Raw genomic sequence first — 72,089 nt, forward strand, 5'->3', positions numbered from 1 at the left:
CACGTCTATAATATATCTCTCATTGCACAGACGTTTAATAAATATAACTCACCGTTAAAAATACAGCAAACGTCTTTTTAATAGACTCATTTTATCCGTATTTATTCCTTTTTTCTAAACGTTTCCACGTGTAGCTGAATGCTCGCTGACGAAGAAACCCTCACGTTTCCTGGATATATAAACAATAAGATGAATACATTAAATAAAACAGGCTAACATTTGTGTGTCTGCAGCAACAGTGTGAGGAGAACTCTTGAATCAGTGTGGTGAATTGGTCTGAAATGACTTCACCAACAAATAAAGTTCAGATTTATTTCTATAATGTTTAGAATAAATTGTCACACTGTGACTTTCAGGACCGAGACAAACGTTGCATGGACGCATACCAAAACTATGCATTTGTTTATACTTGCTGTAAGCCACGATGACCTAATCCCCGTTTGGCACGTTTGCTGTTTCGCCGAGCTGCTCGTGTCTGGCCGTGCTTCATATCAGCTGATCTAGCACAGCTACACCGTGTGTGCAAAGCCTGCCCTGTGAGAATGATAAATTGAAGTGATACACGTGTGGTCTTACCTGCATGGCTCGGGAGTCTCTTGGGTGAATAACTCTACTTGTTTGTGTACGTGCACTGAACCTATCCTTTCTCCTATGGGGGAGTCGGGTGCTGGGCTCAGCGGGGCCTCTGGGAAGACATTATCGCCCACCCAGCTATCCCCGTGGGCTGTAGCTCCCTGCATCTCTGCCAGAGGGACTTGAACATCATTTGTTACTCTGAGCATCTCTTTACTTGTCCTTCTGCAGGTGTGGTTCTTTCTTTGTTGGAGTTATTCTTAAATTAAATGTTTTCTAAAAATAATATCATTAGTGTCCCACAGCTGCTTCCCACACATCTGTATTAGTTTTTAATGTGATACGCAATATAGAAAGCAACAAAACCCGAAGCACAAATAGTCCTACTGCACAGAAAATCATATTAGCCGAGGCATAAAAGGCTCCAAGAAGCATCAGCACCACAAACACAACTGAGTCCAGTTCAGTGAGTCTGACTGGGAGACGCACACCCATCGATTACAGCACCCGCACAGCTACCGTCCAACCTTAATAGAATACAAATAGATAAAATAAATCAATAAATAAACAGCGCACAGTTATTATTAGCACAAGATATCCGGGAGGACCGCGATGGTTTTTGTATTGTTGATTTAATATCCATTTTAATGCTTTTAGGTTTAATTCCAGGATTGTAGTCTTTGAGGTAACAGCGTCTACAGGGGTTCTCCAGAAACAGCACATTTTGGGACATTAGGTTAGCAGCGGCTTCATGTTGTTCCAGCTGGTTTTAATCTGTTTTATGAGCTGCAGAGCACCAATAATCATTGTGTTGTCTGTTTTTTCCTCTACAAACAACAACAGCTACATACATATTTATGGTTCCTGCCTGTGCCAGCTGAGCACAACAAAGTTATAGTTAATATAGTTAAATGGACTTTGATCCACATCCTGTCTAATGACAGAAGCAGAAATATCAGAGTGCAGATGTTGTCTTTCAGTCACTGCAGAAAGCTGCGTGATCAGTGTGATCTCAGACTAACCAGAGAAGCTGAGTCCATCGCGTCACAGAGCGACGGTTACGATGATGCACAAACCACAAAACCACAACCACTCTTTAATCATCTCAGAGGGAACCTGAAATATGAAGCGACTCGCTGTAATTGATGGAACCATAAATTCTGCTCTCTGTCAGAAAATATCCGAATCATCGGTTCATGAGCTGAAGCTGGAGAGTCAGGACACTGATCCCAGAGCAGCAAGTTCACCTCTGAATGGTTTTAAAAACAAACCAGAATCAGTGTGAGGATTTGAGATACTGGATGATGTTAAACATGTTGGAAAACCCTCCAATGCGGCTGACTTCAAACAACTATGCAAAGAAGAGTGGACCAGAACTCCTCCACAGCAACATCAGTTTGATTTGAAAGGTTTTCCCATAACTGCACAACAACAGGTTTAGGGGACAATCACCTTTTCACACAGCCAGGTAACTTTTTCCATTAGTTGATTAAATAATAATTAAAAAGCTGAATTTTGTATTTACTCAGTTTATCTTTGTCTAATATTAAAATGTGTTTGATGATCTGAATGATGTAAGTGTGACAATAAACAGAGAACAGAGAGAAAGAACATCTTTATCTTACAACCTCGAGGCAACTGTTGTTGCTGCCGTGTAAATAAGCCTGAATTGAACTGAAGAGGGCAAATACTGTGGGTAGTGACTGAAGAATAAGATGAGCAGCAGAAATGAGTTTCCTCAAAGAGGCTCAGCGATAGTGATAGGATGCAGAGCTGTGTTACTCAGGACTGGCTCAGAGCGAAGGCGTGACTGGACCAGGCTTCACACGGGTTGATGTCATGAATTAGCCGTGTGAAGCAGGCAGGAATGGAGCAGAAACACAGAACTAACTAAAACTGAAATATACATGAAACTAAACAGGTGGGGAGGCAGAACGCACGGCGGGGAACGAGGGAGAGAGCGCTTAAACACGAGGGAACAGATGGGGAACACAGCTGAGCCGAATTAGCCCCAACGAACACAACGAGACCAGGGGAACAAAACTAAACACACTGAATAAGGAACGCAAGACTTTCACAATAAAACAGGAAACAAAGGAACTCAGGACTGAAACGTGAGAGTAGTGGAGGAAAGCCAGACGAGAGGGAGCGAGGGAAGACGAGAGGAGACATGATGGGGAACATAGAATGAAACACAGACACACAGAGGACAAAGACACAAGGAGGAAGCTAATGATCAAGGAACTAAACAGGGAGTGTAAGAAAGTCAAAACAGACTAAGATGAACATAAACCAAATACAGAATATCAAGAAACACAAGAAACTCTAAATGCTGGGTCAAAAGGACCGAGAACCACGACACGTTATCTCCGTTCACCCTCATGCTGTGCAGGATATGAGCGCCATGCAGTCCCACTGTAAACAGCTGAAATGTCACAACTGTAAAGTCAACAGTAATTATCAGCGGCAGGACAAGCAGCAAGCTTTTAACCGCCAAAGAGAAAAATAAGCTCTCAGATATAAAGTGTATGATGTCACCATCAGCCAGGCTGACGTGTGTTTTTAGGACACGTAAGCTCACGTCACAGCTGACTGGACTGATGGACTCACCGTATCAGCCGCTGTGATTTTGGGAAACATCGCTTTGTTTTTATATGTTTCAATCAAAGTACGCTGGACCTCTGAATCTTGTTTTATTCACTGTCATGTGAAAAACCGATGCCTGCATTTAGACAGCTGGGGTTTGAGCCCAGAGCCAGAGAGGATTTACATCAGAGCTTTGAAGTCAGCGTCATTATAATCTCACCTGAGGAGAGAGCTGATGTCCTGTTTCAACAAATTAATGATCGGCCTTCTGCACAGAGCGGAGGCTTGAATGTCATTGAACACATCGCAGACTGTGTATAAAAAGCACAGCAGTTCTCTGGTTTTAAATGACATACAAAGAGCTTCGGGTTAAATTCAAGGTCAAGGTGTGGAAAACAAAGTATTAAATGGCACGCCGTGTTATTTAATTCTACTTTGGAGAGAGCAGCACAGCGACAGTAACTTCAGGGCACTTTAGATTGTAAGGTAAAGACCTACGTTATTAAAGAGGAGCAACGAGTAGCATGGAAATGTCAAGAACAACAAACAGGACAAAATACAACCTCAGGAGAGGGAAGACAAAAGCTGGTAGCGTGCAATAGTGGCATATAAAAGCAGGATGTGGAGGAGAAGAGCTCTGTGCATCATGGGAAGTCCTCCAGCCGGAGCCCACAGCAGTATTAATATAGACTGGTTCAGGGTTACCTCACCCAGACCCGACTATAAGCTTTATCAAAAAAGCTTTGCATTTAAGCCCGTCTGAAAAGCAGAGTCACGTCTGTCTATTGGACCTAAAGTGGGAGCTGCTGTGAGAACTTCACAGCCTTCGTAAAATTCATATGCTCGTTCATAACACTGGGCTGGGGGAGGTTGTGCTTGTAAATCTTAATATTATTCTACATGCTTGACCAACTTCACAGCTGTTGTCTAACCGTAATATTAATGAAAACACACAAAAAGACTTGTAATATGCAAATAATCAGATGTGATTTTTAAAAAATAACATTTACATTTGGTGACAAAATGGTGTTAGAAGCTTTGTGATGTCGAGCTGTAGACGAGCGAGCTGTGATTGCAACGATGCTGAGCTGGACAGCATCTGTGTGGAAAGCAAGCAGCACGTTATCTTCTGCTGAGAAGAAAAGCTTTGAAAATGGAGGCAGTGTGATGACGAATTACTGCGCTTTGTGAAATGCAGCTTCAGAGCCTCCATACACACACATGCACACACACACACACACATGCACACACACACACACCTCTTATGAGAGCAGATACGTCCCTTTTAGAGACAATTCCCACACTGAGCCGGGGGCTTTTATTCCTGTTTAAACATCATTTATGTCTCTTTGTTTCTTTTCACGTGCATTTCATTTTCTTCCACAGTGTCACAAAGTATCTTACTCAACATGATAGGATACCAGATTATCTTCAATCATCCTCTCTTTGATGCAGGTTTGTCCAGGACGGAGCGCAGAGGTGGAGAAAGGCCTGATGGGCAGCAGCGGGGTCAAAGTGCTCGGGTACGTTCCCCGAGTGCGTGAAGACAACGCCGCTGCTCCGCCCCCCCCTATGTCACGTTCTCATTCATATGTCAGGCTGATTCTGAGGATGGTTTGGCTCTCACACATGTAACATTATGCACTGGTATCATTAACAAATATATAATTATTAACCAGGTTACCACCCTTTGGTGGTCCTCCTCGGGTCCTTGTACTCTGGGGCCTCTGGATGTCTGGAGTTTTGATCTCCTCCATACCTGCTTCATGCCCTGGAGACTGAAAAGATTCGGCATGAGCCCCCGCATCCTCAGGACCTTCTATCGCTGTGCCATTGAGAGCATCCTCACTGGATGCATCACCACCTGGTATGGCAACAGCACCGCCTACAACTGTAAAGCTCTCCAGCGAGTAGTGCGGTGCTCTGAACGGATAATTGGAGGTGAGCTTCCCTCCCTCCAGGACATCTACAGGAAGCGGTGCCTGAGGAAAGCGGGGAGGATCATCAAGGACTCCAGTCACCCCAGCCATAAACTGTTCAGACTGCTTCCATCAGGAAGGAGGTTCTGCAGCATCCGGTCCCGTACCAGCAGACTGAGAGACAGCTTCTTCCACCAGGCCATCAGACTGCTGAACACGTCATAGACACCTCAGCTTCACTACTGGAACTTCAACATTATGCACTCCATACTGTACAGTAATGCCACTTGTTTTGCACATATTCAACTCTGTATATTTTATATATTTTATTATTATTATTATTATTATTATTATTTTATTTTATTTTTTTACTATTTAATTTGTAAAAATGTGTATACACACACACACACACACACACACACACACACACACACACACACACACACACACGTAGGAAAATATTTAGTATACACATCCAGAAATGCATACACTATTATATATTGTACATATATTTATTAGTTTCAGGTTGGCCATTCTTGTATTTTGCTCGTTTGTGTTGTTGTGTTTGCACATCTCTGTTGCTTGTGGGGCTCGCACACAAGAATTTCACTCGCATGTGCTGTGCCAGTGTGCCTGCACATGTGATGTGACAATAAAAAGTGATTTGATTTGATTTGATTTGAGGACGGGGCTGTGGCCCCCCCACACTCCCTAGCAGATCGTTACATGGAGAAACCTTTGGAATGCAAGCATGCTGATCCACACAGGTATGCACACAGGTGTACACACGGGTGTTCACAGACGCGGACTACAGCTTTCTTGGCTGCTGCCTCAAAGCACATTGTGCGCTGTCTATCTTGCGTGCTGCACAATATCGTTTATTATTTAGTATCTACTGATATCTACTGCTAGCTAGTTTATTGTGATGGGGCCGTTTTTTTTATTATGTTGCTCTTTGTTGTTTGCTTTCTCTTCTGTTTTTTTCTCCATACAGGTGATCCAGGTGTTTTGTTTTTTTTGTTTTTTTCTTTCTTCCCCCCCTTCTCACCGTCTCTTCTCCCCTTTGGTTTTCTTTCTCTCCCTCTCTTTCTTTCATTCTTTCTCCCTGTCCTATCCCCCAGTCATGTCTGTCCCGTTTGTAGCAACTGAAAATAAAATAAATTCATAATTATAATAAAGGTCAATCAAATGGACCAATATGGCAAGGCCATGATGATCCACTTGGTAAAATAAATCCGCTTGGCATCTTACTTGGCCTTAAGACAACAATTCTGATGCTAAAGATCCAAAAGGGACACAAAAAAAAAAAAAAAATTAACCAGGTTACAGTTCAGAGTGAAGTTATTAAAAACTATATATGTGTACAGATTATACTGAGTACTAATGTTTGTTTGTACACTGTTGCCTCCAGTGTTGACTGCTGTTGATACAAGATATCACTTGTTGATGAGGATCACCTCCCTCTCAGGACTAGCACTAGGATTTGTGCAATAACTTGTTATTATTACCATCTCGTAATAAGGTGGAAAACCTTACAGTACTTCACTATTACTCACCTATTTATTAGGGGTGCAACGATACACAAAATTCACGGTTCGATATTTTTTCGATACAAAAAGATGTTCATGCTTTTTTCATTTGTCATTTATTAAAATTATAAATATATATTTTAACTCAAAAGTACAGTTTTTAAAATTTATTGTTGCTGAAACAACAAAGTAATAAAAAATAATCTATCTGATTGAGGAATCACTCATCTTTGGAAAAGAGAGTTTATTACAGAGAAATGGCTCTTTCAAAATAAAAGCTATACTATACGCTTCTTCTGGGCTATATTCTCAGCAGCATATTAAACATATCAGGTCCCCATAAGGAGAATCCTGTGCTAACGGCTGTCTAAATGACTCGGGTAAAGTTTGTAGCATGCTGCTTGTTGTTTTTGTCTGCTTCCACTTGTCTTTGCACTAGGATGCTGTCGGAGTAAATGTGCAGTCATATTCGTTGTGTTCCCACTAGTGCTGTCAGCGTTAATCTGAAATGACGTTAACGCCACAACACGGCAAATCTCCGTTAACGAGCTGCCGCGGATCGCCCCGTGCGTGGGGCTGGACGGCGTCAACACGTTAACGAGCTAACTGCGCTAACACACTAGCTCCCACCATGTAATTGAGCATTGCATGGCACATCCAACATACTGTTTTACTTTAGTCCATGACGCGCTTACCTTCAGGGTCATACGTCACATGAAAACCAAGATAGTTCCAAAGACCAGATCTGAGTGAGGGTGGGGGAGGTTCAGTTTGCCATGTTGCAAGGAGCTTAGCTTCTGTCTTGCTAGCTTGCGCTGCGCTCAGTGGAACTGCGCTCGACAGTGCAGCCTAGGCGGAGTAGTCAAGCGCAGATCCACTGAGCGCTCAACACAGACAGCATCGTCAGAAGAAAAGTTGATAAAACAAATAAAAAATGTTGTATTGTTCGATACATATGCGTACCGAACCGAAAGCTCTGTATCGAACGGTTCAATATCGATACGAGTATTGTTGCACCCCTAGTATTTACCCGACGAATGGTGCATCCCTGTGCCCGTCTAGCCAGTCGAAGTCCAAACGCAATATTTAAAATTCATTGTTTAGAAAAGTGTCTGCAAAACTGTGAAAGTCACTCTTATTCCAAACAGTGCGGTCTCGTATCGAACCACGAGCCTTAGCGATATTTTCTTCCTCCCACTCGGTGCAGTTGTGACAGCCAACACCTTGAACAGCCCTGTGTACATTACCATATGTTTACAGCATTAATCTGGCTGCTGGAGCCACAGCTGTGCTGGCAGAGAGACGTACTCGATTGGTGCTTATGAGTTCAAGTGTGCGATTGGCTTCGTTGTCTAAATGAATTACATTTCAATCAAATCACATAATTAAACGAAATAAATAAATAAACAAGAAATCCCAGTGTTTGCTATGAAGCGAGATGGTGTCGAGCGTTGTTACGATGCTTGTTTTATTCATATCATTTAGCACCAAAGACTCCATTGATTCAGTCACTATAATTGACAGTACTGTATATTGAGGGTGCTTGTTTGCCTCGGGCCGACTCAAACCGTTAGACCCAGGATCCTTGTTGTGAGGATCTCCAAGACGCTGAGGATAAAGGGCACGATTCAACGTGACATCCAGAAGCGGAGGACTGTCTCCTTCACTTTGATCTACCGGGAGGTTTGAGAGTAGACATGTTGGTCTGCCACTTAGTCTAGTATTCACTACACAGAAATAAAAAAGACCTGAAAAGATGCAGTAAGTAGCTGCGTACTCCCCATGCATAAATTATTCTGACAGCAAATTCTTCAAAAGATTGTTGAAGCGATTCCAGGATAGAGCTCGTCTTTTCAGTGCTTGAAAGAACAGGTAGAGTTTCAAACAGAGACAAAACCTCTCAAAGTTCGCTCTGCTGCAGGGAACGTCGGTTTTGTCTGTCACGAGATGAAAGGGAAGCAGCGGGGCTTCGATGAAGACTCAGCACGCCACCAGGAGTTAACCAGGCCATTCCTCCAAAGCTCGTGTCACCAGAAAGATTAATTGGCTTGGGTCTCTTCAGAGTATTACTGATTGGCTCTCACAAACACAGAAGCTTTTATCTCATTGGCTCAGGCACTGCCACGGGTAGAATGGAAGACTGAGACCTTTCAGCGGCCCCAAAGTCCGAGTTAATGTCTGACAGCGCTTTCACAACTCTGCTGTCTGTTGCTTCATCATAATGTTAGAAATCCAGACTCTGCTTTTTGCCGCATGTATTCCACGGTACTCTCTGTTTGCATGCGCGGCGTGCAGCGTGTGTTATGTTAAAGCGAGGAGCGGGGTGTTGTGTTCTTCCACTGTTGCAGTTTTGGTCTCAGTGCACGAGACTGCAGCATCAAGCTCCAGGTGTGAATCCCGGTCTGAGGTTACAGACACTGATAGTGAGCAGCGAGTGTGACGTGCAGGTAATTAGTATACAGAGAGGATGTCATGCTTCAAAACAAATCATACTTTGATTGCATGCTATCGCTAACAGTCTGCTGTGCCTTCTTCTTTCTGCCTGAACACAAATATTGGAGCTTGTGCCTCTTGTGATGCTATTAACTGTCAGCCTTCACATGATAAAGACACATTTATACACATGAGCATGAACTGCTTTTATTGCATAATATCAATATAATATATCCAAGGTCTGTGGGGGGAAAAGAAACAGAGAAGATTACATATGAATCTCACTGTTTCCATACAGATTAACAGGGTAAGCAGCAGCTAGTTGCTGCTAATCACAATCACTTGATTAATTAATGATCATCAAGTGTAATAAGAGCAGAGCTTTTGGCAGTTTTCTGGTTTGGAGCATTCACGTATGTGTTGATGAAACAACACAGGACTGAATGTTCCAGAACGTTCGCCCTAAAGTCAAACCGTGCAAACTGCAAACCCCAGAACTCAGACTCTGCAGGCTCGGTTAGCATGTTAACGTTTATGCAATCTGAAGAACACTCAAGTACGACTTGTTTGGAAGGACTGCCGGAGAGAAACTCCTCTGTCTAAAAAGAAACATGGCAGCACAGCTTAGGTTTGCACAGATGCACCTGAAAACACAAAATGTGTGTAACAGTGTTGTTTGGACAGACAACAGCACAGTAGAGATGTTCAACCATAATGCACGGCACCATTTTTGGCAAAAACCAACCACACGTGTCAGGAAACACAGTGTGTTGGATTGGCCCAGTCAGGTTTTGACTCCAACACTGTAAAACTCCACAACAATGTGAGAAACTGCAAAAGTCATACAGAAATTAGTTACTTGAAGAATAAATTAGTAAGTAACCAAGCACCAAATCTAATATTTCATCTTATTTATGCCCCATATGAGTCAGATCTCTTTGGGAAGTAAATATATTGAATCTTTGAAATCTACTTTTACATCCCTGTAAAGTACACGTCTCAAACCATCAACATTTGCAACTGAATCAAATTTACTTACAGAATCTTTCACAGATAAAAATCACACACACTTCACAATAAAAGTATAAAACAACAAATCCATTAAAAGCTTGTCTGTATAATTGTATTATAATAACACGTAGTCCTGTGACACAAAAATCACCAAACTCAGACAACCAGACTGTTTTCCTTCGTGGTGATGAAGGAAAACGCTGGGTTGGCATGTAAAAGGGCATTTATTCCCTTCAAGGACCTGCAATTCAAAAAAGCGCCCCTCGACAGCCAAACCCATCTGTTCTCTGATTGGATTGTTACATTTGTGATTGACATGACATTGACCAATCAGATGAAGGGAAGAAAAATAGGGTCAAAAATCCGTACTTGTAACTTGCAGGGTTTTTTTTCTAAGTCCACACACAAATCTTTTTTACAAGTACAAAATATTTATGACCACATTTTGAGCCCATAGGAGACCTACCTCGGCACCTGTGCAGGTGAAGCCAAAGGAAACATTTGCTTCACCATGTTTTCTAGTCTTTGGCTTAGAATGAAGTTGGTTTGGAAACATATTCATCTCCTGCTTTGCGTTTCTGTAGGCACCCCGTGCTAGCAGTGTCCAAGCGTTTTGTTACCCCCCTTTTCATACACCCCCCCCCCCCCCCTCCCCGCCCGCCATGGCTCTGCGCCCCCCCTAGGGGGCGGGCCCCACACTTTGGGAAGGTCTGGCATATACCAAGGCTCAGCAGGCTCTCCACAAACATGTTAGTTTGATGCAGGAAATTAACCTGCAGGTGCAGACGTGAAGAAGAAAGAAAAGAAATAAATCAAATGTATTTTTTATGGAAAACTGCAGGTAAGCAACATTTTGCTGGTGCTGTCTTTGCTTCTGGAGAAGAACTGAGCCAATGGTCCTTCATGGTCTCTTTCATAAATTTAATACTCTGGGTTCGGTTTGCTGAAACACCTGTTTTTGTTTTTTTCCGTTCAGCTCATTTATTTATTTGTGGTATACTTTTATGTTTTAAATAACTAATTTATTTTGGGCAGAGTAAAAGCAAAACCCTGTACCCGTTCGACTACCCGTTTGCTTTCAGCCCACTAATGCTCAAAGTGCATCTGTCGCTCTCCAGGTCCAACAAAGAATATGAGGAGTGATAAAAAAGTTCTGGGAGTTGGTCCAGAATCTTAACCTGATCTAAATATACATAAAGTCCTGCAGGGCTGCTTTTTTTAGATCGCTCCAAATTAAGTATATTCATAATTTAGTTCATTTACAAACGATTAGTTTATGATGGTTACAGGAGTAACTATGTTTGCATGAGTAGATTTTTAATACCTGCTGTAATCTGTTGAATCCACCGGCGTATCTTGGTTACATTTACCTAAGGTGAAGAACTACTAGCTTCTGATTGGCTGATATATGGCATGTGATTCAGAACCAGGAAGTGCTGTGTGGAAAAGAGCAAATGCCCTGATTAGGAAAGTCATTAACCTCCCCTCTGCTGTCTTACTAAGTGTGATCCACCACAAAAAATCTTTTTCTGTGTGTGTCTGAAAAAACAAATAAATAAATAAATAAATAACACTAAAAATATAAGTTTGCACATGAAATTTGGGTCAGTCTGAAACAGAACATGAGGTTAACTCTCTGCGTGGCTTTGACGACACTGAAAGTGCAAAAAGGATGAATTATGTAAATATAGTCCCGCTGGAAGCAAACAACACAACGAGACGACCGTGAACACGAGATCGACCAAATGTAATCATTTATTGTTATTATTGTTGATGATGTTGTGAAGAGCTTTTGATGTCAGCCTGTAAAATGCCTCTACAGCACAAACCCTTCCCAGTGACATTGCTGGTTTGCTATTTGTCGACTTTTAACTGGGATTTCTGCCCAAACCTCCATGACTGAAACTGTATGCACACACAAAGCAAACACACACATTCAGATGAAACTCTACATGCATGCACAACTCTGATTTCTACTCCTATCTTCAGCCAGGCGGTGTAATTCCTCTGGACCTGAAACACAGACGCTCGGCGGAGAATTGGAGAAAAGGAAATGCATATTTGCAGGTCTGCGTTATCTTTAACCGAAAAAAGCTACTGAGCTAAAGATGTGAACAACTTTCTCTAAAAAACTCTGTCAGAGGTAAGAAAAAAGAGGACACAATAAATACTTAAAGTCACGCCTCTCCATGTGCATTTAAACATTGTTCGTGTAATCTAGGTTTGAGTTCATAAAACAGAAAAGAAAGAAAAATATAATAATAATTATGTTAGTTCAGTTTATATATCTATCTGTCTATGTGTGTGTCGTCTGTTCCCACTGTGTGGATATGATCCATCCTCATTGTCCAGACTTGTTACAGTGAAGGTGTCGCTGTTTCCCACCCACCTCCTCCTTCACACTTCTGTGAGTGTGGAAATCAGTTTGTGTGTTTGTGAAATGTGTGATTTTCTTGTTCATCAAGATTAGGTCCTTGTTGTTCTTCTAATTGCATGCTGACAAAATGCCAGTTGAAGTGGATTCCTCAGCGCTCTGTGCATGGCATCAACAGAGTATCACAGGTGATACAGTAGGTGGAGCGTGTGGTGTAAGAAGGGCTCATTTCAGCGTCTTAATGAAGGGAAATAAAGGAGGAGATGAACCCCCAGGGACATTCAGGGACATTCACTCACTGCGTGCACTTGCACAGACAGACTAAAGTTTTGTTTGTGAGGACTTTAGTTTAAAAAACCTTCAAAAAGGTCACATATGTTGTTTACGAGCAGCCGCCCCAAACTGTCTCCTGGGCTGTTTGTTAGCCCACGACTGCCTTTGTTAGATGAAGCGGACATCAGCTAATCTCACCAAAGCAAGCTGATTCAGCCCAAGGCCGTCAATTTCTGCTGAAGGGATCAATTATTAGATATTATACTTTTATCACTGCGTTTGTGTGAATGGGTTGAAACGCCATAAGTCGCATATTAAAAAACATATAAAAGGTTGTTCAAAGTCTCTTTGTTCTAGCTGAGCCCTTTTGTTCCCCTTTCTCCAACGTTTTATCCCCTGTAATAAGCTGCGGTTACGGCGTGTTGGAGCAGCGTGATTGAATCTTTTTGTCTTCTGTGTCTGCGGCTCTGTGATGCTTTGTGGCTCTGTGAGCTTTGGTGTTAAGACAGTGGCTCTTTAAGTAAAGTTGTGTTGTTAAAGTTCATGCTGGAATCCAAGCTCTGTGCTCTGAAGCTCCTCTGTTCCTCATGAATATAACGGCCATGTCTGTCCTTTACAGCTCCTGTCAGGCTCGCTGGGAATAAGAGCAATAAAACGGCTTTTAGCTGATGATCATTGCGACACTGTTTTCTTCTACGAAACTCTTTTGGCACACGATGCACATATAACCAAAATATTTTATGCAAATCTTCACCATCTTATGTGATGGGCGTATAAAAAGAAAAACATTGAAATTCTTCAGAGACCTGCTGCGAGTATTTGGAGGTGGAAACAAAGACTAATTTATGGGAGCATTGGTATGCAGAGGCAGATGCTGTGCCTTTTAAACAAGCTGAGATGTGTTGAGGTTAAAAAATCAGGACAAACTAGTCAAACTACTCACCCTAGATTTACAGTGTTGCACTAAACCTCTGTAAACAGCTGTAAACTAGACTTTTGTCTTTGGGCTGCTGTAAGTGCGCAATGGGAATTTAGCTGATGAAATTTAATGCAAGCAAATGCTGAAAGGAAGAAAGCGATGGAGAAAATCACTGTTATTTATTGTTTGGTAAAAAATATCACATACAGTCTACTTTAAATTAAATGTGGGCCGGGGTTTGTCCTTCACAGTGTTCTTGTGCAAGGACGCAGATATGTGTGGGCATCGGGGGGTTTATGTCTGCCTTTGACATTTAGCCCACTGCCCTCTTGCAAACCATGGCCATTACTCAAGGGTCCTTTAAATGCTAGGTGATTAGGACTGTGTGTCAATGAACTCAATCATTACTAATTCAATTACATGTCCTCTGTCTGCCGCTCTGGCTCCCTCGACCCCGTCGCACACACACTTCCAAACACTGACGAGGGTCATAAACTGTGAGTAACACCTGGACAGTGAGAGAAATGCTGTCAGGCACCAGATTCCTTTATTTGCATAAAATAAAGTACGGCTAAAAATGTAAGTCAGATGATGCTATACCCCGAGGACGGTCCTCCCCGGTGCATCCGAGGTAGGGAGATAACCATAACCAAGTGCTCCAAAGATGAAATGACTCCGGCTGAAATCAAAGCTGAGCATTTAATTTATCATGACTTCAAAAGGAAATGGCATGAATAAGCAAATATTAGAAGGTGGGGTGTTTTACGCATTTCAGGTTTGATCTAAAGAGGTCAAATAAAGAAAGCGACGTGTCATAAATGAAATCATGCATTTCATATACAATGAAGCCAACAGTGTTTATCCATGAAGATGTCAGGTTCTTGGTCCAGGCAGAAATATCTGATTCATGATGGAACGATGCACCACACCCACTGTGGATCCTCACACTTTTCATAGAGCCACACAAATTCACATGTGCGGCTCTGCACTCTGGAGAAATAACCTGGCGTGTACTGGATGGATCGTCATTCACTTCTTGCAGAAATTCATATCTCCCCCAAGATATTAGACAATGCTCTGTTTGCTCAGCATAATTCGCCCCACATTGTCTTTCCAAATAGTTCCAAAGCTACAGATGGAGATCCAGCTTCACCGTGAAGACTGGTTTGCTGGAGAAACCCTGTGTGAATGTGAGGGGACTCTGGATTATCCAAGCTTTAGTTTAGCTGAAGGAGTGAAGATTAAATAGTGCCATGACCAAAGGCCAGTGGACTCGACCACGGGGGCCAAGCAGACTGTTATATCTGAGTCAGGCTCAGTCAGATCAGGGAGATTTATTCCTGTGCTCTGCCGTGGTTTAACTTGGGGCCACCTTCTAAACCAGTAATAAATCACGACGCTCCTCATCTGAAACCTTTGTTTCCTTTACTTCCCTCATGTAATTTCTTAATTTATTTTTGGTGAGACTTCAGGCGAGAGATATATTTGGGAATAGGATCAGACAAACGGTCACACACACACACACACACACACACACACACACACACACACACACACACACACACACACACACACACACACACACCTGCTTTCCATAACCTAAGAGGACATAAAGCTGCACTTCTATCCTTTATTAACCTAATTTCTCAATGATTTTTTGTGACTGTGGAAAAACACAAAGCATTTTAATAATGTTATATGAAATTCAAACTCACATTGTTGTTGTTTCTTGATTGCCATGAATCACAGACCATGAAAGGATTTATATATTTATTTTTTTACGTTAACATTAGGACATGAAAAAAATGTAAATTCTGCAGAGGTCAGTCTGAGATGTTGGCAGTGAAAAAATGTGCAGGTTAGCATTGCTGGGCGAGGAGATAAAACCATGGAAACTAATCTCACAGACTGTGTGTGAGTCTGTCAGAGCCTCAGTTGGATTGTAAAGAGGCTGAGAGTCGGGAAAAGCAAAACGACAACATTGACTTTATAACTTGTGTTGGAAGTCTGAGGTGAAAATAAAGCCCATTGTGTAGTTCCATAATGGGTGAGATTTGCCCAAAAGATCAGCAGCAGCTGCGGTTTGAATTTAGAGAGATCTGTTGAAAATAACATTTTCAAAACACGTCAATAATTTGCTTCAAATGTGAAAACAGTTCGCCTGATCTAAACTCCAGCCTGATACCAGCCGAGACAAAAACTGCAACAACAGGAGAAAAAATATTACAGTTAAAAAATATTCTATACAAATACTATTTCAATACAACATATCTCAGAGCTGACAGTTTGAGTTGCTGAATTTTGGCAGAAATAATAATTATAATAATAATAATAATTATTATTATTATAATAATTATATATATAATTATTATAATTATAATAATAATAATTATATATATAATTATTATATATATAATTATTATTATTATTATTTGTCTTACTTCCATTCGCTTGTCCAATAAGCCTTTAAATGATGTCAGATAGTCAGGATCCACAGTAGGAACAGAACAGGAATGCTGCTCTTTACTCTCGTCCTTTAGTTACTGTGAATCATCTTAGATCAGCCATCAGCCCTAAGAAACAATTTATCACAACCTATGCTACAGCAAATATGGCGAATGATAGATTCAACTACTATGATAATAATGGCAATAATAATAGTAATGATCAGTGGTTACTGTCTTTGATAATTGACATTTCTTGATCATGTTTAACATCAAAGTATAAATCAGGAGTTCTAATAGATGTGCTGATGGCTGGTTGTTGATCTGCTTTAAGGTCCCTGTTTGCGTTATACCAGGGAGTCAAGTACTTTTAATTTAAGCACCCACAGTATCCAGAGTCATATGCAGTGATGCTGCAACACAAATAATAATATGACATTTTAATTTTTACAGCTAATGTGAACTTAACCTTGACTTATTTTCACCAAAATTAAATTAGCTCGAGCTCTTGAAAACTGATAAGACTGCTAACAAACAAACAGACAGACAAGCAGGACCAATTATATAGTTGCTCTGCATCAAATAAGATGCCAGACAAATTATTTGTACCAAAAAATAATTTCTGTCCACTATAAGATAAAGGAGAACGTCACAGCTAACTATTAGCGGTTAACTTTGCCTGAACCTGAACAAGGGTCTGGTTTTTCAAGGGTGCAGAGCTTGGTTCGCTGAGCTTGGCCTCCACAGCTATAAACAGGCCATATTATAAGTATCACTGTTGCAAAAGGAGCCCAAGGAACAGCTAAACATTTAACATACTGAGCAGGAAAGTGCAGGAGGACGGATGAAGAAGCCTTACTGCTAGTGATTCAGCTACGCTAAGAGCTACGCTAATAGCTTCGCAAGCTAGTGAATCCCTAAAGACAGTGAGTGAAGACTATTAATGCAATGTTCAAACACTTCAGTGTGGCTCTAGTTTCCTTTGTGTTGCTGTGTGTCTCCACTGTGTTCACACTGGTTTAATGCAAAGTATTGATATTTCACAGACACTCGGTGCACCTCTGTAGCAAACATCAGTCTCATCGCTCGCTACAGCCAAACATAAAGAAAAACACGTGTTATTAGCACAAACAGTAAAAAGATGGATCCAAGGAGAAAAACCTCCTAAATACCAACCAAGTGATTTCATAATTAAGTTAGTGTAAATTATTAGACAGTGTGTTTGGGATTATAGTGGCTCCTCAGAACGAAGGAAAATTGTAGGTTGTCTCCATAAATCCTGCAGATTTAAAGCGTCAAACGAAACCTTTTTGCACAATATTGATGTCATTCTAAACGCAGTGAGGCCAAATGTGTCTGCAGGCTCGAGCAACCACAAAGTGACTGAAACTAAAAAACCCCATCACAGTGTAATTACCTTTTAAGCTGTCTCGCATGCCTTTTCCACATTCTGAAGGGTGTGATTAGTAATTAATTATGAATTGTGTGTTACCGCTTCCTTGTATAAATAGAAGTCAGTTTAGCGTTTGACATTTCCAGTAATTATTTGCTCTGCAGAAATGTTAGTTGGTTATCTGACAGCCGACCTTCAAGCTTCATCTTTACTGAAATCAAACATCGGTTTAGAAAATAAACAAGCAAGAAAAAAGAAAACGGAACAATTTTGAAATCCTAATTAGTCAAACAGAAATTACCTCAGAAGAAGCACCAGTATCAAAGGTTTCCCTTCATTTCATAGTTTTACTGTAATACTTTAAATGCTACTTTGAGATCAATTTAAAAAAATATCATTGGCACTTTTACACTAAATAAAAATCACATGATATTCATCAGAGAGTTGAGAAGTCAGTATCAACACTGTCAACATGAACGCAGCAGGAGTAACGATTGTCCCAGCATTTCATGTGTTCTATACATGACCTGTAATAACCTGTAATATCACAGTTGTGATTTTATTCTCAGTCGTTTCCCACAATTAAATGAAAATGTATACTCCACCAACAGTACCTGCCCATGCCTGAGTAAGCCATTGCAGCTGTTCCCTGTATGTATCCTGACTGAGTCACAGTACAAATAACTGATCAGTAAAGAGGAGGTGAAGAGCTCGTCCCGTGTTTGGAGATGCTGAAGCTAACAGGAGTCACATGCAGAGTGCTGTAGAGGTGTGTGTGTCTGTGTGTGTGTGCTACAGAGCAGCACAAGGAGCTTATGCAACCACCTGAAAACTCATCACTGACTGTATTACAACGAGTGCATGAAGGCAAAGAAAAACAGTGGTTGTTAATGCAAACCGTCCATCAGCCTGTGCAGCGACGCATCCGTTCATCTCACCAACACAGCCGCAGGCTGAAGGTTAGTGTCCGGTTAACATGACGAGCAAACAAGACTGTTTGCTGGACAAAACATGTTATTACGTTAAATATCACATATCTCCACAGTGGTGATGCCTGTGCTGTGTGCAAAATGTTGCCGTTTCTATCACAAGTTAATATCGGGACAATCAGAGACGCTCGCTGCGTTTTGGTATAACTCTCATGTCTAGCAGAAATCACAGTCTGGCACACGATGAATGCATCGAGATTTTGATCCAGCACACATGGATCAGACAGATGGTTTCTTTTCAGTGCAAATATTAGGACGACAACAGTCCATTTGCATTTCACAAACACACAAACACATAAAACTGGTGTTGGTTTGAGACTGAACATGTTTTATTTGAACACAGAAAAAGAAAGTGAAGGTTCTGACACGTGCAGCCACAACAATCCTGAGAGATCTTCTGAAGAATTACCCTCCTGTGAAATTTTACACAAAGGCATCGGGAAGCTTTCTGTGAATTTGTCTGACCTCACGCGGTGGAAAATTGGCCAGCTGACACACTAGAACTGAGGTTCCATTTCATGGTCTCATGGTTCCCATCAGGCTGTCTCCGAATATTATTTCCCTTTGCTTTCTCTGGCTCCAACACTTGTGTAGTTCACCCATACAGCACACAGAAGGTCACACATCAGAATCAGAATGGGTTTATTGCCAGATGTTGAGGTTTACAACATTAGGAAATTGCTGCGGTGCTTCAGTGCAAACAATAAGAATTAAAGTGCTATGTAGAAAGAAAGATATGTGCATGAGATATACATGAGATATATACATGAGAATAAGAATTATGAGTGCTACGTAGAAAGATATATACATGAGTGCAGGTGGTGATCAGTGCCAAACATGAAATGATGCAGTGAACACAGCGTAGGGTCATGTGTTAGTGGCGGGGACAATCATGTGGTTATTGTTCATGTGTCCAACAGCAGAGGGGAAGAAACTGTTCTTATGGCGAGAGGTTCTGGTGCGAATGGACCGGAGCCTCCTGCCTGAGGGGAGCAGGTCAAACAGACTGTGTCCAGGGTGAGAAGGGTCAGCTGAGATCCGGGCTGCACGCCGCAGAGTCCTGGAGGTGTACAGGTCCTGCAGAGATGGGAGTCTGCAGCCAATCACCTTCTCAGCAGAGCGCACAACACGCTGCAGTCTCTGTTTGTCCCTGATAGTGGCTCCAGCGTACCACACGGTGATGGAGGAGGTGAGGATTGACTCAATGATTGCAGTGTAGAACTGCATCATCGTCCGTGTTGGCAGGTTGAATTTCTTCAGCTGCCTCAGGAAGTACATCCTCTGCTGGGCTTTCTTGATGACGGAGGTGATGGTGGGCTCCCACTTCAGGTCCTGGGTGATGGTGGTACCCAGGAAGCGGAATGAGTCCACAGAGGTGATGGGGGTGTCAGTCAGGATGATGGGGGGGAGTGGGGCTGTGTGCTTCCTGAAGTCCACAATAATCTCCACTGTCTTCTGGGCATTCAGCACCAGGTTGTTGTGGCTGCACCAAGACACCAGACGTTCAACCTCCCTCCTGTAGGCAGACTCGTCCCCGTCCGAGATGAGCCCAATGACGGTGGTGTCGTCTGCGAACTTGATTAGCTTGATAAGACCTCAGTTTAAGTCGTGGATTTTGTTTTTCATCTGCAAGATGGTTACAGTTTCAACATGACTGCAGCTGAGTTATAACTCACCTTTTTATACGAAGACTGCTCATAAGATGATGCAATGAAAGTAAATGTCGGTAAAAATATGCTTTTAGATATCTGATAATGTCTGACTGCAGATACTTTTGCATTTCGTTGTGATGTGAAACACATAACCTAACCCTTCCTTTTCTTGGTTCTGTTGTGAGAGAATAAGTCACTGCGTGGGATTTTATGCAAACCTCGTACTCACAGGCTGAGCTGCTTCCAAGACGGGTGGAAGAAAACAAAACAAGCAGCGATTACAGATTTGTGATTTCAGCCGTCGCGTGGAAAATTCTAGAAGCAGATCTTTACAGGTGAGACCCGACAATAACATCAAGCATACAATGCTCTGCAGTTAATATTAACGACTGGGGGGGGTGACATCATGAGTGGATGAGGACGCTTCCTTGGCATTATGTGTGTGGACGTCTGCTTTCGCCCTTTGTTTCCTCTTGTTCTCTCTTTGCAGTCTGTCCCTGTCTGTCAGTCTTTGTGCTGTCAGGCATAACTTGATGTAAATCAGTTCATAACAATATTCTAATGAATCTAAGCTGCTGGCCGTTAACGTCTGGCAGCTACCTGGCTGGCAGCTGCTAAAGCTAGCTGCTAAAATTAGCCACTGTAATAACCTCTAGCAGTCCCCATGTTGGCTAACACTTTCAACATTTTTCTGCTATTCAGAGGACAAATATATGTAACGTGAGGACTCGCTGCGGTTTGGAATCTCTCCGAATGACCAGAAACAGCAAGATGGAGACAAACCTCCCAGCAGCCTGTCCTCTCCCAGCACACAGCAACAACAACCGAACACTTCCTGACCTCACGAATACCCCACTGGCCACCCAGAAGCCAGGGAAACCCCACACTCGGACCAATGCAGGGAAAACAACTAGGTAGATTCAACACATCCATGCACGTGCAAACATCCAGATGTGCAAACATCAAAAGATACAACCACCAAATGGGTACCAGCGCTGCAGCCCCTGCAAACACTTTGTGTATCAAAGGCGCCCAAACTTACCTCTACACTTTACATATACATTAACACTCTCTGAGTAACAGCAATGACCGTTGCTTGCTAATGTTTTGTGTAAAGAGTGTTTTAAATCCGCACCACTCACTTGGATTATGAAGTTACGTCTTCATCGTCTTCCTGCTGTTGAAGCATGCAACATCCCTGTGTGAGTGCACCCATTAAACCTGTATTTATTCTGACCTGCACCATCACCAGCAGACAAATATGATGTCAGGAAGTAAAACTAAAATGCATTAGTAGGACTACTATTACTCTGGTTGTTTTTATGAGAGCTATGATGACATTTGGGGTATTTAGGCAAAAAAAGGGTGTAAACTCACCGATGGGCTTGCTTGGTGTCCACGCTGGTGCCACATGTTGCAGGATTTGATAACCAACTGTCTCAGTGCAGATGTCTAAAGATGGCTGTTTGCTAAAAAAGCTTCACCATATTCTCACACAAATATATATTGCAGGTTAAACACATGCATTTTCTGAAACACATATGACAGTCTGCACTCCCCTCGCACAAAAAAGAAGCAAAAGCATCCCCTCAGCATCTACGGTCTAACCTTTGCACGCGTCCTGTCTAACTCAACAAATGCAGTCGTTATTAACAGCTGGATGATGACCACAATACAAAGGAATTGATCCAAGCTGTGATTAAATCTCAACGTTAATTTCAAAACATGTGTGGTAAAGCACTCCCTCTAATAACAGAGTTGTTCTCTGCAACACCATTACCCCAGTTGGAGAGAAACCCTGGCTGTCATAATGAAGAAGGAGCTGTGGGTAAGAGCTCCATAAACATTTTGCACCAAAGCAGACTATATAAGAACAGCAGGTCACTTTAAGACAGATTTTCACTGATGGAATTTATTCAAACAAAGACCGAAATCTGAAAGCTGTGTCTCATTTTGACAGCTCGTCTCTGCAACAGTATAAAAGAGAGCGATGGCTTCTGTGGGAGAAACTGACCGACTGTGCATGAAATTATGCTTTTCAGTTTCCTGTGAGGCAGGAGGAGAATTAGATTTATTAAAAATGTATTAAAATTAAAACTTGTACATCTCTATTTTAATAACACTCATGCAGGTCCACTTAGCGTTAGTGCAATAAGTGCTAACAGTCTTCTTGCAGGTGTGATCACACAGTCTGGGTTAACTTTCTTTTTTGTTTCCATGTGATCAGAAATGCATCTTTTTTCTATCCTGATTATTGTAATTGTGTTGTTTTGGGAAATTTCTCCTTCTGTCAGCTGCTCCCTTAATGTGTCACCACAGCGAATGATCTCCTATCCCAGCATCCTCCTCTGTCACGCCAACCCTCTGCATGTCCTCCTTCATCCATGACCCTCCTCTGAGATCTTCCTCCTTTCCTCCAGCCTGGCACCTCCATCTTTAACAGCCTTTGTCCCCCTGCACATGTCCAGCCCACCTCCACCTCTCTGACTCTGAGCTGTCCGTCTGATGGACTGAGCACCTCAACTAGGCCTCCTTACTGCCACCGTCTCCCAGCAGGTCTCACTACCATCTTCTACGCCTCTCTTTCTCTATCCTTCTGTCACAATCCCCCAGCACTCGCCTCCACCCACTCCACCCTGCCTGCATCGCATCGTCTTGAAGCGTGTGCTCACCACAGGCATTTTGTTCCTTTTTGCAGAACCACCTGTCCATTTCTCTTCCTAACACTACACCTACTCAACACCTCTGTTCACGTCACCTCCATGTTCACTGAAGTCTTCTCCACCGCTCTCCCCGCTAAAGAAACTTTCTAACACTTTATCCAGCTTACTCCAGAAGTCCTGTTTCTCCTCCGTGGAGCAAACACACTGACACAGTCAGACCTCACGATCCCGACTGATCCTCTATGAACACAAAGACATTATTCTGGATGCCTGACCTGATGCAGCTCCGCTCACTTGTCTGTGTTTGGGACCGGCACCAGTGTTGCCAACTTAGCGACTTTGTCGCTATATTTAGCGAGTTTTCAGACCCCTTAGCGACTTTTTTTCTAAAAAGCGACTAGTGACAAATCTGGCGACTTTTTCTGGTGTTATTGGAGACTCGTTGATGCTGTTTTGTGAACCACAAGGTTTAAAACTACTTATAAACACACACACAGAGTAACTCCACCAGAGTGCCAATTTCGGGTCACTTTTGCCGGTCCAGGCCCGGGTAAAGGAGCAGGGTTGGAATTGTGACAATAAAAAACCAATAATTGCTAAAAGAAATTTAATTTGTAATTCTAAATAAACTCTAAATGCATTTAGGATGTTTTTTATTCACTTTATGTCTCTTCCACGATGTTATTTCTCTCTCCAACAACGTAGGTTACAATTACATTAGCATGACCAAATATGCAAATTAGGCGATGACGTCATTTAGCGACTTCTAGCGACTTTTAGGACAGCCAATAGTGATTTTCAATACTGAGGAGTTGGCAACACTGACCGGCACTAGGAGCACACCGGCTCTGTTCCCCGCCCCTGAAAATGTGAAGCTATTAAATATGTCTTACTATGAAAATTAAAATGACAGGTGAAATTACAGTGTGACGGAATGTTTATGAACCTGTCTGTCACAACGACGTGCAAAGTCTGCTAGAGCCTGCGATGGTGAATAACGAGTAACTAACAGCAACTCCTGCGTGTCCGTCGCAGGTGACCGATGCTAACAGCTGCTATGCTAACAGCTGCTATGCTAACAGCTGCTATGCTAACATAAACACTGAACATTCACATTTGCTAAAATATGATTTTCATCATCTCCTTGTTACAATAGATACGTTAAAACAAGCAAACAACCTTTGTTTGTCACATACACAATTATACAGAGTACAACATGTAGTGAAATTCTTGTGTCTGAGCTGCAGACAGGCTGCAGACATAGCTGCGTCATTCCAGGGCTTGGTTTTAGCATGGGGGGTCTAGCCAGGACCCTTACTGGATACCGGGTGGGAATCGAACTTGTGACTCCAGCTCCGACGGTGTGTAGTCTTGTGTAGACACTGACTTGTATTTGCTGCGTTAGCCTGGTCGTCTAATTGTCGTGGTCTGGGTGGTTTTCCACAGCATCAGCTCCTCCCCACTGGGTGGAGTCTTTGTTGTTCCTCACCTGATGGCAATCGGACCAGCAGTATTTATGACCGGCGCACTCAACTGGTCTTCGCCAGATTATCTGCCAACTTTAGTCAGTTCTCGGCCTCACGTCCGTTCCTTGGTGACTAATCGTGTGTATTAACCGTATCTCTGTTTTTTTCGTCAGCCTCTGAAAACCACCTACCAAGCTCTCCTGGATACCAGTTTGCTGCCACCGGTAATCCCTCTCCGTTTTGGAGCTGCCATTTTCTCCTGCCTGCCTCCCTGCCTTGCATGCAGCACCCACCTGGACCTCTCCTGCCTCCCCCCTCCACGCAACCCCCACCTGCAAGCTTGTAAGACAGCTCAGTGTACTATTTTTTAGATTCACTCGCAACCCTCTGTGGGATTCCCCTGACTGCTCTGTCCTCTGTTTCAGTGCCCGGGCCCGCCACAGTTTTCCCTGCCCAGTATCCCTGCCATCTAGTTTTCACCACAGTATTTTTCTCTCGCCTCAGACATCTAGTTTATGTTCATTGATTCTAGTCTGCACTTTCTGTTAGCCTCTGAGCATTGTAAAAATAAAGTCTCTTTTCGTTACACCTCACCCCTGGCCTCCGGTTTTGAATCTGCGCTTGAGTCCATCCCATGTCCACGGGCCACTGCGCCTGACAGTATAATCTGGCCAGTATATGGACTCAGCGGATCAAATCCGGACTGCCGTCTCGAAACAGGGCGCCATTCTTGGTACTCACGAGGACGCGCTCCAGTTTCTCCTGGCGAAGGTTAACTCACTCACTGACGAGCAAGAGAAGATGCAATCCGCGGTTCAGAACCTTCAGTCAGCCACTGCCCCTGAACCCGAACCCATTCCCAGTACGTCGGCACCGGTACCCGCGCCGCCGCCGCCTCAGCCCACTGCGGATTCTGAGCCTCTGCAGACGCCGATGTTCCGCGATGCCACCTCCCCGGAGCCGGAACCCTTTTCTGGCGGCCGGGGGGGATGCAGCGGTTTCCTCCTTCAGTGCGAGCTAGCGTTCGGTCGCTCACCCCGCTCGTTTGTTTCTGATACTGTGCGGATTTCTTATTTAGTCGGGAAACTGCGCGATCGCGCCCTTACATGGGCAGAGGCTTATCTAGCTAGACATCCGTTACCGACTTGTCATTATGATGACTTTTTGAGAGAGTTTAAGAAAACTTTCGCTCACCCGACCTCTGAATGCAGTTCGGCGCGGAGGCTGTTGCATCTTCGCCAGGGACGGCGGAGCATTGCGGACTTCCTAATCGATTTCCGCATCGCCGCCGCCGAGGCGGGCTGGTCTGATCGGGCTCTGCATGGGGTGTATTTGCACTCTCTCAACGATGAGATGAAGGACCACCTGGCCTCCCGGGATGAGCCCGCTACTTTTGAGGAGTTGGTTTCCCTCACACTTCGCATTGACAGCAGGTTGCGGGAGAGAGAGTGGGAGAGGGACTACAGTTCCCGTCGGTCCTTGCGGCGGTCATCTCCGGTCGTTTCTCCCCCGCCACCGCTTCCGGTTCAGCCGTCCACTCCCATTGCTGGCACCGGGGGTGGTGAACCGGAACCGGAACCCATGCAGATCGGGTGTTACCAGCTGACGGTGGAGGAGAGAGAGAGGCGCCGCCGTTCACGTTCTTGCTTTTATTGTGGCTCCGGTGAGCATTTGATTTCTTCCTGCCCTAAGAAGGGAAAAGAGACCGCCCGCCGGTAGGTCCGGGGATATGGGTGGGCGGTACCAGGGTTAACGCCAAGCCCCGATTTTTGCTTTCTGTGACACTCTTACTCGGTCAGGGAGCCCACGTCTCATCAGCGCTGGTTGATTCAGGGGCCGAGCAGAGTTTGATCGACAGGGGATTTGCTGAACAGCTTCAGATCCCTCTTTTTGAGTTAACTCCGTCTATTCCAGTTAGGGCATTAAACGATCAGGTCTTTTCTTACATTACTCACCCTGGATTGGGTGGGACAGAGGGTCGTGAGTTGGAGCCCATATTGTCATGCCAACTGTCTCGTCTCAGCTGCCCCACCTGGGGCCACTGAGCCCTCTAGCAAGGAGAACTGCACCCCTGACCTCTCTGCGGTTCCCCCCGAATATCATGACATATCAGAAGTTTTTAACAAAGATAAGGCACTGTCCCTACCACCCCATCGCCCTTACGATTGTGCCATTACCTTGTTTTCCGGCTCCACGTTACCTTCCAGCCGTCTCTACAACTTGTCACGCCCTGAACGGGCTGCCATGGAAAAATACATCGGAGACTCACTGGCGGCTGGACTCATCAGACCATCGACTTCCCCCGTGGGTGCTGGCTTCTTCTTCGTGGGTAAGAAGGATGGCACACTCCGTCCATGCATCGACTTTCGGCCCCTTAATGACATCACAGTTAAAAACAAATACCCATTACCACTCATCAGCTCCGCTTTTGAGCCCCTCCATGGGGCCACCATTTTTACCAAACTGGATCTCAGGAACGCATATCACCTAGTCAGAATCAGGGAGGGGGATGAGTGGAAGACTGCGTTTAACACACACTTAGGACATTTCGAGTATTTAGTCATGCCATTTGGCCTCACTAATGCACCTGCAGTTTTCCAAACCCTAGTGAATGATGTCCTTAGGGATTTTCTGGATCGTTTTGTCTTTGTTTACCTCGATGACATCCTGATTTTTTCCAAGGACCTCAAGGAACACAGAATCCATGTCCGGGCCGTACTCCAGCGGTTGTTGGAGAACAAATTATATGTCAAAGCCGAGAAATGCGAATTCCATGCACCATCTGTGTCATTCCTGGGTTACATTCTTGCAGGGGGGCAGGTGAAGACAGATCCGGCTAAAGTGAAGGCAGTAGCGGAGTGGCCACTACCTACCTCACGAAAACACTTACAAGGGTTTTTGGGCTTCGCGAACTTCTACCGCCGCTTCATCAGGAATTACAGTCAAGTAGCCGCTCCCCTAACTCGTCTAACTTCCTCTAAGCTTCCTTACCATTGGAGTCCAGAGGCCGATGCCGCCTTCTCCCGGTTGAAAGAACTGTTTACCTCTGCGCCGGTCTTAATCCATCCCGATCATAGTAAACCTTTTGTCGTGGAAGTAGACGCGTCAGGCGTTGGGGTCGGGGCGGTGTTGTCCCAGCGTTCAGGTTCATCTGCTAAGCTTCAGCCCTGCGCCTTTTTCTCCCGCCGCCTCTCACCTGCGGAGAGGAATTATGACGTTGGAGACAGGGAGTTGCTTGCTGTAAAGCTAGCGCTGGAGGAATGGCGGCATTTACTTGAGGGAGCAGAGGATCCATTCACTATTTGGACTGACCATAAGAACTTAACCTATTTACGCACAGCCAAAAGGCTCAACTCGCGCCAAGCTCGATGGTCCCTATTCTTTACTCGATTTAACTTTTCCATCTCTTACCGACCAGGCACCCGCAACACCAAGCCGGATGCTCTGTCCCGCCAGTTCGACCCTGTGTGTGACCCGTCTGATGCACCCACCATCTTGCCGGCAGGAGTCAGGATCGGTTCTGTCGCCTGGGACGTGGAGGAGGACATCCGCCGTGCGCTGGAGACTGAGCCAGACCCCGGCACGGGCCCTCCGAACCGACGCTATGTCCCCGCCGTGGCTCGCCCTAAGGTGATCGATTGGGTCCACAAGGGCAAATTTTCTTGCCATCCGGGTGGGGGGAGAACAGGCTCACTCCTTAAAAGGTATTTCTGGTGGGAGACTATTGATAAAGACGTCAAAGAATATGTAGCTGCCTGTCCTGTCTGCGCACGTAACAAATCGAGCTCACTACACCCAGCTGGACTTTTACGACCCCTCACTATACCTCATCGCCCCTGGTCTCACATTGCGTTGGATTTTGTCACTGGCCTTCCCGTCTCCTCAGGTAAAACCACGATTCTCACTGTGGTGGATAGATTCTCCAAAGCTGCACACTTCATTGCCCTAAACAAACTCCCCACTGCAACGGAGACAGCCAAGATTATGACTGAGCAGGTCTTCAGACTCCACGGCATACCTTGCGAGATCGTGTCAGATAGGGGCCCTCAGTTCATTTCGCGAGTGTGGAGGTCGTTCTGCACCGCTCTCGGGGCTAAACCCTGCTTGAGCTCAGGATTTCATCCACAGACGAATGGGCAGGCCGAACGGCTCAACCAGGAACTGGAGGCCACCCTCCGTTGTGTCGCTGCCTCCAACCCCGCCTCATGGTCCTCGTTGCTGCCGTGGGCAGAATACGCTCACAATTCGCTTACGTCTTCTGCTACTGGCCTCTCGCCTTTCGAGGCCTCCATAGGTTACCAGCCGCCTCTCTTCCCCGACCAGGAGGCCGACCTCGAGGTTCCCTCGGTCCAACACCATCTCCGACGTTGTCAGCGGGCGTGGAGGTTGACCCGTCGGTCGTTGTGCCGGTCCGTTGCTCGCCAGTGCCTGTACGCGGACCGTCGCCGCAGGGCAGCCCCTGCCTACTCCCCTGGGCAGAAAGTGTGGTTGTCTGCTAAGGACGTTCCCCTCAAGGTGGCATCCCGTAAGCTGGCCCCGCGTTTCATTGGACCCTTCGAGGTGGAGCGGGTCCTCAGCCCTTCTGCGCTGCGGTTGAAGCTGCCTTCCTCGCTGCGCATTCACCCGACCTTCCACGTCTCCCAGGTCAAGCCGGTGGTCGTGAGTCCGTTGTGCCCTCCTTCCGCTCCCCCTCCTCCCGCCCGGCTCGTGGATGGGCATCCTGCCTTCGCGGTCCGGCGCATTCTGGACGTCCGTCGGCGGGGACGGGTCCGGCAGTTCTTGGTGGACTGGGAGGGTTATGGGCCTGAGGAGCGGTCCTGGGTGTCTTGTTCCTTGATTTTGGATCCTGCTTTGCTTTCTGCTTTTTACGGGGCTCGACGCGGGCCGCGGGTGGCTCGGTCGCCGGGGGTCGACCCTTGATGGGGGGGTAGTGTCGTGGTCTGGGTGGTTTTCCACAGCATCAGCTCCTCCCCACTGGGTGGAGTCTTTGTTGTTCCTCACCTGATGGCAATCGGACCAGCAGTATTTATGACCGGCGCACTCAACTGGTCTTCGCCAGATTATCTGCCAACTTTAGTCAGTTCTCGGCCTCACGTCCGTTCCTTGGTGACTAATCGTGTGTATTAACCGTATCTCTGTTTTTTTCGTCAGCCTCTGAAAACCACCTACCAAGCTCTCCTGGATACCAGTTTGCTGCCACCGGTAATCCCTCTCCGTTTTGGAGCTGCCATTTTCTCCTGCCTGCCTCCCTGCCTTGCATGCAGCACCCACCTGGACCTCTCCTGCCTCCCCCCTCCACGCAACCCCCACCTGCAAGCTTGTAAGACAGCTCAGTGTACTATTTTTTAGATTCACTCGCAACCCTCTGTGGGATTCCCCTGACTGCTCTGTCCTCTGTTTCAGTGCCCGGGCCCGCCACAGTTTTCCCTGCCCAGTATCCCTGCCATCTAGTTTTCACCACAGTATTTTTCTCTCGCCTCAGACATCTAGTTTATGTTCATTGATTCTAGTCTGCACTTTCTGTTAGCCTCTGAGCATTGTAAAAATAAAGTCTCTTTTCGTTACACCTCACCCCTGGCCTCCGGTTTTGAATCTGCGCTTGAGTCCATCCCATGTCCACGGGCCACTGCGCCTGACACTAATATTACTTCCTCTGGGTAATACTGAACGTATATCTCAGACGGGCCTCGTTGCTACAGACTCACAGCATTTTTATTTTGTAGTCCTTTACACTGATGATGTAAAAACACATAAACTGAGAGATGTATTTCTGCTGGTCACCCACATAATACACTCAATGTTTTCAGTTAATATGCAAAAATTCGATTATCATTTCAATGCAAAAACAACCCGACTCACTTCCACCATGAACAGATGAGCAGATAATCACATTTGTAATCAGAGTCACACGCGGGAGACTTTCTGTTGTCGTCTATCAGCAGCCTCTGAGACTCTGAGGCCTTATTTAGAGGACAGGATGTTTTTGGCTTCACTGTTACACCTGAAAGGCTGTACGTTAGCTCTGTAATGACAGTCACTGTGCTACTAAAAGTCTGCTGGTGCAGAGGCAAACACAACAACATATTTCAGTTAGTCAACCAGATAATAAACTCACTTGTTCCAGTTAATATGCAAGAATTCAATTATGTCTTTGAAAGAAACAACCCAGCACAATCCTGCCATGATCAGATAATCACATTTGTAATCCAAGTGCAGTCTTCCTGTTGCTTTATCAGCAGCCTCTGTGACTCTGTGGCCTTAGAGGAAAGGATGTTCTGGCTTCCCCTGAGAGGCTGAACTTTAGCTCTGTAATGACAGTTAACTGTGTTCTTAAAAGCCTGCTCTTAGCGCACTCGCACTTTTTTAATGATGTGGAGTTTCTGGTCCTCTTTATCTCGATGCTGCAAAAATATTCTCAGTAAATTGTTCAGGATCGCGGCGCTAACAGGGAACAGCATCTCTTTAATGCTGCTGACTGAACCAGCTGTCACTGGGTCTGCTTAGAGAAGTGTGGTCAAACCGCTCTGACATTAATCCTAAACGTCACGACTAAATTCAATGATATTCAATCACATTAGTTCTTTTTAACATAATCATATTGTAAGAAGTAGGAAACTGGTGATGGTGAGCTTATTTTCCCTGCATTACGATGTCGCCGCCCTTATTCTAACCACAGCAAAGAGCAGCAACGGCTGTTTTTAAAAGTTAGTTGTTGTCTGCTGCTCATCATCTCCTCACACTGCAGGACGAACACGGTTTGTATGTATATAGTCAGCCAGTGTGTTTTATTTTGCCACCAGCAAAAAGCTGCTGTTCAGCACAAAGATTTACAGCTGCTGTCTTATTCGAGCACCTGACCCCTTCTCCCGCCTGCTCAAACCCAGCACTCCCACTGCTCTCTCTAATGTCTGTAGGAGGGCTCTGAGCAGTTAAACAGTCATGTGTTTCTGATCCAGGTCTGTAAACACACAACTACTGTCCAAACTCACAGAAATTATGCACCGAAGGGACGTGTGGGAAGCTGGGCCCCGACAAAACCGAAGGGGAGCGGATAAACCAGGTTTTATGCACCCGTGCCCTCCAGTAACACACCAGTAGGGAGTAATTTAGTAAATTACAGCATTTTGTGTTATTTTATTATTATTTGTTCTGGGATCGTATTCATGCTGACGTAGAATAACCTGAATTAGAGTTCACTCCTGCGTGATTTGTTGTTTATGTCCAGAACCCACAGCTGAGTGAAATATGAAGGCGTAGATGCAAACCAGCGTCGTGCTCGGAAAACAGGGTGGGATTTGAAGGAATCTATTATCATATATTATCGCACTCAGCGGAAGAGGCAGGTTAGAGGCTAGTAGAGTATCACTTGTGACCAAACACATCAGCTTGATCCCCTGATCCCTTTAAAGCGATGCCTCCACCAACACGATGCCGAAAACTCGCAGAGTTTCAGCAGGAAAAGAAAAATGCCAAATAAGACAGAACAGCTGAAATACTGCTCTGTAACTATTTAATTACTGCATTACATGTTTGTGTTTATTCATGATGACATCACAGCGGGTGGCAAACTAATGAGATCAGCCAAAAGCACAGGATGGGCCGGTGAGATGCCAAACATTTTAAAATACGTACGTACTCCAGGTAGCTGGTCTCAGAACAGCTATGACACCAGCAGCATGACCTCCACTAGCATGCTAGCAGGCTACACCTCTGCAACTACATATGCTACAGAAAAAAGACTGATTTCCAGCATCTTCCACTTTATAGACCAACTCACTTTATTGGTTTATCGGTGCAGGCAGTTCCTTTGCAGTGAACATTGATGTTTTGTTTTCAACATGATTCAGATGATAAATGAAACTTTTGAGGCAACAAGCCAAAACCTGCTGTAGCAAAAAGGTAAATCTATACTATTGAAGTGTTGCTGGACGACTTCACTCTCTCTCAGCCGTCTGACGTCCCACAAACCTCCACTCAGCATCTGCAGGCACCGATAGACAGAGCTGGCTCTTGTTAAGGTTCAAAAATTGAGGAAGGAGAGTACAAACCACCATGGTCCAGAAGCTCTTGGTCAAACAATGATTTTAATGACTACACACGTGTGGGAAGAACACTCTGTACGCAGACAGCAAGTGATCTCCGACTTCCTCAAAGCATACACAGATTTTATACCGTCAGGGCTTGATTTACTGACGCCCCTTCATGCGTCACAGACAGGATATATACACATACGTCAATATCAAAACCACAACAACTTTTAACACAATTTAAAAGAACAATTGTCTTCTATCTTCATAACAGGTGCTTCCTGTCACTGCCGGATGCTCGCTTGTCATCTTGGCACCTCAGCAGCAGTTCTGCGACAAACTGCTCTTTTTGCAACCCCAAGCAAAACATGATTAAACTTTTACCTATAAATGATTCTCTCTAACTGAGTGTGTGTGTGTCTGTGTGCTAACCACAATTGCACCCTGTTTCACCTCGCCGACTAGCTCCTGACCTCTAGACAGAGAGACAGAAGCCACTCTCAGATATGTAATAACTGAACTAAAACTATGGATATGTCATCTACTAAATAAATGTTTTAATCAAGAACCCCTACTAAAAGCTTAATACAAGAATATGAACATATAAAAGATATTAAAATAAACTGATATAAGTGTTTTGTAAGCATGTATTGCAATTCCTTCTATGTTCTAGTTTTCCCTCAGCATGGATCATCTAGACACTCTCACTAGTGAAGCTTTAGACCATTAATGAACCTGAACATCAACTCAAATAAGCACAGATATGCATTATGTATAAAATAGTTATAACTGCATCTGAAATACAAAATTAATATAATAACTTGAATGCATAAACATCTTAAGGCCATCTTAAAGCTATCTGTTACATTGTTAAAGCAATGATCAATTTGAATAACCTAGTAATTCAAATGGCCTCGTCTGGCCTGCTGCTCAAAATAACCTAAGACTGGTTTCACTTCTGCAAACTCTCTGCAAGCCTGTTTCCTGTCAGCCTGTGACTTTTAGCCTTTTCTGAAAGACACACTGTTCAACCTCTGAATGCAATATAAACTACAGATTATATTATTAATGCAATGGTGATGATGATTATTCTTTAACAATAGCAGTAAAATAATTTCCCTGCTCCACACTCTGTATCTGCCTGAGAGGACTGCAGTCATTTCAGAGTGATTCTGGACTTTGAAGAGAGATACTGCACTGCAGATTTTTGTTTAATTAGTGGAAATAAAGCAAAGGATGTGATTACTGAATATCATTATGTTAACATTTCATTATAAATTTAACTCATAAAATGTCCAAAGCTTACCATACAAGCATTTACTTTCACGTCCGGCTGTAATGACAGTTAGTTTTGCACAGTTACTCTTTGTCACGCTGTCATGGTGGTTGGCGCCATCGCGTCACCTGAACTGCATGTGATTGGTTGTGTGTCTGTCTGCGTTAGCCCTGTGATGGACGGGACACCTCTTACCCTCCACAGCTGGGACAGACTCCAGTCTTATGTTTACATTTACTGAAGTACAACTCTTAGAGAACATGATACGGCCAGGTGTTGGTGCTGAGTTACAAACAGTGACTTCTTACCTCGTCAGAGGAGTTTCAGGGTTAATATCAAATGACACTTTAACCCCTGCTTTGCCCTTTCTCATGCATATCTCGTCGGACCGATATCAGCGTTTAATTGACAGGTCTATGTGTTGGCATTAGTCAGGCTCTGGTGACTAATGAAACAGCTCTCCGTCCATCCAATATGTGGATGAAACCAACACCCTGCGGCTCGATGCCTCGCGTCTGCAGGATGTTACCACTGCTGCCAATTAAAACTCTCACATCAGCATGAGATGGTTTTAATGGACCCCGGGCCAGTCGCTTCAGTCCAGCTGCAGTATAACTGAATACAAAGTAAGGGTTTTCACACGAGTGTGTCTCTGCAAGCTTCTTATTAAATGTTCTTAAATATTAAAATCACAAAGTCCACATTTTCTTATTACTTTTCTCCAGCATAAGTAAAAATTCAGTTCTTCTGTTTTTGTTAATGAGTCCACAGTGTGGTCATGTGAAACACTCTGAATACATTAATGCTATGCATAACTGTGCTTTGTTCACCTGCCTTTGGCCTGGAAACACCTGAGAGATTTACCTGTAATATGCAAATTATTCTTATTAATTTGAGCACACTAACTTTTTAGTCCTGCAGAATTCCCTCGTTCCACATGAGCTTTGCTGCTGATGTCATGTCACACTGCTTTTCCTTTTCTGCTTTGCTAAGTTTTTCTTCTAAGTCTTTTTGTTTGCTTATTTTGATGGACTTTAATGAAATTAAATCTACTGCTATTTCATTTCCATTAAGATGAAATCCAGTCCTTTATTGAAATCCTTGTACCCAGATGCTCTTGTTGTACATGTGGGATCACACCTAAGCGTTGGAGGTGGCGTTGGATCCGGGGTAGGGAGGGTGATGCGTCGGTGAGTGCTTATCAGTATCAGTGTATGTGTGTGTGTGCGTGTCCAGAGTTCAGCTGAGACAGTGTCCTTCGCCCTGCTAGGCTAAGTAAACAGTCTTCCAGCCAACCCAGGTGGCCTTGTAGGGAATGGGAAGGAACAGACTCAACACAGTCGTTATCAGGGTGTTGTTGTTCGGCTCCAGCCTCGAGCCCACAGCTGGCACCGAAGGGCTAGCAGCATTATGATGGTGATTTGTCTTTTGCAACAACTCATGAGAATTTCAAAGCTGTTCTTTAAAACTCCGACACTGGTCTCTCAATCTCCCGTTGGAGAACCGCGAGCTTCCCATGATGTTATTAACCTTCAGTTCCGTGGTCTTGTCATTATTTTGCTCAGAGAGCCGATTCTGAGACCTCACGACCGCAGTCAGCTGTTCCAAGATGTGATCCAGGTGTTGTTCTGAGTGAGCTTTTCCTTGATGTAATCCAATGTACACTCAGAGGTCTTATTCTGAGTATTCACTGCAGCCGTAGGCATCTCCAAGCTCTTATTCATGCTGCTCTCAGTGAGCCCGTTCTGAGAAGTCGCGCCTCGTCCCATCGTTTCAATCCCAGCGGGCTTATAAATCTCTAAAAAAACAAACAAATCTTGGCCTCCAGACACACTGTGAGGAGTTTGATTAAGGGAGTTTTTCTTCCCAACTTTCCAACTGTAGCATATTATCTGATTACAGATTTCCATATCCTATAGTATTCTGTACTTTGTTGTATAAATAAAAGTGAATTAAATGAATAATAATGTATAAACTGAAATAAGTGTTTGGCAGTTCTGAGGACAGGCAGTGTTGCCAGGTTCAGTTTTACTACATGTTTAACAATGAGCCCATTAGTTCCTCTTTAAATATTTCATAAATGTCACTTGGAAATCTGCCACAGGATGATACCATTAAAATTAGAAATCGTTTTTAGGCTTCCCATGAGCATGCCAAGATGGAGACAATATGGCATCCATCATTAAAAACTGTCTCGTCAGCCGTACTCTCAGGATAATTTAAGGAGACAGGAGGACTTGTGGTGATTAACAAATATATAAGATTTATATAAACTGGATCTCGGTTGCACTTTGTCATTGCTGTTCCCACTAATGGATCTTTGTGAGGTAATCGTCAGCCAATGACGGAGAGGCGCTGTCAGCTTGTTCCTCGTGCTCGTATAAAGTTTGTTTGAGTCTAATTAAAATTCATTGAAAACTTTTTTCCAAATGTTGAGCTCCTCATAACATGCAATATTGATATAGCTGCTCTGGTTTTTCAGCTTACTGCTGCTTTCATCTGTTCATAATTAGCAAGTTCTGAATTTGTGATTGCTTCATAATAAACACTAAAAACTGTCTGACAGCTGTTTAAGGAAAGGACAGAAATATCAGCACAGCTCTGCTGCTACTATCCTTTTTATTAGTCTGAATTATTCATTTGATTTTTATGTCATGTTGAGGAAACCTGAGGACTGCTTTACGTTAGCAGCTCCAGGCACTCGGAGCAGGCGGGCGCTGACAGTCATCAGTCTGAGGTTACGTCTTCTTGTGTGGTCACCGCACAGTTTCTAGCCTGTTTCACTCCACGTTCACGCAGATGTTCTGGCTCTTCTGTGCTTCATCAGCTGCTCGAGGACTCTTCGGCTGGGCTAACTTAGCTCGCAGGCTGTAGTATTCAGCATCCCTCTCTCACAGCGACAGATTTAATTCCTGTATTTGACATTTTACTCACTTGAATTCAGACGTCTGATTCTCTCAGCACTAATTTTGTGGTTCTTAGAGGATAAAACACATACATGTCAGTGGCCAGGTGGTGCATGCACACGAGCTGGGGGGCACGGCGATGTGCATCAAAGTGTTTGCTCGAAATCAGAGAAAACCCTGCAGGTGTCATTACTGCGATCATCATTTCCATGAACAGAACAGGTACAGATGTGCTCCGGTTGGGTTTGACACACGGACGACGGCACACCGGAGGATATTTTCTTTCTAAATGAATTCTGGATTTTGGGCTCTTGGTCGGCCGGAGCGAGCCCTAACCCTTAAATATCTTTTATCTGTAGACTTCCAGATGTCTTCATGTGTCGGAGGCGAACACAATGTGCTCCTGATTAAGGCTTATTGCTTCTTCTGTCTGACATAACTCATCAACAAATGCCCAGCAGTGAAAAAGCAATTGATTTGGTTGGCGGGAGGTCTGAGCTCCAGCCGAAATTAAAATGACACAGTCCATTGCTCCCACTCGCAATATTCCTGCTCGTGTCACGAGAGACTCTGTGAGACTCACGATTAATGCTTACAGGCAGAATCTGGCCTCATCCAGTCCCGACTGCTCTAATATCAGTGGCAGAACACAGAGTGGGAAACACAGAAATCACACCGTTTAATTAAACTCTTGTTGACTTGTGACAGTGCTGTGTCACTACTTACATGACAAGTTTGGGGAAAGTTATAAAAGAGAAGGTTGAGGGTTATCAGAGGGATTCATTACACCTGACTGGGAAAAGAAATTAAAGCACAAGTTTCCTAAAATAATCTTTCAAACTAATTTGTAAATGTCAGACTTTTTTGTGACAATTTAACAAGTCAAATTATCATAAGCGCTTTGCTGAGAGCTTCAAATCTGCATGTATGCGAGTCTCCTTTCAGAGAGTCTGCAGTGAAGCAGCCACTTGGTCTAATGACGAGCGTTTCGCTGTCAGCCGTCCAGTGAGATCCCTCCTGCACAGACACTTTCTGAACTGCTTTAAAGTGGACAAAATCAATATTTTAATAATGATGTAACAAAGGCCAAAGAACAACGTGCAACTTAAAAGGGGTCGCTCGCAGTGGCCAACCGTCATTATCAACCTCGGGCTTTATGGAGTTTTACAGCAAATTTCAGCTGCACTTTACTTCCCTGCTCCAGCCTCAGCTTCCTCACTGCGCTGCTGTTTTCCTGCATTATCCATTCAGCACCCAAAATCCGAGAAACTTACTGGCTAGCTTATTTACATAATGGAGCATTTAGCAGCTAAAAAGTGTTTCAGAGGCCAGAAACAAAAGTGCGGCAGAATAAATATTGGCTTTATTTGCCAGATGGTCAGAAACTCTACTCTGAATAAATCACAGTGTTACCGTCAGATGTGTAAATAAGCAACCGTTTGCCAAGAAGTGTCTGCATTATTGTTGCCTCAAATCGCAACAATAAATCAGCTGATGTAAAGCAAACATAATAAATGGACATGTGTGTTAGCTGTCCGGGAACCAGCATTTCCTCCCAAGATGAGGTCAGACGACCTATCGACGCGCCCGTGTGTGCTGCTCATGTAATATCGGTTCTTTTGTTTATCTCACACCGCACAGAAACCTCATTTCTTTTGCCTTCCTGGTGATAAATTATGTTTATAGGAATATGCAGAGAGAATCTATTATCTGACTGTTTTCAATTCAATAGCGAAAGGGAGAAAAATTGACCTCTACTCTTTTCAAGGCACGATAATAAGCACTGAGCGGTTCTTAATAGAATACAAACAAACATGGGCACTGACACATAATATACAAACAGCCTGTGAGTTATTGCATTTGTGTTGTGAAGCTTTTTGCCAACGTGAGCTCTGTTTTTAAGCCTTTTTCTAACTCTCATTACGCTCTGTGACAAAGACTGGAGGTGTTTCACATGCAGCTAAGAACAGGAGGCAATATTCACCCAGGCTCACCAGAGTCAAGCAAATCATTGACAAAAAGCAGCGGCACTGAAGAGTGTCCATGTCTGCCGTGGCGCTCTGATGGTAGAGTCCGACGTGAGGCAAACAACATGAAAGCATGGCTCCACCCTGCCTCGCATCAACGGTCCAGGCTGCAGTCGGTGTGATGATGCCGGGGACAGTTTCCTGGCACACTTTAGGCTCTTTAGCACCAACCAAGTTTGAACAACACCACCTAAGTAGGTGGTGTTGTTCAAACTTGGTTGGACGCTCAAGAGAGCAGTTTGAGTTTCAGCCCTCCATCAGAGGACGGACACGGGCAGCTCCAACAGTAAAGTTACTGTTGGAGCTGCCCGTGTCCGTCCTCTGATGGAGGGCTGAAACTCAAACTGCTCTCTTGAACGTGACAGTGTGTTCACGCGGCGTCCACAGTCACCGGATCTCACAGGACGCTGTGGGTGGTCAGCGAGTGCACAGTATATCATTTTGCATGTTAACTGTTTTAAATCCTCCTGATCCAGACGCGGCTGGGCTGCACAGAGGCAGTCGTCTAAAACTGTGTCCTGATCAGTGTTGATCAAGTTACTTGAAAAAAGTAATCAGTAACTAATTACTGATTACTTCCCCAAAAAAGTAATCCCGTTACTTTACTGTTTACTTATTTTCAAAAGTAATTAATTACTTAGTTACTTAGTTACTTTTTAAAAACACGATTTACAACCTGAAGAGGTGATAAAGCGATAGATCTTTCAGCCCAATTCTACTTTTTCTACATAATCCATCATACAAAATGTAATCAAATGGAAAAGTCTCTTTTTAAAACTTGTTTTATTAGTTTTAATCTTTTAACTTTATGCATCAAGCAAAGATTTAATTATCTGCAACATTCTCTGACTGGAAGAAATTAGTTTAACATGTAAACCTATTTTCTGCACATTCCAGCACATAAAATAAAATATTTTTTGTGTTTACACTCAGTCTTTCAAATAGATGCAAGTAAAACACAGCAGAAAATAAATAAAGTCAAAGACTCAGCGGTCCTGTTGCTCTATTTTCACCTGTAAAGCAGGAGTGGGGTAGGCGGAGGGTTACCCTGGTGCAGGTGTGCCGCGGTCAGTGGAAGAATCCGTGAGTTTCTCTGTGAGTTTCCCATTACGTCGTAGCTACTCGGTGCTTGCTCGGAAGTTTAGGGGTTTTTTCGCTGTAAAAAGAAGTTTTCTTCCCACGCACAGCGGACACTAATGTTTTTGTCACTTTTTATGGAATCAAACTCAAAGTAAGGTCAGTACTTCCACGCTTTAAACACTGCACGCTCATACTCTCTCTGCACTCGATATGTGATCCATTGTTGATCTGCACACAGCTGTTGTCACGAACGTCGCACTCGCTTACGTCACTGTCGTGAGACATTCTCGCAAAAAATCACGGTTTTAGTAACGCAGTAACGCAGCGTTCCTACGGGAAAGTAATGGTAATCTAATTACCGTTTTTGCAATAGTAATCCCTTACTTTACTCGTTACTTGAAAAAAGTAATCGGATTACAGTAACATGCTACTGTAATCTGTTACTCAATCAGGTAATTGAGTAACCTGGTCCTGATTGCGAATGACTCTGCAGTGGTTCAGACGTGTGCTGTCTGTGGCTGCAGAAGCTCGGCTGGGCTACATTCTGTTCTTTCACACATTCATACAGCTCAGAAATGCAGGACGGTCCCCTGATAGTGGGTGGGTGGGGACAGAGAACGAGAGGGGGGAGGGGGGGCGGCTTTGACTTTGGGCATTATTGCAGCTGCAGAGAAGAGCTCAAATTGATCCACCAGCGTCCTCCACCACACTAATGCCTGCTTCAGGGGATTCTTCATCTATCCTCTGTTGCACAGGTGCCGTGTGATTGTTTCGCTCTCCACTTTCCTCTGGCCCAGGGAAAATGAACAACTCTTGCCTCACACATCAGTTCCTCTTCTTCAGCCCCTTTTTCACACCTCTTAGCATTTTTTAAAATTCTGCAGTGGGTGGAGGTGGACTCGCAGCTCGGGGCGATTTTACACTTTAACAAACTAGTCACTGGCATCCTGTGAGAGACGGGTAAAATGTTTCATTTACATAGCAAGAAAAGCATGGATAAATACACACAAACACACGCAGAGCAACAAAGACGTGAAGCCCACCCTGCAGTTTGTTTGACACTAAACCTCAGTGCACCTTTACAAACACCTGCTAGTTTGTCTCTTTGCTCGCTTTAATTCATCTGTGTGAGTTTCTGGACTCTGGTGAAGTAAACCTCATCATCATTATCTAACTAGTCAATCCTCATATTGTTGAGTCAGTCGGCCCATCGTTAGCTTCCACATTTTCTCAGCTTTCACCGTCTCTGCCTGACTAACAGCATCCACGGGTGCTGAACAGGATTCCCCATCGCTCTCTTTTTTAACCCTACAGTTTCCCGTGCACTGACCTCGTCTGGCACTCGTAAAGAAACTGAAACCAAAGCGTAAGGCTTTACAGAGCTGACGAGGCCAGACTGACGTCGGTGAAACAAAAAGGATGAAAAGAAAAAAGATAGTGACGTTTTTATCAGCTGTTCAGAGAACGAAAAAAAGGAAAATAGCTGTATGTGTCCCTGAGGTCTGTCAGCCCACCGGGAAACTGCCTGCTGTGCCAGATGGCCCATTGAGCCTCTAAGCTTTAAACGTGTTTTATGGCACTTTGCACAGGGATTCAAAAAGCATTAAAACAACTGAATTCTAGTTTGTTATGTGACTGACGTGAACGCACTGATAAAGCTGGACCTCCCACTGCCTTCAAGACCACAGAGTGACGTGAACCACTCAGAGATTTTGGTCCATGTTCAGATGACAGCGTCACCAGGCTGTTGCACATGCTCAGTGTGAATGACCCGTCCCACGGCAGCAACAACACGTGTTCACGCCGTCGTCGACTAATAAAAACCATGAAAATGTTCTGGAAATCCAAAATGTTGATTCTGGTCATCTGGATGTTCTCAGTGGGAGAAACGTTTCATCATCATTTGTACAATGACAGAAACCAGCACTGAGGGAACAATGGGCTGGGAGGTCAGTTCATTGATCATTAATATGCAAACTGTCATGATAATTGATCAAAGATTATTGATCAGTGTCCATGAGTACCATTCACCGAGGTGGGGCACGGCTGCAATCACAGCATTGTAAGATGGAGATACAAGAGATTCAAGACCCAATCAGGATTCATGAAGTCGTGTAGAGACGCAGGACAAGTTTGGAAGGGATCCAGTCAGAAGTAATCTCCTTGTGCAGCGAGGTTAGGCGCACAGTTTGACCCGCCACCAATAAACGGGGTGGAGCCCACGATCCCTGTTTGTCAACCCAAAAAACGTCGAGGGTTGGAGCAGAAGAGCAGACACAAGGACACGCTTCATATGACGTGTCAATGGAAATAAGACGCTTTGTAAACTGTGTGCAGCAACTTTCTCTGGTTTAGTTTAGATTTAGTCGATCAGACTGGGAGGAGCCTCTCTCCTGGACCAACGAGGCATCAACGAGGCATCATCCAGAGGACCACGGCTTCCAGATCCTTCTCTGTTGTTTGTCATTAACTCAGGGACATGTACTTTTTACAAGACTGTGTTTGAGTCCATGCACTGTCAGCTCAGAGGTCATAAGGGGACAAAGCTGATTGACAGCTGTGTTTGCAGCAACGCAGAAGAAATGAGGTAAAATGCAAAAAAAAACCCAAAAAATGAAGTTAGTCTGAATTCAGGTTCAAGTGCATTGAACTATAAACTGTGAGACATGCGTCCAGCTTGCGGCTGGATGTTTTTCAAAGAGTGTAATTGCACATATGTATTATTCATAGCCGATCGTATTTCCAGGAGAAAAAAAAAATCATGTGACAGTGAGTAGTGCTTTTGCCCAAGGGAAGGATTGATCTCATTGTCCCGGTGCGTCCCAACCTGTTCTGAAAAACCTCCACAGCTCTCACTTTATCACTTTAACATCGTTGGTAATTACCAGAAACCTGAAACGCAGGTCGGAACCTGGAAAAAATCCACAAACCACGAGTGTGAGTCTTGGGACAGAGCCAGATATCCCATTTAATATCAGCACCGATGTCTTTGGATGTTCAGTTTCCTATTACTATCACTTATTTTGTCCAACATTTTTGCTTTAGTGCTTTGCTTTAGCATCAAGCGGCAGCTAATGGAGGTCAGCCTTGATTTCTGCAGATGGGATTTGAACGTGCTGGAACAGCAAAGCCTTCTGCCGTATCTTTTTAAAGTCTCTGAAACAAACACAACTTTATTTTCATGACAGGAACTTGCTTTTTAATTCAATTCAATTCAATTCAATTTTATTTATATAGCACCAAATCGCCTCAAGGCGCTTCATAGATACAGAGAAAAACCCAACAATCATATGACCCCCTATGAGCAAGCACTTTGGCGACAGTGGGAAGGAAAAACTCCCTTTTAACAGGAAGAAACCTCCAGCAGAACCAGGCTCAGGGAGGGGCGGGGCCATCTGCTGTGATTGGTTGGGGTGAGAGAAGGAAGACAGGATAAAGACATGCTGTGGAAGAGAGACAGAGATTAATAACAGATATGATTCAATGCAGAGAGGTCTGTTAATACATAGTGAGTGAGAAAGGTGACTGGAAAGGAAAAACTCAATGCATCATGGGAATCCCCGGCAGCCTACTTCTATTGCAGCATAACTAAGGGAGGATTCAGGGTCACCTGGTCCAGCCCTAACTATATGCTTTAGCATAAAGGAAAGTTTGAAGCCTAATCTTGAAAGTAGAGATAGTGTCTGTCTCCTGAATCCAAACTGGAAGCTGGTTCCACAGAAGAGGGGCCTGAAAACTGAAGGCTCTGCCTCCCATTCTACTTTTAAATACTCTAGGAACAACAAGTAGGCCTGCAGAGCGAGAGCGAAGTGCTCTAATAGGGTGATATGGTACTACAAGGTCATTAAGATAAGATGGGGCCTGATTATTTAAGACCTTGTATGTGAGGAGCAGGATTTTGGATTCTGGATTTAACAGGAAGCCAAAACAGGAGAAATCTGCTCTCTCTTTCTAGTCCCTGTCAGGACTCTTGCTGCAGCATTTTGGATTAGCTGAAGGCTTTTCAGGGAGTTTTTAGGACTTCCTGATAATAATGAATTACAGTCGTCCAGCCTGGAAGTAATAAATGCATGAACTAGTTTTTAGAAGAAATCCATCAGCCCATTCTGTTGTTTAGATCATTTCAACATACTTTGGTCAAAGTCCTCATTAGGGATGGGTATCGTTACTATCATTGCAAAGGTAAAATGATTGGCTAGAATCCAAAGTGTCTGACATCTCAGGAAAAAAAAGCACCGAAATGTGCGCTGCTTTTCGGTCTGGTTACAACCATTTATGTTAGTCCTCACTGAGATCACGTACCATGGTCCCTAGATATGCAGATACATTTCCAAACTGTCAGGCTCTTCTGGTGCCACATTAAACACCGTCACAGTCAAAGCCGAGTATTCATTTCTAATAGCATCTAAGAGCTTTTGAATTGTATTCCTGGAAGACTGCCTCTGGTTTGTGGCTTCTGGTTGAATATTTAATGAAAAATAATCTATTAATGCTGATGGCAGAATGACACTACCTGCTCATTCTAATATTTAAGGGTAAGGTACTACAAGCAAACCATCCTGACACAAATCTCATCCTCCAACTCTGAATTTTAGACACATTGCTAAATGTGACGTAGCTCCTCTTGGATGCTCCGCTCTCATTATTTTAAGAGACACTTCAACAAAATGTGCCCAGACGTCTTCTCTCCGGTGGCTGTGCTGTTAAACTCTAACATCAGGGTCTAAGACAGTCACCGGTTCACGTCATATACGAGAAAACGGCTGCGTGTCTGGATAAAAATGACTTTTATTCAAATATATGAGCAAGAAGGGAAAACTAGTGAAGCCGTATTACTGAACTCTGGTTCTTGTCTGTGGAAAAGAAACTGATCCATGTTTCCAGTTTCATGTACAAACATCTGTTGTTTGTTTTTTGTTTTTCTGTGAAGCTTCAATATATCTGATATTTTTAAAAACAGGCATTTTTAATCTCAGGATCAGGGAGAAACTGTTTGGGAAGTTCATTCTTCTTCTTCATCTGTTCCCGCTGGTGCAGGGTCCGCTCTTCGGCAAAGGTCTCTCCATCTGGTTCTGTCCAAGGCGTCCTCAGGTGATGCATTGACGGTCTTAATGTCCTCCTTAATTTTGTCCATCCACCGTTTCTTTGGTCTGCCTCGAGGCCGGCATCCTTCTGGGTCGATCATCATAGCCGTTTTTGCTACAGAGTTCTCATCGCTTCGAATCACGTGTCCATACCAGAGGTGGGACCAAGTCATTGTTTTGCAAGTCTCAAGTAAGTCTCAAGTCTTTATCCTCAAGTCTCAAGTCAAGTCTCAAGTAATGTCAGGCAAGTCAGAGTCGAGTCTCAAGTCACTGGTGTAAAAGTCCGAGTCAAGTCACAAGTCTGAAACTTTGAATTTCAAGTCCTTTCGAGTCTTTAAAAAAAAAAAATGAAAAAATAATGTTGCAGTTATGCTAAATGTAAATATTAGACCATGTAATTTTAAAATCTGTGTTTTTCTCAACACATGACAAAATAGTGAACTTAGAAAATATACACAAATTGTGAAATTGCACCTCTTTAAAATGCAGCTCAATTAAACTTAGCTCCAAGAATAATTTTCACCGACAGTTCTGAGATAAGATGCATGTTATTCTTGGATGCGGTTGTAGGACCGGCTTTAAAATCGCATGACAAAAATATCATACACATTAAAAAAAAACTGTATCACCAACGTAGCCTGGACAACATTTGCTAGTTAGATGAAGTCAGCTATCTCATCTTAGCATATTTATATGCATATTTATAATTATACGGTTCTTGGAGTGAGTGCATACACTCGTGAAGTTTAGTAACTTCAGGTCACTGCAACAAGCCCAGGTACAGTTTACCGACGGATGGGTGCAGGACCTTGAAATGCACCGTGTAGAAAGTAAAGACCATCGTACGTATCATAAGTTTACCAGTCTCACAAATCGTCTTCATAAATACACATTCGTTAACCGTTTATTAATAGGACCTTTGAGCTCAACGGTAATTAATTAGTAGTGGAAATAATTTCTGGTACCCATCACAGAAATGTAGCAGTGACAATAATACTGTATGCTGTAATCGTACTGGGCAATTAGTGATACAAAAAACCTGTTTTATCCTGTGAATAAAAGTATATGTTTTTGTCAATGTACCATAATAACAGAAGCGAAACACAATATTGTGTCAGGATAATTTACTATTTATGCACAATAAATAAAGGAGCATAGCGCGACAATTTCTGTTCAGCGCCAGACTTGCTTGTAACCTATATCACCAATTATGTTATGAAAATGACGTATTAACTACTAAAAAACACTGACCTTCGTGTTAATGCTTGGAGCAGACTAACCTGTGAGCTGGAGTGTTCTGGGACGTTATATTTGGTCTTTGAATGGCTGCAATCCAGTCGCGTCTTTGTCACTTCGGAAACATGGCTCGAACAATTTCTCTTCAACGACGTAATCCGATAACAACCGATCTCTTTACCCGTCGGCTTCCCGTGGCTGTCATGCGACCGGCTATTGCAGTTAATAATACAACGGCTTCTTGACATTTTTGTGTTTCTTTTTATCGCTGTATAACTGATTTTAATTGAAAGCCTGCGTGCGCTAGTACCTCTTGCCACGAGTTCCCAGAATCCTTTGTGGTTCTACCCGTGAATGACGTCACATTTTCAATCTCTATATAATATGCATGTTAAATTTTATATTTGGGGTAAAATATCAAGTCTTTTCAAGTAAACCGGTTCAAGTCCAATTCAAGTCCCAAGTCATTGGTGTAAAAGTCCAAGTCAAGTCACAAGTCTTAGAACATTTTTTCAAGTCAAGTCTAAAGTCATAAAATTAATGACTCGAGTCTGACTCGAGTCCAAGTCATGTGACTCGAGTCCACACCTCTGGTCCATACCACCTCAGGCGAGACTCGAGCATCTTTTCCTTAATTGGAGCTACAACTAGTCGCTTCCGTATGTTTGGGAAGTTCATCTTGCCCTAAAAAAACATGTTTTTTTAAAGTGGCAGTATCAAAAGATCAATGCTGTATTTATGGTTCTGTAGATTTACAAAACCAGGAGGCTAAAATAACAAGACCCAACCTGACCTGTTTAAAACTAACACAGGAGCTCAGTGACACCAACAGCACACCTTACCCCTGCTTCCTCCCAGACACAGCTCAAGCTACTACTGACCAGGCTGATTGGGGTGAAAGGTAAGGAAGAGGCCTTCTACAGGTGGAGGACATCTTGGCTCCTTATACAGAGTGTGGTCCTCAGGTAGGAGCCAATCATCTGCAGGCAGTACTCTTCCTACACCAATCCACGTCCACGGGCCAATTAGCATGTTTTCTCCCCATGCAATACATCATCATGACAGGAAACAGTTACACAAATTAAAACAAATGTGAAACCAGTCGTAACATGACTGCACACACGTATATACATATAGATTTAAATTCATGCAAACTTCTCTTTATTCAGGTTAACTGGGCAAACCATCAAAACACCAAAATAAGCACTCAAAACAAAAAATCTGATCAACATTCAAACACGGATGATAACAGAGAGCAGGCATGTTTATACAACTGTGCTGTAGCATCAGCGTGAACTCGTTAACTGTCCTAAAGTTAGAAGGCCTTCATTAAAGCCTCGGGCTGGTGTCACTCTTGTCTTATAGTTGGGTTGCGGTCACGTGGTTCTGATGACGTGCGGAGGCAGCGCGATTTTTGAGTGGAGGGCGGAAGTAAACATGGAGGACACTGTGGAGAGTCAGGAGAGCAGCTATTGTGCAACTTTAGACCCCGTTTCTCGGGAGAGATATAAACAGATAGTTAAAAAATATATCGGACGTGATCCGTATTCTTTGAAAATGTCCGAATACACCACAGAAGTAAAGGATTTGCCTACTATCGAGGCTGTGGATATCACCAACTACTTGGTCCTCCAGACTTCTTACTACACTAGGCAGCAAATGAAAGCTTTCAAGAGTCTGGAGGCGTACAATTTTTTTGTCAGCGGGTGGGTCCACAACCTTGGAACAAAACGTCTCCGTGATGGATACAGTTTGGTGTTTGCAAGGGTGAGTGTTTGTTCTTATATTGCTTTATCTTAAACACGCTAACAGTTAGCGGTAGCGGCTTTAACGTCAACAAACATGCCACATCCTTAGGACTTCGTTAGAGTGACAGTTGTTTGTTTCAAGGTAAACCATTCTCAGCGGTCTAACGAGACACCTCTGAAGACTTGGGTAATTGCAAAGGAGGATGGAGAAGTGATTGCAGCTCATTGCAATTGTATGGCAGGGTTAGTAGCCTGTTCTCCACTGTCACTAGGCTCAAATCCGGGCTCTCAGCCGTCTGTTGCATATCCAAAATCGCCTCTGCACATCGATGCTGTTCTGCCTTAAGCTTCATTCTTTTCTCTCGTTTGAGAACTGATTCCGATCTGGGTTTTCGTTCGTAGCCGAGATTGACCGTCGGAGCCCAGTCCTCCGACTCTTCGTCATCCAAAGCACTTGGGCAGCCTATAGTCCCAATCAAGTCAATATTAGACTACTAACTTAAAAGCACTAAGTAAACGAGAATTTAACGACAACCTAATGCTAATAAGTTCGTTTGCAAACATAACATTACCTCTGACGAAGTGGTCGCTGTAGACACGGGCATTGGCAGACTCTGCTCCTCCCGACTGTAAACGTAAATTTAAAATCCATTTTTTCCTGCGTTTTTCGGTTAGAATTTTCCATTTTTCTCCTCTTCGTTGGGCTATTTTTGGTACCCTAAAATACCGTTTATCAGTTTCTCTGGTCGACCTACTGGAGCATCCGTAAACACAACAGGACATAGGCATTTTGCGTACTGTCTGTCTGTGATTTTGCGCTTATCTTTTTCACTTCCGACCGCCAGTCAAATTTCGCGCTTTACGTCGACGTCACGTCTACGTCAAATGAAACCTAGCTATTGATAAAAATCCCCTGCAGGAAACAGTGACAGGAACAAAAAGCTCGCCCTGTGAAGCGCTGTCTGTACGGGCGAGACGAGCTTTATCGATTTGTATTTCACTATTCAGATCACAGCTGAGATGTGAATCCTGCACCGGCCTCTTTGCTCGGCTCTGCAGGCACAGGGACACATTCAAAGCCTCCGAGCACATTCGTTTATGCATCAGTGGATCCATTTTATATACAAGCACTTCCTGTTACCTGCAGAGACGCCGTCGTTTGAAGGGACGCAGTTTGATTGGTTAGAACGACAGAACATTAAATGACAACATAGTTAAAAACTGATTTTTACTGTAGCGATATTAAAAATTCATCCCTTCATCACATTGTATTTTTCCATAATTACACAATGACAGTAAAGGGCTTTTCTATTCTTCTGTTCTATTGGAGATGCTGAAGCAGTTCAGTATTATTAACTCCAACATTCAGAAGCTCATTTATATCCTCTTTGCAAAGCACAGCCAAAAAAATCTAAAGCAATCAAATGCAGCTCAACATGACAGCTGCAGTTCATGCGCTTCTGCTTTTTCCTCACACAGTGACATGAAGGAGGAGCCAAAGTTCATAATGTCTGATTTATTGCTCCACACGGTTTCAGCTGATAATGATGATCTTCACTCTCACTTCATTTAGAGGATGAAGATCAGAGGGAGGAGGTGTCTCATCTTCATCCCACCCCTGCAAGATTAAATGACGTCGTATCCCAGTGCAGCCACCTTCTCTGGGGAGACATCTAAGTGGAAACAGCTCATTCCCCTGAGTGGGTGGGTGGTATGAAGCTCACCTTTGGATAAGCTATCACGAGGTGTCTCTGCTCTCAATCAGTCTGTATCTATCCCTCTCAGGAAGCTCCTCAGTGAGAGCAGGCAGCATCAATACTGTTTTCACCCCACGCAGCTCTGAGTGAAGGCCCATTCTCCCCGAAATCAGCTGAGAATTCCTCAGAAAGTGGAAATTGAAACTCTTCAAATAAGTAAAAAAGCTCCAAATGTTTCAATTCTCTCAGGATTGGACTTTGTCCTTAACGCCTTTAAATGTAGACGAGCAAAGTTTCCATCAGTAATCTGCATAGACTGATCCATACAGTTAAACCTTGTGCTAAATCACTTAGCATCATTCTGTTTACATCAGCTGGCAAAACTGAGCGTTTCCCCTTTGACGCGGGTTAGCCGAAGCTCCCGAGTCTTATGTGGAAACGAAGATGTTTCTTTCTTCTTTGTGTGGAGAGCAGAGTTTGGTGCCAACTCAATTAACTATGCAAAAAGGAAAACAACAACTTCCACATAAATTAGAAAAATTAATGCTATTTACACAAACAAAACTAATTATTGTATCAGCCAAGCACTTTGTCTGCTGCGGCTCTGGCACATGAACACATCTCAAAGGCATTCTCCTCACTATTCTTTGGTTCAGCAGTTAGCAGAAGCATCGAGTGTTTTGTGCATTTGTACTCATGTGTGTGTGCACGCAGGGACAGCCTGTTTTTACTTCTATGGTCCAGGAGTCAGTGCTCACACCACCTGTCACTGGAGGCCTCACGCATCCATCAAACACCACTTCCTGCTGTGCATTCGAAACGTTCTCCATCCCCAGAAGGGATTTGATTAGAAAGCCACTGTCCACATCAACCGTTTATGATCTTTCCTAACAAATTAAACTGAAATGAAATTAGTTTTCACAGCACAGAAGAGACTGGATAAATCCACTGTACTAGTGAAGATTAATTTCCACAGTTGCTGATTTTAAAATAAATAAATAAATAAAAACACAGCTTACAAAAGCGTATATTTATTCCCTGTGCAGTGAGGCGATGCCAGGTGGCTGGTTTTACTGAGATAGTGGTGTCACACGAAACTACCATTTAAACGTGAAGCTAGACTTCTCTTCTTCCCCACACGGCCACGAAAACTAAAGAATATATTCATCACTGGTAGAATTAATGCGAGGTACACCGCACCGAGGCAAACGGAGAGGGATAACCTCGGGACAGCAAAGCTGTGCATAAATCCTCATTTAAGCACAAACTGCATGAGGTCCGTGTGGCGAGGTGTTTTACAGATCGTACGTATTTGAATTAATCTACTGTGCAATAAAAAGAAGCGATCTGTCATTATAATGCACCCGCAAAAATGTAATCTTGGCTGGAAGTGGGTGAAATTCAGTTTCCTCTATAGTTTCCTGCAGCTATAAATTGATCATATAATGACAAATCGTTCTCAAAGTCCTTGAAAGCTCCTATCCTCGTGACAGATCTGAAATAAGCTACGAGCATTTGCGTGTGCACGTCTATACCGTTAATTACGCCGCTGTAACAGACAGTCACGCCATTCTGTAAACAGATGTCGTACAAAGGACACTTTAGGGGAACTGGAGGTGTTGTACATTTGCCATTACCTGTAACGGCGCTGCATCGCAGCGTTTGTCTCATTGACTTTGAAGCACGGCGCCTTCAGCTAATGTAATGTGGACGGGAATGGAAGCACCAGCCCATTAAAGTGTAAGTACAAGCAGAATCTGACAGATGCTGTTTGAATGATCCACAACAAACTGTGTCACACAGCTGTCTCACTGAACACAGCTTTTAATATAAATGTGGGTTCATGGTGGGAACACTGGGACACAAAAACTCATCTCTGTACAGAAAGACTAAAACTGACTAAAACTGTAACTGGAGCACAATCGATGCTTTTCTGCACTCGGGGGTTGTGACGTCCCAGTGAGTTATTCTGGTCTCTTTTAACTGAGGACCTGCAGTCAGGCCCACTTTACAGATATGTGCAGGTTGCAGGGAAAGTGATGCTAGCTGCTAAATTTCATAAGAACTTGTAACTTCTCATCATCATCCTCTGACCATATATGATACTGAAAGTCTTCTACCTGGAGGGACGACTGTGACACAGGTGCAGGCTGCTCCAGCTAATATTCATCTCTGTGCTGGTGTGGTCACCGCTTACAGGGACGCGCCGCAGCACTGCTCTGCCCTCGTCTTCATTTCATCTTTGCACACCAAAAGGACAAAAGTCCCAAACAAAAATATACACAAATAATGTACAATTAATGACTGATTGTCACAGTTTGGGGAATATTTTTCAAATCCTGCTGACAGACAGAAACAGCGGTTTGCATGAGCGTTTGTTTTCAGGACCTAAAGTTAGCTAAAATAAGCAGCTCTGCAAAGAAAACCTTCATGTTTTGCAGCTTTTTGGTTCCTTTTAAATGCAGCTTGGGACTCTAAACATTCATCGTACTGAGAATAAGAACTTTGCTTCATGTCAGTTTCATATAGAAAGTGACGCCGCGGCGAGCGTGGGCTGTGCGTGAATTCTGAGCAGGCAATTTTTTCCTTTGTTTGTTTTATGTTTGGATACAGAGCATAGAGAATTACCTGCTCACTGTTTGTTTTTACCCTGACAAAGAGACATTTTATCAAGGGATAAATGATGTTTGCAGCCTCGTTCAAGAGATAAGAATGAAGACAAAGACAACGCTCTAAACTTCCAGTACATCTATATGATGTGTGTGTGTGTGTAACATCTGCTGTATTATACCAAATGGCACAAAAGCATAAAGGCTGGATGCTCTTCATGGATCAAAAATGAAGTGCCTGTGCAGTCCACAGCTTTTATACAGTCCTGTGAAAAAGAAAGTATGCTCTCTTTCAGTTCAAGGTTTTCCGCATCAATACATAATGAAAACCCACACCTTTCTCTACTGTAGAATAACTCTCATTAAATTGCTGCTTCAAGCTACGAGAAACGAAATGGGTCGTTTTTTTAAATCAAAGGAGGAAATAATAGCTGTCATTTAGAGGCTGTAGCTGCTTCTTAAAAGGAAGCAGATTTTTTCTCGTTTCTGCAGAATAGAAAGTATCTGTGCTAACAAAAGAAATTATTCCACGTGCTGCACAGTTTTGTGCTGTCAGCGCACATCAAAAACATCCACACTGCTCTGTCCTCTGCAGAGAGACGAGAATCAATTCAACTTCATTTACTCATAACGCTAACGCTATATTTAACGTTCTGCTGCCTCAGTTCAAACTGAAGGGAATAAAAAATGATAGTGGCTCAGATTTTTTTATTGATTCACTGATTTTTATTTAAAGGTCACTAGAACGTGCAGAACGTGACTCACTGCCTACTGATATACAGGGGGTGCACATCAAGGACCACTGTCAGGCCCACAGTTTGTGCACATATGACTGACTGTGAGCTGAAGGGTTGAGGAGAGGCCTGCGACACTGTCGCACACACACGCTCAGAACAAAGGATCTAACAGTGACTGGATCATTTTAATGTTGGAAACTACTGCACGCTCCAGTGTGAACAGACTGGTGCAGGTACAGATCAATATGCACGTTTGATTCTTAACCAACAGAATCTGGTGACAAACAAACAAAAGCAGAGTTAGAGACTCTTTCTACGGATCGATTGTAAGAAGAAACGAGCTGTTGAACTCTGAGTGACATTTAGAGCAAAGTCATTAAACAAAACTGGGTAAAAAGCCACTTTAATACCATTTTGGGATACTAGTGAAACAATCTTCTGAGCTGTCTTTGAGAATTTTAAATTATATCAAAAGTGTCATGAAACAACTCCACTGGCAGTTTAAGCTTGTTTATCCATCTTTCCTGCATCTCTTTATCAGGACAGACAGTCAGTCGGACCCACTGGACCAGCTTCACTGAGTCTCTGCCTGAAGGCTGGATATGTAACTTCTGAATATACTTCATGCAGACTTGATGGGTTCATTTGAATTTATTTACTATGAAAGCTAAATTAATCAGTTATGCGCTACTAAAAACAAGAGAAAGAGTTTCCCTGCAGCAGAGGATCAGCAGGTCTGTAATCTCTGCAATATTACCTGTAGTACAACATTACAACAGCTCAGTTTCCAGAACTCGAATAAACGTAATAAGCACTTTCAAAGGACCAGCACAGGCAGCGTGTTTGTATATTTCCCACAGTGCTTTATTATATCAAAGATACGTTAATGGGACTAAATGTTCGTTGTATCTGTGATGCTATTCGCTCTGAATATGAAATGACATCTGGTAAACAGCAGCCAGCTCACATTATTTGACAATGATTAAATTTACTGTTGCATACCAACTTTATGGAAACTGTGCCACAGGATCCCCGGAGTCATCGCGGCTGGTTTGTTAGCAGCAAATCTATTCGCTCTCGTTTGCTGTTACGTGTGCTTATAGTGTGCGCACTGGACCATGTGAACACTCCTAGTCGTAGGAATATATTAGTGAGATCATTCTTGGCCTCTTGTTGCACTATGGTGCCTCCAGTTTTATCCATTGCATATGCATAAGGACACACGTGCACATGTTTATGCACACTGGTGATGCAGTACACAGAGCTGGCATCGGGTGTCACGTAATCTGTCTTATCTGCAGGTGGCGATGCTAAAATACCGTCACAGATCTGTCTAACAGAGACTGCAGGCTTATAAGCATGCATGCTCCGTTAGTGTTTCATGAGCAGGGAAATGCACTCGGTATATTTGATAGTTTAATAACATACATAATACATTCTGGTAGCCTTAAACTTTAAAACAGTTCAGTATTCTCTAATTAATATTTTTCCATCTAATGAAAAGGTTTCACATCATCGATCGCATCATCGATCATTGTGACGTTACACCTAACAGCTGACCTGCGAGTGTTTTCAGAGCACAGCTAACTTCTCAATGAAACATGAAAAATAAGATAACCATGTGAAATGATACGCTGTAGCACCACAGAGTCCTTTACCTGGTGCAGGTTTCAGATCCAGTTTGTTCGACTGGTTTGAGGAGCTGGGCCGGGGCTGCTACCTGCACCATAACACAGAACTCCAAAACAGCAAAAACAGAAATATGTGTAATTAGTGAACTCTGTGAGGCCTGTGAGAGGACAGCGTGTGTCATAGCTTCTACAAAGCCTCAGTCTACAAAATGAATAAGACCCCAGTGTGCTCTGCAGAGTGCTTTAGGAAGAGATGGAGAACAAACGTGAGAGGGTGAGATGCTGAGACAAACTGAAGCATGCTTGGCCTGGATCGTTACGCACAGTGTGAGCAGCTAATCGTGCTCAGGCATGGTACAAGGCAACCGTGCCTACTGTGAGAAACTTTAGCACAGATCCAAAGAGGAAACCAAGACTCAGCCTCAGGAGGTTTGAAAGAAAGCAGGCAGTTAGTGCACATGTGGGTAGCATGTCATTATATGGTTCTTGAGAGAATTTATTTACCTGCAGCTCAAGATGCAGTCATATGAAAAGAAAGTTTTTATAAGATGTCTTAGCATCATCATCAATATGTGTGAACACCAGAAGTTTGTCAGGAAGAACATCGTCTCCTCTGCAAAAACAACATGGCAGCACATTTGAGATTTGCAAAGTTGCATCTGAAGCAAAGTGAAAACGTCTGGAACAATGTCCTCTGAGACAACAAGACCAACGGGGAGACTGTTGGGAATAATGCACAGAGCCACGTTTGACGAACAGCAAACAGCGTATCAGCACAAACGATCGGGCGGGGGTGGAGGGCCGATGTAGCCACAGAACCCGGGCAGCGTGCAGTCGTTGAGTCGACCGTGGACTCGTCTGCACACCAAGGAATTTTAGAGTTAAATGTGAGGCCCGCAGCTAAAGCCTGAACTCGTTCAACCAACAGGACAAAGATCCCAAACACAGAACGGCTGGAAAAGAAGAGCATCACCTGCATTGGTCCAAAGTCTCATCCTGAGACGCTGTGCTGAGACCTTCAGTGAACTGAAGAGGACACAAACTCCTCCACAACAACGTGAGAGAGTGACAAATAAAGAGTTATGGCTGCTAAATGTGCTTCTACGAGCTCCTGAATCGTGTGCAGAAGTGAGTTTGAGAAGCCTGAGACATCCATGTTAGTGCTCTTCGTGTTAGCATCATTTGTCTTTAATTTTAACCACCCTCTGTTGTTTTTACCGACAAACTGAAAGTGCTCAGTCATTAACAACATGCACAACGAAGGCCAAAATCAATTCAGGACTCCTCTTGAGATGTAATCCCTTCTTTTCCTAAGCTCTAATCGATGTAACAAGCACACACTTCCATCCGGTCCAAGTTAAGCCTGCATCCATAACACTGTCTGCACTGCTGCTCTAACAAGTTTAACCCTCCTGCCATCCTTTAAAAAACTCACACCCATCACCCTAGGGACCATTCTCAGCCACGCCATAAAAAGACCATATATCCATATCTTATTCCACTTTAAATTAGCCAACCTTGTAAAACTACTTCTCCCTGAAATATTCATGTAAAGTTTTAATTATATTTTCGTTGTTTTAACCCTTCAAATCCCAGTGTTATTACATGAGCGCCCTGTGTTATAAGCCCCAAAAACCAAAAAACGAAACTAAATATTTCCACAAAAAACCAGTTGAAGTAATATGTGATTGTCATTATAAGTAGGCCTTTAGATGGACCAAAGATTGGCACCAACATACATTTTGACCTGCCATTATTTTTTTTGCATTTTTTTTGCAATTTAAAAATTAAAACTTCAAGGCCCTGAGTCTTCATTGACATCCAAGAAAAGAAGAAAAAATAAAATCATATGATGATAATTTGGGGTTGAAAAATAGCGTTTATAATGGAAGTCAATGGGCAGAAAATGGTCCCCAGGGTGATGGGTGTGGGGATTTCTGCTGCTCAGCCATTTTAGGCTGATTTAAGGAATTCACACTGGAATATTAACATTGACAGGTAAAAACTATCCTGTGGCAAGTCTGGTTATATTCCACTGAACACAGTGGAAATGGCAGCCATTTAACACATAGCAATGGCACAAAAAGGTCCCAAGAAGGCAGGAAGGTTAAAGCAGCGCTGCTCTGTGGCGTGTTGGCACTCTGGACCTCTCAGTGAGGACGACGCACCACTGAGACCGTTTTTAAAGTAATGAGACCAACAAAGCAGGACGAGTGTGCATGACAGGATGTATAACAGTCACATGTATGCGCAGCTCCGTAATATTTGTATTCCAGCAAAATAAAAAATGCAGATTAAAGTCACCTTAAAGAAAGTGCTTAACAGCAAATGTTGCTCACATGTGCACAGCTGTGAGCAGACATACAAACAGGAGAAAAACAGACAGGACCAGAGATGGGCAAGTTACTGTAATCCGATTACTTTTTTCAAGTAACGAGTAAAGTCAGGGATTACTATTGCAAAAACGGTAATTAGATTACCGTTACTTTCCCGTAGGAACGCTGCGTTACTGCGTTACTAAAACCGTGATTTTTTGCGAGAATGTCTCACGACAGTGACGTAAGCGAGTGCGACGTTCGTGACAACAGCTGTGTGCAGATCAACAATGGATCATATATGGAGTGCAGAGAGAGTATGAGCGTGCAGCGTTTAAAGCGTGGAAGTACTGACCTTACTTTGAGTTTGATTCCATAAAAAGTGACAAAAACATTAGTGTCCGCTGTGCGTGGGAAGAAAACTTCTTTTTACAGTGAAAAAAACCCCTAAACTTCCAACAAGCACCGAGTAGCTACGACGTAATGGGAAACTCACAGAGAAACTCGCGGATTCTTCCACTGACCGCGGCACACCTGCACCAGGGTAAACCTCCGCCTACCCAACTCCTGCTTTACAGGTGAAAATAGAGCAACAGGACCGCTGAGTCTTTGACTTTATTTATTTTCTGCTGTGTTTTACTTGCATCTATTTGAAAGACTGAGTGTAAACACAAAAAATATTTTATTTTATGTGCTGGAATGTGCAGAAAATAGGTTTACATGTTAAACTAACTTCTTCCAGTCAGAGAATGTTGCAGATAATTAAATTTTTGCTTGATGCCTAAAGTTATGGGGCGACCGTGGCTCAGGGGGTTGGGAATCACATCTGTAACCGGAAGGTCGCCGGTTCGATCCCTGGGCTCTCTGTCCTGGTCGTTGTGTCCTTGGGCAAGACACTTTACCCTACTTGCCTACTGGTGATGGCCAGAGGGGCCGATGGCGTGATATGGCAGCCTCGCTTCTGTCAGTCTGCCCCAGGGCAGCTGTGGCTACAACTGTAGCTGCCTCCACCAGTGTGTGAATGAATAGTGGTATTGTAAAGCGCTTTGGGTGCCTTGAAAAGTGCTATATAAATCCAATCCATTATTAAAAGATTAAAACTAATAAAACAAGTTTTAAAAAGAGACTTTTCCATTTGATTACATTTTGTATGATGGATTATACAGAAAAAGTAGAATTGGGCTGAAAGATCTATCACTTTATCACCTCTTCAGGTTGTAAATCGTGTTTTTAAAAAGTAACTAAGTAACTAATTACTTTTGAAAATAAGTAATCAGTAAAGTAATGGGATTACTTTTTGGGGAAGTAATCAGTAATTAGTTACTGATTACTTTTTTCAGGTAACTTGACCAACACTGGAGAGGACCAGGCCAGGTAACCACAGAGAGCCGAGCATACACCTTTCTTCTTTCTGCTCTTTCGCGGTGGCGAGCAGGCGGCATGCAAACAGTCACTGTGATACAAAGTGACTGAACTCTTTCTTGAAGTTGGCGGTCTTGACTCGTGCCAACCAGTTTGAAAAAATGGACTGGTCTCACTCGGTCCTCCAAAGACACAAAGACGTCCTGTTTTTGTGCTTCTTCCCATAAATGTAAGCAGCGCTAATAATTCAGTGCTGTGTGTTTATATATGCCACCGTTTTCCATGTAAATGAAATGTATGAAAGCGGCGTCCCCAGTGTGCGCCTGCAGACCGCGGCACTGCTGAAGGTGCTGTGAATTTCTCTGGCAAACCTCGGTGATTGGCAGCGGATGGATGGCTGCAGCCTGAGGCGGTCCGGTGTTGCTGGATATCAATCACTGCTGATAAATAGCCCTCTCTGCTGAAAACAAATGTCCCGTCCTTTTCCACTGATTTAGATGAATCAGCCAAAGGACATCAACATCCAATTGGTCTGCTGGCGCTCTACTCATCAAAGTACATCTGTTCGCTGTCTTTTAGTGGCAAAACAAATATCCTCTAAAACATTTCCCAACTATGGAAACGCCTCCGTCGTTTTTTTACATGTGCGGGAAAGACGGCGTATTAATTTCTCCCATAGTTCATCCCTGCTCAGCCTCACCCTGCCCTCTCACCATCACTCACACACTGGGGCTCTTCTTTACTTGTGGTAGAAAGGCTGTCAGGGTGAAATCTAAATAGGTAATTATCTGACTTGTGTGAAGCGGCGGCAGAGAGAGCGAGAGGCAGCCTGCAGGTCCTCGTGACCAGCCTAAAATCAAGCCCACTTCTCAGCACAGGAATATTAATTGCAGTCCCACCTTGTGTCTGCAGCCTTTATTGGATCCCCTTGTTTTCCCAAACAAGGCAAAATGAGGGCAGCTTTTTCCCTTCCCTCATTCACCCATTGATTGTTTACTTAACAGGTTAGCATTTGAGAGGGGCTTCATCTCAGGCAGTATTAAATGAGCCCCTGAACTAACAATGAATGCAGATTTTTGCCTCATACGAGTCATTTTCCTGTGTGGCTGTGTGACAGAGAAAGAGAGCGAGGGAGGAGCAGACAGATACTGCTTGTCCTTACTTCTCCTTGGTTCTGACTGCAGAGATGTCTGTTTCTGGTGGCTTACTGCCCCCTGTAGGCCACGCCAGTAACAACAAGCATGAGAATGAGTGTGAAGAGCCTCCGTGCAGATATTATACTACAGTCACCAGCATAGCTCATAATACTCTAACTCATGGAGTATTAGGACTAGAGCACATATTTAACATGCATATGTTAGCGATGCTTTGATCTATAGTGAGCTGCTATAACATTATAAAGCACATACATACTGACATACATAAGGCACAACAAACTGCAGTGAATTCATACAGTTTGGACTCACACCGTCCTTATTGATCACATATCATACCTAATTTCTCTCACAGTTGGCGTCTGGCAGATTTGCCTGAGGTCACACCATCCTGTCTCATTGTGGTCTAGAGCCTCTTGACTGACTCCTAAGAAATGATCATCCTCCCGGCTGCTCTCTGCAGCCTCGCTAAAATGGCCCACAGTGGCTGGCTAGCGCTCCCATACAGACCTAATGGAGGGAGGAGATGACGGGAGATGGATTCCCTCTGTCATTCTCCACTCGAGCATGCCAGACTCTATTTGAAGAGATGAGCCATGTTTGAATCCACATCTCTAATTAGCCACGTAGGCCTTTGCCTTGTTCGGAGAGTTATTACACTGCCTAATAGCAGCCGCTGCAGAGCCATGAAAGGAAATAAATAACACTCACAGTTTAGAGATGCCGTTGTCTGAAGGTCCAAAACAAATGGGAGCTCAAAATTGCATTTTGTGAGGATTTGCAAGTATGCAAATAGCATTATAAGGAGGCGCGGTGTGTGCATGTGACTCGGAGTGTCCTGGAACAATGAGAGAAACGCCAAAGAAGTGGGTCTCAGATGATTAAGAGCCGCCTCTTTCCCCAGGCGTCTCCGTCTCTGGAGACACATCATCCTCCTGATAGTTTCTAGGCTGAGCTTCGGCCCTGCGACAGATGACAGAGACGCCCAGCTACTCTGCTTTAGTCTGGTTCAGGAGGGCAGGCCTCTGCATCCAGCTTTATTTATCTTACAAATGACTCTATCTGCAGGCGCTGGTGTTTGACTTCACAGCTGGATGATTAAGAGGGTGTAGAACTGATCTGATCTCCACGCTCTTCCTCTCTGTCATTTTCTTTTTTCACCCAGTGGCACTTAAAATTCACCAAGCCTCCTCCCATTAGTTCCAAAACAGGTATTTTTCTTCACTTGCCAGCTCTCGTTGAACGTGCCGCTAATCACATTTGATCAAGTCTTCGTTTCAGGTCCTATTCTATTAAAAGATACCTCTGTGTAATCAAGAAACCTCTGTGTGCTTCTGTCTCTCATTTATTTTTTCTTGAACAGACAAGAACATGATCCTTCATTTCCTAATTAACCAGCGCAGAGGTTTGTGGAGGCGAGAAATAAAACGAAGCGTGGATCCTCCTCTGAGTAGAGGTAATTAGCATCTTTTCCTTGGTGGCACGTAACTTTGCAGGTTGCCTAAATAGTTGTTTCTCGTTGTTGTCCTGGTGTCCTGTTTGTTTCCCCTCCCCTCTGTGTCCTATGCAGACTGACCTATATGGGAAAGAAATGTCAAGCGTAAGGCCGGGAGCAGATGAGAGAGGAAAGACAAAAGCAGACCAAAGCTCGTGCTCAGATCCACTCATGCAGGAAATAGAAAGAAAGAATAAGATCCACTCTTTCTCTCTACGCGCCCCTGGAGAGGTCATCTCGCAGCCGAGCGGCGAAAGCGGTCAGCTGTGCGGAAGGTGCCGCGTCCCGCCTCTGATTGTTAACAAGATCAAAGCCTAATTAAAACCTGAGAGAATATTTATAGCCGTGCATGTACCGTGGCAGGGCGTGATTAACGAATTCCAGCAGTCGCCTTTGTTACTGATGTAGAGGCCTGACAGGACGAACAGGTGAGACCGGAGCCAAGCTCACATTTTCTTTGTTCCTGATTGGCTCTGCTATTCCATCACAACCTCCACTTTTAGGCTGCAACTCACATTTCACAGAATAATGAAACGTAGATCATAGTCACTGGGACTTTGATATTTACAGTCTGTGCTTTGATTAGAGAAGGAGTTAGGAGGAGGTTGGGTAGTAACTAATTACATTTACTCAGTTACATTTACTTCAGTAATCTTTTGGGAAAAAAATACTTTCAGGAGTAGTTTTACTAGATTACTAGACACTTTTTAACCAAAGATGGAGACACAGACACAAACCTGCAGTTTATGTCAAAATGACACTTTAATGTTTTTCTATCTGCTGAGCCTGTTGGAGAAGTAAAGACCATGAACGTCACTGGAAGTACTTTACTCTCTTCTAACATCACCCATCTATCTATCTAGCGATACACAGCGGAACCCTGACCTACGAAATTAATTCGTTTCCGAGGGTCTTTCGTAAGTCGAAAATTTTCGTAACTCGAAAATTTTCGACTATATATATATATATGTATATATATATATATATATATATATATATATATATATATATATATATATATATATATATATATATATATATATACATATATACATATATATATCTATTAGGGGTGCAACGATACTCGTATCGATATTGAACCGTTCGATACAGTGCTTTCGGTTCGGTACGCATATGTATCGAACAATACAACATTTTTTTTAATTTATTTTATCAACTTTCCTTCTGACGATGCTGTCTGTGTTGAGCGCTCAGTGGATCTGCGCTCGACAGTGCAGCCTAGGCGGAGTAGTGGAACACAGATCCATTGAGCGCAGCGCAAGCTAGCAAGACCGAAGCTAATCTCGTTGCAACATGGCAAATTGAACCTCCCCCACCCTCATTCAGATCTGGTCTTTGGAACTATTTTGGTCTGCATGTGACGTATGACCCTGAAGGTAAGCGCGTCATGGACTAAAGTAAAACAGTATGTCAGATGTGCCACGCAATGCTCAATTACATGGGTGGGAGCTAGTGCGTTAGCGCAGTTAGCTCGTTAACATGTTGACGCCGTCCAGCCCCAGGCACGGGGCGATCCGCGGTAGCTCGTTAACGGAGATTTGCCGTGTTGTGGCGTTAACGTCATTTCAGATTAACGCTGACAGCACTAGTGGGAACACGACGAATATGACTGCACATTTACTCCGACAGCATCCTAGTGCAAAGACAAGTGGAAGCAGACAAAAACAACAAGCAGCATGCTACAAACTTTACCCGAGTCATTTAGACAGCCGTTAGCACAGGATTCTCCTTATGGGGACCTGATATGTTTAATATGCTGCTGAGAATATAGCCCAGAAGAAGCGTATAGTAGAGCTTTTATTTTGAAAGAGACATTTCTCTGTAATAAACTCTCTTTTCCAAAGATGAGGGATTCCTCAATCAGATAGATTATTTTTTATTACTTTGTTGTTTCAGCAACATTAAATTTAAAAACTGTACTTTTGAGTTAAAATATATATTTATAATTGTAATAAATGACAAATGAAAAAATCATGAACATTTTTTTGTATCGAACCGTGACACCAAAGTACCGAACCGTGAATTTTGTGTATCGTTGCACCCCTAATATATATATATATATATATATATATAAAAACACCCAGCACGCCCCTGCGGGCGGTTTATCCTTCAAGCTCGGGTCCTCTACCAGAGGCCTGGGAGCTTGAGGGTCCTGCGCAGTATCTTAGCTGTTCCCAGGACTGCGCTCTTCTGGACAGAGATCTCCGCTGTTGTTCCCGGGATCTGCTGGAGCCACTCGCCTAGCTTGGGAGTCACCGCACCTAGTGCTCCGATTACCACGGGGACCACCGTTACCTTCACCCTCCACATCCTCTCGAGCTCTTCTCTGAGCCCTTGGTATTTCTCCAGCTTCTCGTGTTCCTTCTTCCTGATATTGCTGTCATTGGGAACCGCTACATCGATCACTACGGCCGTCTTCTTCTGTTTGTCTACCACCACTATGTCCGGTTGGTTAGCCACCACCATTTTGTCCGTCTGTATCTGGAAGTCCCACAGGATCTTAGCTCGGTCATTCTCCACCACCCTTGGGGGCATCTCCCATTTTGACCTCGGGACTTCCAGGTTATACTCGGCACAGATGTTCCTGTACACTATGCCGGCCACTTGGTTATGGCGTTCCATGTATGCCTTGCCTGCTAGCATCTTGCACCCTGAATTATTGGGCTCTTCCACCCATCATCATCCAGCATTCCTCTGATCTGAAGGTCAGTATGGAAAACCAATCACTGCTTAGCCCACATCCAACTTTCTGAAGGTTTTTATTTTTTTATATCTATCTATCTATAGATAGATATTGATATATATATATATCGATATATATTTTTGCTTTTCAGTCTTTAAAATACCAATATTTGTACTTAACTTTATATTTTTGTCTGTCTGATTTTCTCATTTTTAAACATTAAATCAGATTTTATGATCAGTCAGTACTCACAGCCTTTTTTACTAAATACTTTTTACTCTTACTGGAGTAAAACTATGTTGAGGTAGTGCTGCTATTACTTGAGTACATTTTTGGTCTACTCTACCCACCTCTGAGTGTACCTCAGTGATTAAATGGTTGTAAATCATTTTACCTCTTAATGTTTGTGCCATAATTATCAGCAGCAGCATAATCTGCAGATGGGGCGTCACTTTGCTTCAAGGCTAAAGTAATAGGAAAAGTGCATAAAAGCTAACACTCACATAAAAGTTGACAGCCAAGCCACAAAGCTTTTACCGCTTTGTGTGTGTGTGTGTGTGTGTGTGTGTGTGTGTGTGTGTGTGTGTGTGTGTGTGTGTCAATCAAGCAGTAAGAGCAGCTTCTCAGGAGATCCACTGAGGTAACAATTTATAAAGAGTGACAACCCAGCTGAGGAGCTGTGCAGAATAATGATGGCCTCTTAAGCAGAAGCAGGTACCACTTCACCTAAAAATAGACATAATTGCTGCTGCAGATATTACACGAGATAATATTTGACATTTATGTTGCGTACTGCAAAATCACACCTGAGGTGGTCGTGCTCGGGGAGATCACGTTCACAACAGCAGAGGAATCTCTGGTGCTGCTGTTGTTGCATGAATGTGAGTCTGTGTGTTTTTCCTCTTTTTTCTGCTAACAAGGGACTCGATGATGTTATTGTAAGTGTTTTCATCCGGATTGACAGCGACTGAAGGAACTGACATGGAGCCTCTGGGATATGGTGTTGTCATTATTCTCTGAAATTTGTTGCTTTGATAATAGATGCACACGCTGGCACTTATCCACAGAATACAGAACACAGACTTCCTAACAGAAAAATATACATCACGTGTGGGTTAGCCCCTGGCTAAGCCAAGTTGTGCATACACAGCGTCTCCAATCGTTTACGCGTACGTCTTTCTCAGCTCCAGTTCAATGCAACACGGTAAAAAACACAAAGTTCTTTTTAATAACGAAGCTTCGGTTTATTTTGGTGCTGCTGTTTGTCATTTTCTGTTGTACTCAGGCAAGACCGGCCATCTGGCCAACAGAGCGAATTCCCAGCAGGCCAGCATGGACTTTTCTTTTTCTCCCGGCTCAGTAAAAACAGGTAGTACAGCCTGCCGTGGGGGTTTTCTTACCTGACACCTGGCTGCTCCAATCATATCTTGAAATTGTTCCCCGTCTTTGGCCCGGCTGCTTCATTAAACAGTGCACCAAAAGAACAAAATGTGCCAAAATAGATACGATGAAACTGCAGGGAGGTGCAGAGAGGTTACTGGTCCAAAAAGACAGGCCGATCAAGGTGCTGCAAAAACCAGAGACGTGACAGATCCTTCATTAGCATCCAGCAGAAAGAAGACGAGACAGATGAGGCGAGTGTGGAGGAAGTGTAGTGTGCCCTTGTCATAAGAGAGGAGGATGATTAGCATTACACTGTGCTACTCTGGGCCATACACTGTATGTAAAGGATGGATGTAGCCACCCATGACATCACCCACTGGTTTGCAACGTCCCATCAGATGGTGAAGTGCTAAGTCAGCTAACACTAGCAAGCTTCATTAGCAAGCTACTCATAAACTGCTAGCTGCTGCACAGGTGCATATTCCTGCTAGTTACAGCAGTATCATGCAGTTAGCAAAACTGGAGTAGACCTACAGACTTATTGGATGGTGTGTCTCAGTACAATGCATTGCTCAACAGGTCATATTATTTTATGGATAACTGGCACTAAGGATAAACCGTGTGATAGCACAACAACCGGAATTATCTAGCAAAGCAGATAAGCTGCAACCTCGCGTCACTCCAAGGTGCCACAGCTCTAATAGTCTGTGTTTAAGCCTTAATGCAGTATTAAAAAATCGCATCTATGTAGCTGCTATGAAAGGGGAAATTAGTAATAGAGCGCAACCAGGCTGCCAGCGTGTTTATTTCTCCTCTAAAATTGGACACTTTTACAAGAAGGTCTTTTGGGATCGACTCGTTCGTTCAGGCCAGCCTAGAGGAGCTGCATTGTTGGCAGCGTTGTGTTGGCGTGAGTGTTTTCAGCCCCAGAGGTTGCTGTTTGCTGTCCAGGAACTCGCTCAGATCCTCGTGATACAAGAGAGCAAAGAGCGTGGCAGCAGCGAATAAACTAGCTCGTCTTTGCAAAGTTATATTGATAACGTTAAAAAATGTCAAATGCTGCACACGTTGCTCTACTTTGATTTGACTGCTCTCTCTCAGAGCAGCTGAACATGTTGTCAGATGTGTTTTATTACTGGACTTGTGTACGAGTTCCTGCTGCTCCTTTCTCTCTCACACAGGATGACCTCGCTTTCTTCTCAACAATTCATCTGAGGAGTTCAGAAATATCTTTTTACCCCAAGAGACTTTCTGAAAAAGGGTTTAATGGGAGATGTTCTTCATGCCTTCTGACAGGCCTTTCTCCACTTTCTTTGAAGCCAGCCACTAAACCGTGCATTTTATGACCCCAGAGAGTCAGAGGATGATGCATCTGGTGCTACCTATCAGTAGAAGTGATTCAAGCACAGCAGGGGGCGCTGCAGCCCTGCAGCCACACTTGGCATTTCACCTCAAGGACCTTCTGTTCCCAACATAAATAGACTCTATACAGAACAAAGGAATTTTCCTCTGCATGGGAGTCCATCATACTCTCAAGGATAAAACTGCTAAAAGGATCCTGAAACGAGTCCGAATGGGCGCTGACCAGATAAGGACTAAACTTCCTAAACTCTGCAGAAAGGCCGTGCTGCGATTACATAATAAAACCACATAATGACACTTTAGATCATCTTTCTGCGGACTGCGAGAAAAGGCGTGACAATAGGAAGAAGGATTTTTCGCCTTGGAGCACAGATTGATATTTCATTCAAAAGACTGAAACACATTTCAGTCTGGAAGTCATTAGAACTGAAACATGATGATCATCTCTTTCTTCCTCTTTATGATACGACACACATGGAGAGGCACCGCCATTTTTACCCCATCCTTCTCCCCAAACACAGAAACTTTGAAAATACATTTTTATTTTCCAAGAATATCACGTTATTACTTTTCTCATTGCTGGCTGGTTTGTTTGGATCCTTCAGGATGTTACAATTGTATCTACTTTCATGATTAACCTTCATCATGTTCATTTTGTCTCAATAACACAAAATGCAGACATTCATGAACAAAACACCACAGACACCACTCTGGTTTAGATCAGGCTTCCCAATCACCCGTCTCCAGCTATCTTCATCGTTGTCCATGTGACTGATGAAGTCTCGCCTGAGACTCCACAGATGGAGCGCCCTCTTTGATCCATCCAAAGACTCCACAAAGGCTCTCTGACGTACATGCACAGACAACAAAGCCTTACCTTCTGCCTCTTAGCTTGACTTGAAGTCACACCGAGGTCACCTTCTCACTTTCTAAAACCTTCAGAATGGCAGTGCTCAATCAGAAAGGGAGCGAGTCCAGTCCTTCTGCAGGATCCTGTGGTTCCTGTCCCAGAGACCAGTCTGTGATGCCAGGGTTCCCACGCCCAGGCCCCAACTTTGGCTACCACCCACCTCACACCACATCCAACCCCAAAGCCTATCCACACAGGTGGGGTGAAAGCTACGGAGCCCCTCTGATGACATGGTCCAAAAAATGAATAAATTGTGGCCACAAAATACTATTTCGAGGGCACGAAATGGGTATAACGTGCCCACGAAATGCTAATTTGTGCGCACGAAACACTTGACCGAGAACCGTGATCCTTCCCAGGCCCTTGCAGTTGGTTGACAATAAAATCTATCCTGGCGTCCAGGTCGTGCTTAGGTCTGTAAAGCAACTGGGCTCTCAGTATCCTGTTTAAATGTCTCTCCGTAATAATGGTTCCTTGCATTGCAGGCTTTTCAGAATGCATTTGTAGCTCATTCGCAGCCTAAAATCAAACCCAATCATACCGTCTCTGTCCACGGTGTGTAGGTTTAGCCTACTCTCATGCTTATGTCTCTACGGAGCTGTCCAGGAATTGCATCAATATGATGTGCGTATGTTATCCATTTTGTTGCCAAAAATGCGTAATTCGTTGCCACGTTATACCTATTTCGTGCCCTCGAAATAGGTATAACGTGGCCACAAATAAGTATTTTGTGGCCACAATTTATTTATTTTTTGGCCCATGTCAGAGGGGCTTCGTAGAAAGCTAAAGAACACATATATGGTCAATAAAATGTTTCACTCTGTGTCTAATCCAACTCTAAATCATATATTTAAAAAAATAATTTCATATAAATAATCATCATCTTCACTTGAAAGCAACTGCAGATCTGCTTCCAAACAGCCTAAACCAGCGGCCATGGACCGGTGCCGGGCTGCGAGTCGTTTTTATCGTTATTTTTGAATCGTTTTTATCGTTAACTCGGTTTCCCTGGGTCTTTTCACGTGTGTTATGAATAAATCTTCTTTTTTTGGTACCAGTGCTGGTTTTATTTTCTTGTATTTATCTGCGACACCTTAAATCCGTGAAAATATTGTCGCACATAAACCGGACCGTGGTGCCAAAAAGGTTGGGGGCCGCTGGCCTACACCACCTTTCCTTACCGTTGTCTGTGGTCCATGCCACTTGTTGTGGTGCTGAAGTAGCACTGCTACCTGAATTGTATTATATGAATACTTGTACAATAACAGTATTACATTATTATATTATTACGCCGTAGAAATAAAATAATATAGGAACAGTATACGTCCATTATAAACCCCAGACTGCTCCTATGCTGTAGATGAGACCAATACAGATTTTACTATAGCTGAACCTGGAGCACATAATAAACTGAGGAAATTAACCTGCACTGACTGCAGTGCACCCAGCGCTCACAATTACACATTACTGAAGGGGCCCTGCTTGTAGTGTTCGTGAAAATACATCTGACTAAACTCAGTCCACTGGAGAAAATGTCACACTTTGATAGTAAGAAAGGAGAATAACTGCAGGGAAAAGTGAAATGATTTAAAGCTCGGATCAGGTTCAGTCAGGTTGTCTGATTTACAAAAGCAGTGTCACCAAAATAATCCCACAGATTATTAAAGAAGTGTTCAAACTAAGATGACGACTCATCGAGTGGACTCAGGCCGCTGTCCCCGCTCTTTGCATCATTTAACATGTCAAAACATTAGAAACATGCAGATACAGGGAATAACATCATTTACTTTGTGATGGAACTAACCCAGGCTCCTGTTTTCCCAACGACAGGTCAAACTGGATTGGTTTGGAGCATCAACAGTAAATTAATGACAGGCACAGGCCGGTCGCTGTAACACAGAGGGCTACAAGCAGCGCTCCACCAACTCCATCACAAACACATTTTAAACACTCTTTAAGCCTCTCTGGCTGTAGTGATGCTTTCCAGCAGACGTGCAGATGTGAGTGTTTTCACTCTCTGCCTGTCGTCTATAAACAGAGGTACAGGTATAAAAGCAGATATCACCACACAGGTCTGATGGTGTCTGCATCCATCACATGGCTGAAAGCAGCCGTGCTTTGTACATATTAGATGTGTTAACAGCCCTCTCTCTTATTTGTTTATCAGCATTGTGTGATTTTAACCCCTTAACTTTATGCACGTGTAAAATTTTACTTCCAGTGCGTTGAAATATCAGAGAACATCTTCTCGTGTTGAGCTGCGTGCGGAGACGCCCGATAGATGCAGTGGTGTATGTGAACAAGGGGAGATATCGGTTTTCACAAGAACAACTTTATGAGAAGACAACATGATGACAAGCCAGACAGTCTGGTGTCTGCATCTGTCTCTGTGCATGGCTGAAAGCAGCTCCGCTCTGTACAAATTACATTTGTTTGTCTTGGTCGGCACATTTCGGTCAGTACGCCTGCTGAGACTTCTCAGTGTAGCATCAAACACGTGCACAGGTCATTATTTATACTCTCAGTGTTCACATGCACGCGTTACTGTGGGCTCACCTGAAGCCTTGGCTGATTGTGACCCACCCCCATTTCCACACCTTGCCACATTTGATTAGGTAGAGGATCAATAGGGGGTCCACGACCCTCTTGGGGACACTCCTCTACACCAGTTGATCTTAGAACTGAAGAAGCTTCTCGGATGAAACATCTTCAAGAAACCTGAAGAAGTCCAGACGCTTTTCTTTCCGAGCTCCTCAGACTACGATGACCTGGGTGAACCTTCACACACGTACTTCAGTGATTTGGTTTTCACAGAGGTGCAGCGGTCTGCACGGCCTCACAGAGAGAAGGCTCTGGGTTTGGGCCTCCTTGTGGGCAAGGACATGTCAGCATGTTGTCTGCACTGTGTTAGTGCTGTGGTGCACTCCACCTCTCACCTGATCGCTGGAATCGTTTGCAGATCCCAGCTCAGCCACCCCAAGCAGCCGGAGAAAAGGTGGATGAGTTTGTCTGGGTTAGATCCAATCTGAAGCGTCTCCAGTTCATTAAAATACTTTTTTCCTGAGATCAGTGTAATAACATTTAAAAAGTCCCACTGTAGCTAAACTGAAGCTCCTTGTACACAGTGTGCACATCATGACGCACTCCCACATTTCACCAAGAACTCCACAGAGAGCATGAGAATCACATCCTGTATGCTTTTAGTTTGCAGGGTGCACGCAGACCTCCACAGTCCCGGGAAACCTTTCACACATGTGACACACTCATTTATGTCTGCAGCACTGATAACATGCTTTCAATACATTATGATTAATGAGGATCTAACTACAAATGATACTGCTCCTATTCAGTTAAGATGTGAGCTTTCATGTACTACCTAAAATCTGCAGCTATTAAACAAAGACCCCAAAACTAAATGAATTTGATGTGCTGTCAGTCCTCTGTGCTGATGCAGCCTCGACCCGAGCCATCGATTTAACAGATTGATTAAACAATCTTGTGTCCTTTGTCTCAAAAGCTTTAATGTTTTTGCACTTGTGATTTTTCTGTTTGCAGGGTTACAGACCTCATTCTCACACACTGCAGTGGGAAAGCCAAGTGTCCTTCTTGTGCCTCTGCACTGGTAGCACGGCGACTCCTCTCATGCAACACTGCAGCTAACCAACCATCAGCAGCTCGGGTTACTCGGTCTGATTCGCTCTTTCTGACGGCGACATGAAAAACGTGCGACTGCGAGTCTGTGTTACGCCCACCTGAGCTCTTAAAACCTGTGAGAGATGCAGACATGCTGACGGTTGTGTAACGTTAACAACAAACACACAAACTGGGAAACGTGGATGAATAGCCTGTCTCTGTTACAGCACCCGTCGTACTTATTAATTATACTTCGACAGGTAAAGCAGCTTTAGCAGGAACGTTTTGTGCATTTGTGTGAAATTATGAACAAAAACGCTAAATATTTTCAATCACAGGACTTTTGTTAAGCTGCTGATGCGCAGGATCGTACTCGAAATGCAGCGTCCACGTTTGCAAAGCACATGCAGAAATGTAATTACATGCTGCCTGAACCACGAGGTTTTGGCTAACTGACGATCACTGTTACAGCTGAAGTGAGGTTTTATGCCTGCAACGCAAAGAAATGTTCAGCACAGTGCCAACGAGCTTTGATTATCCATCTGTAAAGGGCCATCAGCAGCCGCGGACCCAACAAGCAACGGGATTAGCGAGAGATGCAATTAAGGCCTCGGCAGGGACTCTGTGTCTGACGCGTGCTGATAGGATTGAGGCTGCATCTCCACATATGCATGCATTATGCTCAGACTGAAGTGGAAAGCTCACCTTGAGTCGCGTCGGTTGACTTCACCATCAATTTATTTGTCTGCGCCTCGTTGTTGGTGAGAAGCCCAAATACTTGGTTATTGGCAATTACCTGCTGCACTCGCTGATGCAAACCAATTATCACATGCAAATGAATGAAGCTGCTGTAGGATTATCTTTGCAATAATACATTACAGAGCGACAAAGATTAAGTGGGACTGACACTCAGAGCCTTCAGTGGGCACAGGAAGAGTCTCCAGTTCAGAGATTATTTTATATGAGATCGTCTGTATGCAACAACAGGACAGAATAATACAGCTAAGCTGGAAAATAAGGTGAGTGATCTCTCATATTGGATTCATTTTTAAATTATTTAGCAGACGATTGCAGAGAGAGCTGCACTGAAAAACATCCTTTATAAACCCACATATAAACTTTCATTTATTGTTTTAGTATCCAAAACATACAAGTTTCATTTATAGAATTTTTCAAGGGATCTTATATCTGTTTTCACTCTTGTAGGTTTTTCATACAAGTTTCACACAAGACAGATACAAACTTCATCTTTTCCATGTGGGGAGCAGCTCAGCCGTGTGGCACAAACTCAGAAACACTTTCTCTGCACAGTCCAAGCAAAGCAACACAACACACGTGTGTGCAGTGCACATGCATGTTCCTGTCTCACAGCATCATATGGGCTGTGCGTGAATCAATTACTCAAACGGGATTATTTTACATCTCACCAGTATTTTAAATGCAGCTGCCAACCAACTAATCCCAGTGTGAGGATGCAGACGTACATGAT

At 43.6% G+C, this 72,089-nt stretch overlaps 3 long non-coding RNA genes across 4 annotated transcripts in view; all 3 read left to right on the forward strand.

Annotated features, from left to right (window-relative positions):
• The window catches only part of LOC147312108 (uncharacterized), a 56,037-nt gene extending 50,279 nt beyond the window's left edge, over positions 1-5,758 (forward strand). Inside the window, exon 3 of the long non-coding RNA XR_015125401.1 lies at positions 4,615-5,758. This is a non-coding gene — a long non-coding RNA (uncharacterized LOC147312108). The remainder of the gene's footprint in view (positions 1-4,614) is intronic.
• An 18,471-nt stretch (positions 5,759-24,229) lies between these two features.
• LOC147312109 (uncharacterized) lies at positions 24,230-24,896 on the forward strand. Its single transcript, XR_015125507.1, has 3 exons — positions 24,230-24,322; positions 24,398-24,566; positions 24,650-24,896. It is a non-coding gene; the product is annotated as an uncharacterized LOC147312109 (long non-coding RNA).
• Positions 24,897-25,823: 927 nt separating this feature from the next.
• LOC147312110 (uncharacterized) lies at positions 25,824-29,824 on the forward strand. 2 transcript variants are annotated; one of them, XR_015125509.1, is made up of 3 exons: positions 25,824-25,887; positions 29,376-29,544; positions 29,628-29,824. It is a non-coding gene; the product is annotated as an uncharacterized LOC147312110 (long non-coding RNA). The 2 variants fall into 2 exon arrangements; XR_015125508.1 differs by lacking the exon at positions 25,824-25,887 and adding an exon at positions 29,208-29,300.
• Positions 29,825-72,089: the final 42,265 nt, after the last annotated feature.

The sequence above is a fragment of the Aulonocara sp. 'chitande type north' Nkhata Bay genome, linkage group LG16, assembly GCF_057382095.1.
Source record: "Aulonocara sp. 'chitande type north' Nkhata Bay isolate Kocher_YH1m ecotype deep benthic linkage group LG16, A_spYH_male_GT1.1, whole genome shotgun sequence".
Lineage (NCBI taxonomy): Eukaryota > Metazoa > Chordata > Actinopteri > Cichliformes > Cichlidae > Aulonocara > Aulonocara sp. 'chitande type north' Nkhata Bay.